At 42.0% G+C, this 71,720-nt stretch overlaps 4 protein-coding genes across 7 annotated transcripts in view; 3 read left to right on the top strand and 1 right to left on the bottom strand.

Moving 5' to 3' along the window:
- shtn3 (shootin 3) overlaps positions 1-838 on the top strand; it is a 24,463-nt gene extending 23,625 nt beyond the window's left edge. For all 3 annotated transcript variants that reach the window (XM_069710073.1, XM_069710072.1, XM_069710071.1), the window contains exon 17: positions 1-838. This exon is cut by the window's left edge and continues 668 nt beyond it. The gene's annotated coding sequence lies outside the window, so the exon portion shown is untranslated.
- A 2,877-nt stretch (positions 839-3,715) lies between these two features.
- On the top strand, positions 3,716-6,841 carry thoc3 (THO complex 3). Its single transcript, XM_069710082.1, has 6 exons — positions 3,716-3,895; positions 4,320-4,476; positions 4,623-4,827; positions 5,385-5,546; positions 5,699-5,799; positions 6,444-6,841. The coding sequence occupies exons 1-6, from the start codon at positions 3,716-3,718 to the stop codon at positions 6,605-6,607; spliced, it is 969 nt and encodes a 322-aa protein (XP_069566183.1). The 3' UTR covers positions 6,608-6,841.
- Positions 6,842-16,862: 10,021 nt separating this feature from the next.
- Positions 16,863-53,794, top strand: cplx2b (complexin 2b). The gene is made up of 4 exons (XM_069710085.1): positions 16,863-16,977; positions 41,651-41,790; positions 52,876-53,051; positions 53,422-53,794. The coding sequence occupies exons 2-4, from the start codon at positions 41,760-41,762 to the stop codon at positions 53,617-53,619; spliced, it is 405 nt and encodes a 134-aa protein (XP_069566186.1). The 5' UTR covers positions 16,863-16,977; positions 41,651-41,759; the 3' UTR covers positions 53,620-53,794.
- An 8,513-nt stretch (positions 53,795-62,307) lies between these two features.
- The window catches only part of slc25a48 (solute carrier family 25 member 48), a 10,383-nt gene continuing 970 nt past the window's right edge, over positions 62,308-71,720 (bottom strand). The window contains exons 2-7 of one of the 2 annotated variants that reach the window (XM_069710091.1): positions 70,948-70,991; positions 70,532-70,603; positions 69,538-69,790; positions 68,295-68,582; positions 66,439-66,572; positions 62,308-62,689 (exon numbers count right to left, since the gene is read on the bottom strand). In XM_069710091.1, coding sequence (XP_069566192.1) covers positions 62,663-62,689; positions 66,439-66,572; positions 68,295-68,582; positions 69,538-69,790; positions 70,532-70,603; positions 70,948-70,991 — 818 coding nt within the window. In that variant the 3' untranslated portion in view covers positions 62,308-62,662. Of the gene's footprint in view, positions 62,690-63,224; positions 64,916-66,438; positions 66,573-68,294; positions 68,583-69,537; positions 69,791-70,531; positions 70,604-70,947; positions 70,992-71,720 lie in introns of those variants that run through there. The other variant, XM_069710090.1, reaches the window with a different exon arrangement.

Raw genomic sequence — 71,720 nt, 5'->3', positions numbered from 1 at the left:
TGTATTTTCAATGAATTGTTAAATATTTATATCAAACTGAAGGAAATCCAGACTGGTTTTTACAGATCAAGAGGAAAAGATCTTTAAAAATTGGAGGTAAACATGAAATAAGAAAAAAAAACCATCTCAAACATTTTAATGCATCAGAATTAAATTTGGGGACAAAATAAGAAACAAAAACAAATTTTATCTGCAGAAAATTACTTTTAATTTCTATACTTGTTCTTTAATGTTTGAATTTGCTCTGATTATAGTTAAATACTGCAGTTTCACCTCTACAGATTAAAAATAATCATCTTTGACTTTATTAATCGACCCGCGACACATTATTTCGTGTAAAAACGGGCCCCAGTTTTCCTTCAGTTTCAGATTTATATTGTGTCCGATGATCAGTCGCATCTTCCTGATGAATTGTGCTTTGACGCTTTAAAATAGACTAAATCCACCTTAAACTGAAACAGGAAGTGAGAGTCCTGCAGCTTGTAAAAAAAAAATGACAACGACAAACAGCATCAGAGTCGTCAGCGAGGGTTTTTCTACAGCTGCTCCGGTTTAATATCTTCATCAGCACCAACCTGTGGATCCACACGGACTGAACCGTAGGGGGGAAGCTGCACTTTTTGTTTTGTTTTGCACAGAACTTCAGTTTCCCTTCAGACACTTTGACTGCAAAGCTCTAGTTTGATGTTTTTTTTACTTCTACTTGATGCACAAAGAAGCTGCTCAGCGTGGCTCTGTGTCATCAGAAGAAATGCAGCGGACTGTTGAAGACTCTCCTCCTCGTAGTGAGGGCTGCACGATCGATTCAACCACGCTGCATTTTCAATTACAAAAGGCAAATGATGTCACCATCACGACCTATAGCAACACCTTTGCAAGTGATGTCACATCTGTGATTGGCTAAAAGATTAAAGTTCCACATTAGTCGTTCTTTCCATACAAATTGCAGCCGGTGATGAAGATTGACATGTGGCTTTATTTTAAAGCTGCCACCAGCTGATCGACGGCCTCATTGTGCAGCCCTGACTGTGTTTATCTTTATATTCAGGCTTTGTTCAGACTGTCAGTCCAAATCTGATTTATGTGCATTTCTGACATGAGATCCATTTTTTTGTTGTTGTTGTAAATCTGTTTCAAACCGCATTCGATGTGAAATGAAGCTGGAGCGGGAAATCATCATCATTCTCCGTCTCCATTGCTGTCTCAGCATTTTAATAAAAACCTGCAGCAACATTACCATGTGGGAAAATAAGCAATTCATTATCCTCCATTTCATTTATGTGAAATCTAGAAGACCAAAAATGAGGACGACCACCTGCAGACACAGATCAGTTTGACTGACAGTCTGAACGTAGTCTTTGATTACTCATGAACTTCCTCTGTTGAAGGTTCAGCGTGCAGGTTTTAAAGGAGATCTGGTGGCAGAAATGCAGTTTACTATTCATAATTATGTTTTTATTGGTGTGTAATCACTGGAAACTAAGAATAGCTTGCTTTCATGACCTCATGGCCCTGAAGGGACAAACCAAACGAGGACGAGTTGAGGGTTGTTCCTTTGGTTGCAGTCTGCAGCCTCACCACTAGATGCCGCTAAATCCTGCACACCGATCCTTTTAGCCTCTTCCTGAGTCGAAACTGAAGGACGGCTGAGTGAGAACACCCAAGAACTCCTTCTACAACCAGTTTCAAATAAACGTGTTTCCCTCCTGTGTTTTTTGCTGCTGAGGCTGCGTGCAGGTTTCCAGCGTGTCGACTATCAGATGTGGAAGAAAACGAGAGAAACGTGGCGGATATTTCAGGTTTTAGAGGGAAACACCGTAGCACTTCTAAGAAAAAACCTTCTCAGGGTCCGCGGGCGAAATCGAACCGCTTCAGGGGGCCTCGATGAGAAAACGTTTTTTTGTTTGTTTGTTTTTTATTATTCTGGAGGATTATAAGTGCGTTGACAGTTAGAGGTGCTTGTGTACTTTGTCTACCTCTCCACAGACACCTGCCTCTTAAAACCCCCAAAACATCCTGAATCACACGTAAACACTCGTGAGATCCCGTCACACGTCTGTCCACCCAGAGATAAGATGTCTTCCTCCACTGAATCAGTCCAGACACCTGTATGCAACACGTTCGGCATTTCTCACCATCGCGACTAACCATGCATTCCTTGGCTTTTATTTTGTAGGAGCCTGCTGTCTATATACACATATATATATGTGTATATATATATATATATATGTGTATATATATATATATATAGCTTTTCCTGACACGTGGTGCAACGTTGAAAACTATTTTGAAGAGTATGCAATTCCATAAGGCACATTTGTATGATGATTCACTCCTTGTCATTCTTTCTTAAAACACAGAATCACCTTTAAAAAAAAAAAAAAAAAGTGCATTTCGCTCTGTCCATTTATTTATTTCTAATGCAAAAAAGGACCAGACGTTGAGGACTGTTGAGCTGCACGGTAAACATGACAAGCGGCCTCAGGCCTGAATATTATGCATATCGAGGCCTTGAACAAGCCTCCACGTGGCAGTCAGTCAACCTGCAGCTGCATTAAGGTTTATTGGTCCTCGTAAGTGGCTGCTGAAACAGAGGGAATTGCTGAATCTGACAGAGTTTGGGTAACTAGATATTGTGTGTTTGGGATATAAATGGAGTGTTATTTTTTTTTTTTTTTAAACATGGATTAAAATTTTAGCATCACTTGAAATAAATTACAATTCAGACTGAAAGAAGTGTTGTTTGTGTTTATTTTGGAGAAGAAACGAGCTAAGTGAACGATTTTAAAACCTGCAATAACGTTTTTTGGCCGCTGGAGGGCAGCACACCATCTGTTCCTATGTTTTGTCTTTGGTGCTGAATTGCAGTGTATTTTTGCTGTTGGAGAAAAAACATGATGGATACTTTAAGATCTAAATATATTTTTTCTTGGACTCAAAGTTTCTGCCACACACAGACTTGATCGCCAGACATCCATAAATAAAAATACGTATGGAAAATATGTAAATAATATTACATTTCCAAAGCTAAACTTAAACAATGAATAAACAAAACTGAAGCAGAAACAAATAAAATGTTGCTGGGGAGAGTGTCCCTGGCATAGAAATAGCAATGCATGGAAAGAATAAAGTACATATGCAGTTCTTAAAATGACTGGATTTATTTAGAAAAAGACAAATGTGGGAACAAATACTATAAAATGGTATTCATAGGTTATATATTTAAGTATATAATATAATTATTTAGTGTGATTATGTTTATTTAAAATATTTTTTGCCTTTATGAAAGGAAATAATGAATAAAATGTATCAAGGCCCAAACTAACGTATACAGAAGATGTGTATATTGACCTAGTTAATGAAATTAGTTTGATTATGTTAAATAACCTACTCTCATCCAAACATTCACCAAAACAAGCAATGAGACACAGATTCAGTCTACATGAAACCTACATGGACTCTTCAAAGAAACACAAACTAAACAAAATACAACCATTAATAACAGCAGACGAAACAAGCCGATTGAACCAGAGATGATTTATACATATAATCTAAGTACGACACAGTTTGAAAAACCTGTAAAAACTGAAATATCGTTACAATCGCGGCATTTAAACGCGGAGTTTGGTCCACACTCCGAAGCAGCAGGGGGCGCCAACGCGCTCATAAACCGCCGGTGACGAACCGCCGAGGAGATATGACGTCACGTTTCAAGATGGCGTCGCAATACTACCAGGAGATGCAGGAGAGCTTTAAAAATAACAACAAAAGTCGGGAGTTTCCAGCTCACACGGCCAAAGTTCACTCGGTGGCCTGGAGCTGCGACGGCAGGAGACTCGCATCCGGGTCTTTCGACAAGACGGCCAGCGTTTTTGTCCTCGAAAAGGACCGTTTGGTGAGTCGCTGGGACGTCCCGCTAGCGCGCTAGCGTTAGCCTCGTTTCTGGTTCTGGTCCAACTTCTACACTGAGTTAGACACGAAACTTCAGCCCAGACGATGATGTTCTGCTGGATATAACATGTTCCGAGCTTCGTGATGTTCATCACGCTACAAACACGACATGTGACACGAAGAAATTTCCCCTCGGGGATTAATAAAGTGTATAAAATAAAAAAATAAAGAATAAAAAGATGTGAACGACGTACCAGAGTCCATCGAGCAAAGTCCGAACTGACCCGTCCGGACCTCTCGGCACTAATAATGACACGAAGTGTATTAAAACACACAGCAAGTTGTATTTGAACTCGCGATGACGTCATGAACGATCCGTAATAATATGTCGTTTCGTGATCAAACGTCTGTCTGTCGATCTGCTTCAGGTGAAGGAGAACAACTACCGAGGTCACGGAGACAGCGTGGATCAGCTCTGCTGGCACCCGACCAACCCGGACCTGTTCGTCACCGCGTCCGGAGACAAAACCATCCGCATATGGGACGTCCGCACCACCAAGTGCATCGCCAACGTCAACACGAAGGGTCGGACCTGAGCTCAGACCGGTTTCATGTTTCAGACCTTTTTCTCTCCGTTCGGTTGAGTTTACATTCGTTGCCGTGATCGTGACTCCTTGGAGGAACAAAATAAAACCGCCGTCCTTATGTTGTTGTTGTTGTTGTTTTTCCAGGTGAGAACATCAACATCTGCTGGAGCCCCGACGGTCAGACCATCGCCGTGGGCAACAAGGACGACGTGGTGACCTTCATCGACGCCAAGACGCATCGCTCCAGGGCGGAGGAGCAGTTCAAGTTCGAGGTGAACGAGATCTCCTGGAACAACGACAACGACATGTTCTTCCTCACCAACGGCAACGGCTGCATCAACATCCTGAGGTAGGAACCCGACAGAACCCGACAGAACCGACCGACGATACGCGGGATTCATGGTTCAGAAAACAAAAGAAATACAAAGTTTTACCATTCGACAAGTTTCCTCCAGAAACACAGAAAATGCTGCAAACTGTCAACAAGAAAAAGAATCCAATAAAAAACTAAATGCAACTTGAGTCAAATGAAGCATCAAAAAACCAGCTGTGCAGTTTCCAGCTGCACAAAGTATTGAGGTGTCGGTGGAGCTCTGATTTCAGCGTGAGCGCCACACGGTGGTCGGTCGGTTGATTTATAAAAAAATAAATAAAACGTGTGAGTTTCAGCTTTAGAGGCTCCAGGAGGAGAAATCAAACCCACTCAGGTAAATGGGTCTTAGTCACTGTTGTTCTTCACCTGTTGGGGAACACTTGTTGGTTCAGAAGTTCACAGTTCACTCTAAAACTCACCGGGTGTTCACTTCCTTGTCAGATCATCCATCTTATATTCACTCTCTGTGGTCATGTGACTCTGAGCTGAAATAAATCAGCCTATTTGTTTTTTTAAATTTATTTTTGTTGCAGCTACCCGGAGCTGAAGCCCATCCAGTCCATCAACGCTCACCCGTCCAACTGCATCTGCATCAAGTTCGACCCCACGGGGAAGTACTTCGCCACGGGCAGCGCCGACGCCCTGGTCAGCCTGTGGAACGTGGAGGAGCTGGTGTGTGTGCGCTGCTTCTCCAGGTCAGTGTGTGTGTGTGTGTGTGTGTGTGTGTGTGTGTGTGTGTGTGTGTGTGTGTGTGTGTGGGCGTCAGCAGAACTTCAAATCAAACACAAAACACTGATCACGTTATTGAAATGTGATCTGACGTCGGAGTGTGTTGCTGGTGTTGCAGACTGGACTGGCCGGTGAGGACGCTGAGCTTCAGCCACGACGGGAAGATGTTGGCGTCGGCCTCCGAGGATCACTTCATCGACATCGCTGAGGTGGAAACGGGTCAGTCAGACGTGTCGGCAATCATCTTGATTTGTTTTTTTTTTTAAATTTTAAATTATAATATGGTGCTCAAATTCAAGAGTGATTTCAGTCTTTGCAACACTTTGAGAGGCATTTTAAAAAGATTAAGTCACACAGACGGTTCCTGTTGTGCCTGAACGTTCTTTCAAATGCGACAGGAATGACATCTGAACTTAAACCGGCTCCTGTGATGTCATAGAAAAACGTGTTATTATAAAGTCGTCGTATAACGTTGTGTTTTATGGATTACATGCTGATTAATTAAAATCCGTTTTTATTGACTCAGATCAGCCGTGTGAACAAACCAAATCCTTTTTTTTGCATGTCAGATCTCGGCCACTTGCACATGTGGTCCTACATCAGATTTATATCCGATGTCTGTCTCGAGAGCCTTTTAATCTTCATTTAGTGTCGGTGACCTCGCAGCCGTGTAAAAAGTGAAACACGGAGGCGGTCAGCGGAGAGACGAGGAAGCTTCAGATTTATGAAGACATTTACAGAGAAATGAATCTGTCACAGAAGTGACAGCATTTACACACAAAACAGATCAACCTCGTAACGTGGTTGATTTCGTTGCTTTTTAAAATGACATCACACCTGTTACTTCTTCCTTTCACCTGCAGGCGAGAAGCTGTGGGAGGTTCAGTGCGACTCTCCGACCTTCACGGTGGCCTGGCACCCGAAGAGGCCGCTGCTGGCCTACGCCTGCGACGACAAGGAAGGAAAGTACGACAACAACCGAGAGGCCGGCACCGTCAAACTGTTCGGACTCCCCAACGACTCCTGAGAAGGATCGGACGAGCGCTCCCGGTAAAACTTGTCGGCTCAAACGCAAAAGGGAGCGTCACGAGGAAAGAAACGCTGCAGTAACCTTTAACCGCCAGCAGGTGGTGCTGCTCCCTTAAACTTCCTGTTAAACTTCCCCCGTTTTGTAAGATATTGTTTTTATGTAAAATAGGAAGTGTTTTTGATAATAAAATCGGTCTCTTTATAAATCTTGTAATGTTTGTTTGAATATAATTAATTCATTAACATTTAAAACATGAATTTCGTTAATAGGAGCGTTTGAAGCTTTATTTATTTATTCAGATCTGACCTGAGAACAAATTAACGGCTGTAAAACGTGTAAGAAGGTCTTAAATGTTGTATTTCCGGTGTTTAAGAGCGCGTCCTGTCTTACTGTAGAAGAAGTGTTTTAATGTTTCAGAGACACTGAGCAGGAAACACCTTGAACCATCACGTCCCGCCTGCAGCCTGAGGGTGATCGAAGAAGGAGGTCGAGGACGCGAAATCAGCGAGCACGCTGACACTCAAAAATCCCAGAAAACACAAGTACCTTTTATCTTTATTTAATTTTAAAGTCACTGAATATTATTACAAATTATTGGAGCAGATTTAAGACCATCAATGGTAAAAAGAGCCTAAAACAGACGTCATCTGACGGGTCGAGGTGTCTGCAGGTCTCTGACATACGTACGCAGCGTGAAACCCCGACTGAAGGCCTCTCATTGTGGGCCGGTGGCAGCTGGTCCCCCCCCCCCTCATCCCCCATCACCCCCTCCTCCACCCGTCCGCCCCTCCCCCAGAGCAGCAGGCCGCAGGATGTTTTCTCCTCGCAGCTTCCTGTCATCTTAGCAGGGATGTGGCCGAGCGCCCCCCCGCCGTCCCTTCTTTAATTTATTTGGACTCGGTTGGAGGATGATCCGTCCAAGAAAACAAAAGAGCCCTGAATCTTTCCCGGGGAGGGAGAGAGAGAGAAAGAGAGAGCTGCTGACTCACCTGTGTTCGCCAGGCGTGAAATGAAACACCATTTATTTTTTGAATTAGTGTTTTCAAGGCAAATGTTTGATTCACAGAAGTGTAAGAAGCCGATCGCACCACAGAGCAGCAGCCAAGACCGTCCCAACGAGAACAGAAATCACAGCACTTCCTGTTAGTTCAAACGTTTTTCTGTCGTTCCCACGGAGCTCTCATGGTTTCTGTCAAAAAGGAGACAAAACTTGATGATAAAGAACCACAGAATCTTTAAGATGTGTGAATTTGAAAGACGCTGATGTTTTCTTCTGAACGTGATCTAAATCCTTCTTTAAAGAGTTTTAACATTCGTTCTGGTTTGTAGTCGTCAAGTCATTAATCAAAATCCAAGTTTCATCAAAAAGGCAACTGGACTTCTTTAGTTTCTTGACGATATTTCATCTCTCGAGAGGTTGCTGGACGTATTTTCCGTTTGTGTGTGTCGAGTTGTACATTTGAAAACTCGACAAATTCCTTCCAGCAAAGTTTCAGAGATGATTTGTTGTGATTTAAGTCGCCATTTTTGTAAATATGTAAACGGTGAAAACCAACGATTGACTTTTTGGAAAAAACAGAAAGAAAAAACCCCAATAACGTCTTTGTTCAAGGATCTTCATTTTAAAATGAGTCGAGCGCCTGATTGAACGAGCTCCGCCTCCCGGCTCCTTCCACGGCCCTTGAGCGCGTCGTCCCAGCTGTTATTTATTGTAGAGACGTTGTGAAGAGGTCGGTCAATATCCGCGGGTTTGATTTGCGGGAGTCTCCTTCGTCTGACGGCCTCCAGAGAGCCCGAAGGTCTCCAACACCTTCTCACGGACCTTTTTAAGATATTCATCCCTTCCTCAACGCGCTTTACAATTTCAACGTGCGGGAGGTGAAACGTGCCGAAGACATCAGCTCGCCGGCCGGATCGGGTTTCAGTCCGATCAATACTCTCCATCGCTGAACGGCAGCTGCTGCCGAGGTGGAGCTGCTGCGTTTCATCTGCTCAGATGAGCTGCAGCGTGCTGATCAATTCATTCAGATACTAATGCTTTCGGACAAGGTGTGTGCATGTGTGTGTATTTATTGGTGTGTGTGTGTGTGTGTATTTATTGGTGTGTGTGTGTGTGTATTTGTGTGTGTGTGTGTGTGTATTTCTTGGTGTGTGTGTGTTGAGGAAGGGCAGCTGCATGCGGATAGATAATCAGACCCACCCGTCCATTTGCTTCAGTCAAAACGAATTAGCCTCCAGATCCGTTAAAGGGCACTTCCGCCGTTCTGGATAATTGCCGCGCTGCATCGAGCCGACGCTTCCTGATTGATTTCTGGAGTTTTGGTGAGATGAGAATCTTTGATGTTCACCGACTCCTCTCTCACTCTTGTCTTTCCTCCTGCTTTGTTTCAGCTCCACGAATATTTACGACACGTCTATAATATTTCTGTCAATGAGGACTATTGATTAAGATCATATTCATGGATTTTTACATGCTCCTGAGTAGCCTGGTTAGAGGCAGCTTCCCCCCACTAAGCTGATTTGTGTCGTGGAAATGAGAAACCTGGTTAGAATAATCGGAGCCGGTGGATTAGAGAAACCTGATTTCCCCGGTGGATTTCTCTGCAGTGTGAACAACAAACCAGCTTTCTAATTGGCTTTTTAAAAGCGTGCGTGTGCACGACAAAAGACTGCAGACACGGAAAGTAACAGTGACGGAGGAAGTACTTACTTAATTACTCATTTAAGTATTAATATCGCACCATTAAAATGCTCCAATGTGACCGTTTACCTTCAGATTTTTATCGCTGATGCTGAGATCCATTTTAATGTTGGAGCTGAATAATTGTGACAACAGAAAACGCATATCTTCATTATTGATTAATCTGCTGATTATGTTCACCATGAAACTGATGATTGTTTGATTATTAAGAGCAAGAAATGCCATTACAATTACCCAGATCCCAAATGTTTAACATAATTATAAAGGAAAAGTAGCAAATCCTCAAATGTGAGCAGCTAAACCACAAAATATCGTGTTGTTTCTGACCCGTTCTGTCCGCAATCAGCGAAGAGTTAAAAATCCGCCTCGTTCATCCGTCTTTCAGCGCAGATATTAAGTGTTCGCATGTAAGCCGCTTCACTCCCATTAAAGTGAATGAAACCATATCGGTTGGTGCATTTCATTGTCTTTTTTTTATCTAATTCAACAGCAGCCTCGATAATTGATTATTTCATTCATGACTGAAGATACACGAAGCTGAAACCTGATCCGAGCAGCCTCCGGCCTCGTGAGGCAGCTCCCACATTTAATTGTTGTCCTCCAGATTAAAATGATCGACTTTTCCATATTGAGATCTGTGGTGAATTACAGACGCTCAAAAAATATATTTTAGGTTTAATTTTCTCTTTATAAATGTCGTACTTTCTACTCATTACGTTAATACAGAGAGGGAAAGAGTTTCTGGGAAAGTTTGTGGATAAAGCAATGAATCGTTTAATTATTCTCTTGAATGACATCATATGAACTCCATCAGCGTTGTATTAGTGCCCTTAAATGGCCCGATTTTACCGGTTCTCCTCGTTATTATTCAGTCTGTTGGGACTGAGGGAAGTCTGCGGTGTAAAAACATCTGTTATCTACTCAAATATGTTCAAACCATGTAAAAGTAATGTAATTCCTCTCACGTTGTTGTTGCGTCGCTACTTTGTGATTTGGACAGAAAATTCACCGGTGACTCACCTTTAAAAAACAAAAAAAAATAACTTTACACGCCATTTCCCACAAACCTCATTTATTTATGGGCTAAAAATCCAAATTTAACGATGTAGAAGTTGTTGGACGGCAGAAAATGTTAAAAGTCTTCGGAGGACATTGATGGTGAATTACTTTTGATATGAATGTAATTAACACGCTTAGCTTTTTTTTCATGGCAGCTGTCGTGTTTTTTTACAGTGTAACTTCTGTGTAGTTATTATATTATTTTTCAACCTGTTTTTCTTGTCAGTATTTTCACACAGAACACAAAATTTAGTTTCTGCCGAGTCGAACCTTTTTTTGAACTGCTGTCTGTATGAATACTTTTGATGCAAAATACTTACAGGCGAGTTTTTCTTACGTATGTGGAGTTTATTCATCAGGAAATATTTCTTCTTCATCTTACATTACAACTTTTTTTTAAATATTTCTCAACTTTCTGATTATTTCTGTACATTTTTGGGGAAAATACGACGGTTTCAAAGTGCTTTCTGACTTTTAGACTCCACTGCATGTTTTTTATTTTTTTTAAAGACACAATAGAACCGGTGAATAGGTGGATGGACGCTGGTGCTGTACTTATACTGGACAGGTTCCGCACCACTTCGTGTGAATGTGGTGCAACCAGGGCTGAAATAAATGGAGCACGAGGCGTGACTCAGAAAAGCGCTGCTAATTTATTTTTTTTATCCCCGCTTGTATGGAAAGCAGCATGTGTGCTCAGCAAACCCTCCCTGGGTAAATAAAGGCTCCGGCTGCAGGTTGAGAGTTTATCACGGACAACAATACGAGACGTTCGGGTTTCTAATTTGCGGCTTTGACCTCTGGGGAACAAGCAAGCAAGGACGCAGATTACTGCTTTAACTAGAAGTGCAGGAGTCGGGACTTTTCTTTCTGGAGAGGCGGTGAGCTGCTGACAGCGGCAACGCTCGGCTGGCTAAACCAAATGCTGCGGGTGAAGACGAGAAGCACACACACACACACACACACACACACACACACACACACACACACACACACACACACACACACACACACACACACACACAGTGAAAGTAGAGAGAGGAAGAAAAACGTGTACAGTACATCCATCACTGGACATGTTGACATTTTTTATTTCTTCTCATTAGAAACCCATTTCTTGCGCAGCAGGTTGGTTTATTTTGCTCTGACGAAGAAACACGACAACACTGTTGAACAGAAGTTACAGGTGAACAGGAATATACAACACATTAACTAACCATCTTAACCGTCCGTTAACCTGCAGACTAGTTTGAACTTAAATGATTACTGTGCTAAAGCTCCGCTTTTTACATTAAAATATAACATGACAATAAATAGTCAACAAAAAAATACCCTAAAATATTCCCAGAGCCCGGTTGGGACGTCCTTAAATTATTTAAATAAAAATTCCATCCGACAGCCAAACTTTTTACATTTTAGCTGCTTAAACCAGAGAAAGTCAAATAATTTTCAATAAAAATGAGCACTAGCTATTGTTGCTTTCCAACTTTCAAAATAACCCAAATAATTAAATATAATCGCTTCATCAAAGAGCATCAATCTAAATGTTAGCATGTTAGCGGACCATTAGCACTGCTGCGGACTTCATGATTCACTGATTACTGTAATTACACGTCCTGTTCTAGTTAATTTAGTTAATATCCAGTTGAAGGTGGATGAACAAGCATAAATAATTGAATAATAATGGAAATGAAAAAGGACTAGCTAATTACCAACTTGTATTTGGGATATTTCTGTTTCAACATCCATTTTTAATTCGTTGTGCAGTCAATCATGGTAGAAACGGTGATTCTCCTGCCGGCCATACGGACGACTTAAAAACAATTCAAGCCAAAACAAAAAGCATCGTCACAATAAGTGAAACGAGTAAACCGTAAAGTTTCCTGAGTCTCTCACTTTTCTCCGAATTATCACGGTTGCCGTTGGAGACGAACGACCTCGTCTCGGCTGAAGCGGTTTTCGTTTTATTCGACTGTCAAAGACTTTCCATCTTCAATCAAACTACGTTCACCTGATGACTCTTCGTCATGTTTTCTCTCACAATCAACCTGATTTACAAGTTGTTTACCGCGACCACCGCTCCTCCTCTTCCTCCTCCTCCTCCTCTTCCTCCTCGTCTGCTCCCGTAACGAGAGAAAGATGCCGCGGCAATTAATCTTATGTTTTTTTTCTTCTCTGAACTATTTCCAACAATTGAGGCGACTGGCGGCGGTGATGGATCGTTTGCCGAAGCGGGAGCGATGGCTTGTTCGCCGATGATAAACTGGACTCCCCTCTGTGGCTAATGGACTAATCAGAGCTGTAACGCAGCACAGCGGAGGAAGAGGAGGAGGAAACCCACCCCGAACAGGAAAAAACAACAAATACAGAAGCTGAAGAAAACTTGGGTAGATCTCAGGGTGTTCTCACTCTTTCCTCTCTCGTGATTTCCTACATTACCCAGAATGCCAGTTGAGAGAGCAGTGAGGCTGAATTTGGTGCGAAGCTGGTGGAGTGAGATTTAATCTTATATTTAATGCTTTTTGACTGCTTTCACCGCAACGGGACAGAGAACAAATAAGGGATTAAAAAGAGGGAGATAAAGAAAAAGAGAAGAACGACTCGCGGAGGAGGAATCGAGGAAAGCGTAGATGGGAAGGCGTAGGAGTTATAAAAGATAAAGAGATGAGAGAAGGAAGAATGAACATGGCCCCAATGGTGGGGGGCTACGACTATATGTAAGTGTTCGTAACTTTCTGTGTGTGGAAAATGAGGCCGATAACAGAAGTGTCTTCGGCTGCAATACCAGCGAGTGCCACTAGAGGTCGGCTCCAAAAAGCCTCCGGCTCCATAGACTCCCATTCAACTTCTCTCATCAAATCCAAAGTGAATAAAATGTGTCCATCAGTTATCTCGGTGTTGTTAGCTAAAGTCACTCCTTCTTATTAGTTTTCTGGAGGTCCATCTGAAAATAATCCCTCATTCATTAGAAAAGAAGATTCAAGAAGACCTGTTTTTGGGGGCGTGTCTGTTTGATTGACAGGCCTGTGGTGCAGTCAGGTTACAGCTATCGGTGGGCGGGACGTAGTATCGTCAGGTTTCCAATCAGATCAGTCGGATCCACCGCTGGCTCCTCCCCCAGCTCGTCCAAATATGGTCACTTCTTCGAAATCAGAACTTGCAAGATTGCGACGTTGGTTGCTGCTTGTTGCACAACTGTATATTTTGTTTCGTCCGGACTTGTGGGCTTTTCAGTTTGGTCCAAACCAGAGAAGCAGGTCTTCAAAGACCACGATCTGAACCCGACAGCAGTAAAGAACATTTGGCTGTAACGTGTGTTTCTGTTTCTGTTCCTGTTTGAATCATATTATTCGACACTATCGAGGCAAAACAACTAAAACAGAGTTTCGGGTGAAGCTGCAGCAGCGATCCGCCTCGTCTTCTTCTGTTTGTAAAGTCCAACGTGTTCCTGAGTCCGAGGCTCAGCCTGCAGACAGTTCGGTTACTCAGAGACCCGAATCACATTAATTAGCTTTTAATTCTGGAAGGAAACTGTTATTTAAAGGCAACATGACTTAATACAATTACACCCTCACGTCCGTCTTTTTTTTGTCATGGAAAACCCTCCAGCCGCTTCATGCGTGTCAAATTTCAAACATATAGCTCAAACATTCACGTCCAGTGTTCACTGCTGTTTTTACTCTCAGCTCAGTGACTTATTTAGTACTTGAATTATTCGTGAGCACTTCCTCTAATGTGGGAAAGAAAATCATAAGAGAAGGCTTATTTTTGATAGAGATTTTTATTCCCTCTTCATCTAATCATGAGGTATGATAAATACTTCAAATGTATATTATTTAGTTTAGAATACGAGCTAGGGACCTTTTAACGAACTAAATGAAAAAACTTTTTTATACAAGCAGTTCTACTCAACTCTAATCTGTCCCTAAAACTAAACTATGACCGTAAACTGGTTTTATTACCTCGTCTACAGCAGCCTTCCTGCACCCAACAGCATTACACACACACACACACACACACACACACACACACACACACACACACACACACACACACACACACACACACACACACACTGATTCATTGAATAACACGGAGATAATCTCGTGCTGCTTCATATTACTGATTTCATTTTCTGAAAATGTGCTGAGCTCTCTCTCTCTCTCAGCAGCTCGTTTCTCTCCCTCATCCTGAAGATTTATATTTTACAGCTACTGTGTTTACAAGTTAAATTGAATCCTCAATTTAGAGCATTTTTATTTACCAAAATGAAAACCTTCAACGACTAACGTCTATCAGAACTACAGAAAACAAAACTATTCTGCTACTTTAAGTGTGCACGAAGAACTTATATTCATGATATACTGTTTTGCCAACTGGTACATATTTTGTAGTAACAGGACATAACGAGATATAGCTTGAAAAGCAAAAACATTCATCATAGTTTCCTCCTCTCCATGATATTTGTGGGGGAACATTGTTTTAGCCATGAAAAACTCCCCCTTAATATTCAGTCTGCATCATCTTTTTATTGTTATTATGTTTAGTTGACATATTTTTCTGATTTCAAAACAAACTGCATACTCAAGATTTTTTTATGATAAAGAATCAGGACACTTTTTAGTTATAAAACAGGATGCAGGCAAGTGTCATCATACCTTATTAAAAAAATGCTTTAAAAACCATATTTATAACAACTGAAAACTATGCGAGAGACCTTTTACATCTGTCAACACTTCTCTCTCTTTATATATATATATTTTTAAGTGCATTTTATCATAAAAGCTGCTTTCAGACTGAAGGTTTTTTTTTTTTTTTCCCCCTCGACGGACTCGGACGATGGCAGCACCTGTCCCGTCTGTTTGCTCACAGTCGTGCGTACATGTGCCGTGTGTTTGCTCGGTGATAAATGAGGCTGATAATAACACTTTAACAATGAGTGCATTCGAGTTTCCACCAGGCTTCACATCAGCAGCCTGCAGCCAGACAGCCAGCGGCTGTGGGAGCTGACGACACCTGAATGCAGCAGCAGGTTTTAGTTATAAAAGCATCTGTTTGGGAACGACCAGCTTACTAATACCAGTCAAATATCTGGTGCACAAGAAGTTCTGACGTATAAAAAAAGAAGAAGAAATATTTCAGTGTAGAGGTCATGAATCAATCTGTGGCATTTATCATGTTTACCTCCTTTTGCACAAAAGGTCAGGCTTCCTTGAACTCTGACCTTTCCGCCCACTGCAGCATGGTTGGGTGTAATTATGGAGAAACAGTTTGTGCGGTGCTTCAATTATGTTGCAGCAAGGCTGAGTTTGAATTTACAAAGTGTGAAATAGACACGCCTCTCCACCACAGTAACGCCTGTAACTGCCTGCAACTTTCACGCCTCAACAGACCCAAAGCGTGGATATCTCACATTCGTGGACGGGCGTGTCTATGTCACGCTTTGCTGTTGATACTGGGTTGAAATAGCTTCATGAGACGCTGAGAAGGTTGTTAACATAAAGATTGGAAGCAGAAGGAAACAACCGGCTGAGCAACTGTCCACAATGCAGAAAAACAACAAAAACAATGATCATTTCTGCTTTTGCCGCCATGTTTCCTTTCAATTTTGATATTCTGACATAGGAGCTTAAAATCATCAATATTCTGTTGAGACGAATTTGACCAAATAAAAACAATTTATCTGACAGATTTTTAAATTGTGTTTGATGCAGCAAATAACCGTCATGCAGAAATTTGGTTTGAATATTTTGGACATATTGGTAAAACTGTTTTTATTAGTTTTAGTTGATATGAGGTTCAATTATACCAATGCACTTGGACAAAATAGAGTGCCAAATATCTTTATAAACCATGTCTGATATGTCTTAAGTAAAAAAATATCGGAAGGGAAACACGAACGGAAACCTCAACGTCTCCTGTTTATTCATGAGAAACTTACAGCTCTGAATTTGAGCAAAGAGTTGTAAAAGTGACACATTTTAAAAGTAAAAAACTTTGGAAATTCTGGATGTTGTTTACTGAAATATAATTTATTCTTGTTGCTTTAATAGTTAGGCAGCTGAAAAATGTATTTCCAAGCTTTTATTGTGAAAAATGACACGTGTCTGTTTCTGTGTTTGCACATTGAGAGCAAGTTCCAACCAGATTCTTTGTTTGTTTAACATATGTGGACAATAAAGCTGATTCTATAAGTTCTCCAAGTTATCAGTGCTTTGATGCCTGATGCTGGTTTGACAATATTAATTTTCCTGTGCATCATCACCTGCTTCTGTTTGTGTGGGATTTCCCTGCAGAGACATAAAACAGGAAACCTGCACGAGGAGCTGTTGTTTCTCCGGTTTTTATCATTGAAGCATGTTGTTGTTGAGAATCTGTCACCATATGCTTCCTCTCTCTCCCTCCTGTCTTGCAGGAGCAGAGTGGAGGCTGTGAGGTAATAGTGCGCAGGAGGGGTGGTGTTGGTGGTGGAGAGAAAGGAAGAGGAAGAGGAGGAGGAGGAGAGAGAGAGAGAGAGAGACGGGATATAGTACAGGCATCAAACGGAGGTTTGGCTGCAGACTGGTCGGGATCCCTTTCGCCGCCTCGGTCGCTCCAGACGCATCAGGTTAGTGAAAGCAAACGCACCGACGGGAGCCGCGTGGGGAGGGAGGGTGTGTGTGTGTGTGTGTGTGTGTGTGTGTGTGTGGGGGGGGGGTGTCGGTTGTGGGTTTTTTTGTGTTGTTTGTTGGCTTGTTTTTTTGAGGAAGTGATTTCAGCGGGGTGAAGGTAGAGATGAAGGAGTGAGAGGGTGCGCACAGGTTGTTGTTGTTGTTGTTTTTTTAGGCGTGAACTGCTGGTGTGTGTCTGTGTGTGTGTGCAAATAAACACACACACACACACACACACACACACACACACACACACACACACACACACACACACACACACACACACACACACACACACACACACACACACACACACACACACCGTGCAGGCGACAGACGGCTGCAGGTACATGAGCCGGGCTCCACCTGGTCGGCTGCTTTATTAGTGCAACGTGCGGAAACGGCGCGGCGGGAGAGGCGCGCTTTCAGCGCACAAATCCCGGTTTTATGAGCCGGTTCTGGCACCCGGGTGCTAAAACATAACGGCGTGCTGTGAATGACGCTCCCTGCCCTCCTCCTCCTCCTCCTCTTTCATCCAGGTGAAGGCGGATCTCCTCGCCTCCTTCACCGCCATATCTCGCCCTGTGTAGGTGTGAGTGAGGAGGAGGAGGAGGCTGCAGCTTCCCTGGAGATCACGGATGAGGAAGGAGGCAGACCCTTGCTGACTGAGGAGGGCCTGGCCGGCTCGGGTCCTCTGCAGTGCCGCCACCACCATCACCACCATCACCACCATCACCACCATCACCATCACCAGCAGAGCTGCTGCTGCTGGTGATGGTGGAGATCCTGAATTATTTATAGCAGCCAGTGCATTGATTAGCTTTATGTAATGCAGCCAGGAGCTGAGAGGGGGCTGTCATAGTGGAAGGCGTTGTTTGTGCATCAAGGAAATACAGTTGCAAACCAGCGCTGTGTGTGTGTGTGTGCGTGCGTGTGTGTGTGTGTGTGTGTGTGTGTGTGCACGTGTGTGTGCAGTGCACACTGTGTGTGTGTGTGTGTGTTCCCGTGCAGTGTGTGTGTGTGTGTGTGTGTGTGTGTGTGTGTGTGTGTGTGTGTGTGTGTGTGTGTGTGTGTGTGTGTGTGTGTGTGTGTGTGTGTGTGTGTGTGTAAGTGGGTGATATTCGTAGCCAATCAGACGTAGAGAGCCATAGTAACATATAAAAAAATCAGTTGAAATATCCTCCCAAGTATTTGAATTTAAAGCTACTTTAAAGCTTCAGCTACATAATAGTTAGAAATATTGTTTAATTTGATCCCACCACATTTATGTGTCAGCTATAATTGCTCATTTTCATGTGGAAAATTTCACAGAGAAGAAAGAAATGAGCTTTTTTTTTATGCTTGTAAACTTTATAACTCGCTGACTTTTGATATCAGAATTTCAAACTCTGTATTTTTTTAAAGTAAACTAAAGACCTGTCTCTTTAATCGGGCTTTTCATTTGAAATACTGATTATTGCCTTTTAGTTTTAATTCTTGTTTTTTATCCTGGTGTTAATTTAGTTTTTATTGAATTTTAGGAGAAGGAAGTGAGAAATGTTCTTGTGCGTTCCTGCAGAGGGAGTTTTTCTGTGAGAAGCTGAGGTGTTTTTTATGTTGTAGTATTGTGTAGTCGACCTCCTCGGGTTGCGGGCACACCCCTCAGCTCGGACGTCGTTCACCCGGCTCTCCGAGGCTCCACATCGGTGGCGGATTGATAACACATCTGCACATCTGAATAAAGCTCAGCGTTAACAGGAGCGGTGAAGAGTCCACTGCTTGGACCAGCTGTGCTCACAGCCAGCGGCTCTGTACTGTCACCGCTCGGCCCTTTAAAACGAGTAATGAGCAACAAAAGGCATCACGCAAAAAAGCGTCACGTCATCTCTGTTTTTTTTTTAACGTTTTTATAAAGCGCTAGTTGCGTCGCAGCTGGACTGGACCGACACACAAACTCTTATTTCGAAAGGAGAAACCTGTGTGAGGTAATTCAATATTCATCAGTCAGAAAGAAATTATCCTCCTGAACTCTTTGAGGTCTCAATGATTCATGTTTATACTGCCAATAGATGCTTCGTTAGTTTTCTGACAAAATAATAAAAGCCTGAACGTAGCATCAGATTTGTTTATTACAGTAAAAGTCACGATGTGACATGTTTATCAAAGACGAGCATTAAAACCTGACGTTGAGCAGCTGGAACCTGCAAATATTTTGACTTTTGCTTGGAAAAAATGACATTCAATGACAAAAATAGTTTTCTCTTAAAGGTCCCCTGTTGCATAAATTCAGGTTGCCATTTCTATTTTTGATTACAAAGCAGGTGTTGTTCTTCATAAACACGGTGAAAGTGTCAAAACGCTTCGTCTACGGAGAAATACACACAACTGTGCCGTTTGGACTTCTGTAAGTTTGTGATGTCACAAACTCACTCTGATGTCACACGTCCCGCCATCAAACCTTTAATGCTGAAGAACAACGCGAAGAAAACACACCAGGGAGCTAGCAACCTGCAAGAGTAATGAAAACCTGTGATTGGCCGGGAGTGCATCATTCAGAAAAGTGTCAGCCAATCAGAAGAGAGGGTCGTTCGTATCGACGGGTAAAACAGCCTGTTGTTGGTAGAGCTCCACAGAAACTTCGATCTTTGGTACTTTAAACCATGAAAATATATTTTTATGGAGATCAAGACTGCAAATGAAACACCAGAAAAATGTAAAACATGGGACCTTTAATTTGATCTTGATTCTCTCAAGCTTCACTGCAGCAGTTAAACTGCAGGTTGAACTTCCTCCGATACGTAGAGGTGGATTCAAGCTGCAGATTATTGACTGATAATATCAATAATAACAAAGCTTATTCAGTGAATCCAGGCCGGTACGACACTCACAAGTTCCCTCGCCGTCTCTGTTAAGTACACGTGAGCTGCTACCTCCACATCTAATAACCACCCGACAGCCAGCGCTCATAACAATAGCACGAACAACCGCATGGGAATGATGAGCTCTTCCAGTGAAAGTGGCCTTTATTGTTCCTGCAGGCCGTTGGAAAATAAAAACCAGTGATCTGAAAACGTGCAGCGAACGCTGACGTCCATGTCGCAGCTTCCTGTTCTGTTCTCGGGTTATAATGTGAAGCACTCGAGGAGGAGGGGAGGAGGGGGGGGCTGTCCTTTCTTTTTTTTTTACAGTTTGTTTGCTGTCAGGAAGTCGCTGAAGCTCGTTAGCAGGTTTTGATTAAGTCTGCTGGCCGCTGAAATGTCAACATCTCAACAAAGAGTATTTCTAGTGCGTTTTCTTTTTGAGCCTTTTACATGAATTTAAAATGGCGTGTTATTGTGTGTATTTTTGATGCAAAAACTTGTTCCTGTTATTGAAATGATTGAGTTTGTTCTCTGACAGCTCGTGATGGAAAGCTGTCAATTTCTTGATGTTATACTGATTTAAATCATCACTCGCACCTGTAACAGCGCCTCAGATATGGGTTCTGATGTGTTGATTTCAGTACATTAAGTCTGGATTTGATTAAACGCCCAGACGTCCCTGTACTCTGCAGGTTCCTCCAGCTCATCCCGGGGATACGGAGCCGCTCCGCGATGAGTTCATGACCATAGCTGAGCGTAGGGATGTAGAGCACCCAGTTAACAGTAAATCCACTGCTAGAGTCCAGTACAGCGAAGGCATCACTGCTGTCGCTTCCTCCAGTAATCCTTCATTTTAAAGGAAAAGTACGGCCACACAGTAAAATACCGGGTTTTGATCTACGCTTGTTTATTTCAGATTTTTTTTTTTTTAATCCTGCTGTCGTTTAAAAACTATAAGACTTCAGAAAATGATTCTGTGGTCATTAATCTTCTGTTGTAATCGATTATTGATTAATATTCTCAGATCTCCTGCTTTCACCGTCCTAAATGCATTTTATTTTTGTGACGAAAGCCATTTTCATCCTCCCGCACCTTCCTTTGATCAAATCAATAATTTATGCTAATATATTTGACGGTACAAAGATCCTCTCCGGTCTAAGTCATTAACCGTGGCTCTGTGACCTCACAGTCTCTCACAGCCAATCAGACGTTACCAGCTGCCGAGGGAAACGTTCGAGCTCCCATTATCAGTCCTGCATCTCTTTTCTGCTCTTATAATAGAAGACGTGCTCCGTGCGCAGCGGATGAATGAAGCCGGACCTTCGCTGGCTTTTGTGCTCCTGAGCAGCGACAGCTTTTGAGTGGCGGCGGCACGGAGAGATTCGCCCGGCGTGCTGGCATCCTAGAGAGATGTTTCATAGGTTGAATAGGCAGCAAATAAAGACGGGATCAGAACGATGTATGGAATACTAGAGGGCTTTTAATTTGAAAATTAGGGCTTTTAATTTGAAACAGATACAGGAAGTCATGGCGTTTGGCCAACCGATGATCAAACATTTAAAGCTTCAGTCTGGAATAATGTCTGAACTAATTTTCTTGGAGTCTAATATGATGCTTTTGAATCACATGTTTTGTCCACAAAAGGTTCAAAACCTTTTTTTAAGATGTTCAGAGGAAGAATTTTTTTTTGCATATTTCAGAAACTGAAATCAACAATGTTTAGCATTTTTTTGTATTTGTTAGGTTTATTTACACTCAGCTGTTGTTGGTTTTTCATAAAGAGTTGCAAGACGATAGGACACGTCAACTTTATCATCATCCAAAGACAGCAGTCATCAAGGCTTTACTCAGCTGGCTTTTCTTAATCAGGGTGACGTCTGAGGCCGTTTCTGTTTCTGTTCTATAGTTTTGGATGAGATCAGTCATGTGATCAACTAAGTACAGCAAAGGAAACCTGAAAAAATGGTTTCTATTTCACCAAATCCTCCTAATTTATTTTAAAGGATATTCCTCTGTTTTTTTTTATTTCTGGTGAAATAAAGAAAATTTAAATATCAGTCTTTGGTTGTAAATGTTGGACATCTTTGTAAATGAAAGGGTCACAAACCATAAAAAGTTGGGAGCTACGGGAGTGCGGCCTCTACTTGAGAGCGTTTTTTAATTTGCTTTTAATTTGAAAAGTTCACCGACGTAATTCGTTCCCAAACTAAAACCTCTCAAACAAAATCAGACGAAGCAGAAAAAAAGCGTCCTCGTATTTGAGCTCCAACACAAACACGCTGGAGTACAAACGGCCGTCACAATTAGACACAAGTGTGCGTCAAGTATGGAGAGTTAAACTGAAAACTCTCAGTTACTGTTTAGAGAGTGAGTCAACAGCTCTTATTCAGCCTACAGGACACACACACACACACACACACACACACACACACACACACACACACACACACACACACACACACACACACACACACACACACACAGTTATTTTGCTGCCTGTTGTGGATGAAGCTCCACAGTTGTGACAGAAGGTAATTAGGAGGAGGAGCTGCAGGAGGAGGAGGAGGAGGAGGAAAGAGCGCAGTAAAGACTTTAATGCACATACAGTTGAGAGTAAAAGAGCATTTAGACAGTTAGATATTTTTTCTCCACACTTTCTTTTTTTTTCTATCCCATCAGTCCAAAGAACTGGATTTCGTTTTGCATGTTTTTTCCCCTCTCAGACAAGAAAATATATTCACCTGTAGAGCAAGCAATATTATTTTAAAAATGTAGTCCACCTTTACATATGGAGGTCATTTCTATCTATCTGTTGCAGCATATACGTCGAACCTATTGACTAAAAGTGTTCGTAGCTTCCGGATCTGACAAATGAGGCCGATAACAGAAGTGTCTTCGGCTGCAATACCAGCGAGTGCCACTAGAGGTCGGCTCCAAAAAGCCTCCGGCTCCATAGACTCCCATTCAACTTCTCTCATCAAATCCAAAGTGAATAAAATGTGTCCATCAGTTATCTCGGTGTTGTTAGCTAAAGTCACTCCTTCTTAGTTTTCTGGAGGTCCATCTGAAAATAATCCCTCATTCATTAGAAAAGAAGATTCAAGAAGACCTGTTTTTGGGGGCGTGTCTGTTTGATTGACAGGCCTGTGGTGCAGTCAGGTTACAGCTATCGGTGGGCGGGACATAGTATCGTCAGGTTTCCAATCAGATCCGTCAGATCCACCGCTGGCTCCTCCCCTTATCTCATCCAAATATGGTCACTTCCTGCTCCAAACCGCTCCGAACTAGAAAAGATGGTGACGGACAGAATCTGAACTGGAGGATTCATAATGTTCACAAAGTCACTGTTGGTGGCAACCGCTTGGGTAAAATAAAAGATAAAAAAAAATCAGCCCTGCTCCTTTAACAACCCGTCTGTCTCTGCTCGATCCTCTGGTTGTTTGTCTGGATACAATATCTATGTAATGACTGTCTGTTTGTTAAACTGCTCACCTGTCCGTCCTTCTGTCTGTCTGTCTCTCCATCCGTCCTTCTGTTTGTTTGTCTGTCTGTCTGTCTTTCTGTCCGTCCTTCTGTCTGTCTGTCTGTCTGTCTGTCTGTCTGTCTGTCTGTCTGTCTGTCTGTCTGTCTGTCTGTCTGTCTGTCTCCTCCGCCTTCACTGTGCCGCTGATGAAGCGTTTTGCTGACTGGCCACGAATTGATGACTCATTCAAAAAAAGAAAAAAAAAACAGAGTCTGAGTCACCGGCGCCTCTCTGGCTCATTACGAGCGTCGCACCTGTGATAGATTTCACTTTTGTTTCCCATTAGATGAGTCACAGTAAAACATTTTGACATTTATGGCTTTTTAATGACCACTCAGACACTTTAACGGGGCGTCGCTCCGACCTCTTCACTTCCTGCCAAAATAAATACTCCTCGTAGGTTTTAATGCGCAGCAGCGATCTTCTATCATGATGCACAACTACACAAATTAACCCTTTAACAAAAAAATCGGTTAGAAAAGGAGCATAATCGCAAACATCAAAACACAAATCCTGCATCCAAAGAAACTTTAATGTGTATCATGAATAAACGTCCACAAATTCTATTAAAAAGTATAAATAAAAAGAAGCTCCTGTAACTCCAGATCCTTAAAAATTTAATTATTATTAAAAAAAAATGTGACTGTTTCAGGACCTAAAACAGAACCATGAACAGTTATTATTGTGTTTTTGCATCGCGTTTGTCTCCCTGCTTCTTAAACTGCATGCATGACGTTGGCATCCTCCTCTCTCTCTCTCTCTCTCTCTCTCTCTCTCTCTCTCTCTCTCTCTCTCTCTCTCTCTCTCTCTCTCTCTCTCTGCTCCCATCGTTCTGTAGCTGATGCAAAAGCACCACTTCTGTTGCCCCGGCAACGACCCCTTTGGCACCTGTTGCCGTGGATCGCCACGTTAGCGTTTCAACGTTCCGGCTGACTTGGGGGGGGGGGGGGAGGGGGGGGAGAGGGAGGAGGAAGAGGAGGGGGAGGAGGGGGAGGAGGAGGCAGAGCGCTATTCATCTTCTAAGTGTTCACTTCACCTCGCAAAGATCAGGCTGCGGTTAAAAGGCTGGAAGTTATTTAACAAATATTCTGTCTCTGAAGCCTGAGGTGTCGTATCAAACCCACAGCCACACGGTTGCACCGGGGCGGCGGTTCCTTTTAGGTCCTGATTTTTGTCTTGAAGGCACCAACTTATCCATCACTGCTCCACAGCTCACACCAACCAACGCTCTGAAACACCTGCTCCAGAAGGAGACAATTCAACGGACGTAACGTTGGACGTGTGCGGATGAGCGATGGGGGAAGTATTCAGATGCAGAAAGAAGCAACACTTCCACATAAAAATAACCACATTTTCATGTAACAATGCAAGAAAATCCTTCAAATTTGAATGTTATTTTTAGTACAGAAACCAGCTTAACAAGGACAAATTCCTGCAATTAAAAGATACTTGCGGTGGAAGCAGAGACAGCTGACGACAGAGTGTTGACCCTTTAAGCCATCATTTTGATATATTTTGTAAGTTTTTTTTAAGTTTTAAGCTCCCGGGTCTCCCCGGACGTCTCTGCACTCCGACCTCGGCTTCATGTCACCCCTCAGAAAACACACGGATTTACAGTTCAATCAACCATGTAATGAATCCCACCGTCCAGAATCTCCAGCTAATTAACTGCACAGCAGGTTCCAGCGCCAAGATAAATAACTCGTGGCCGACCCTCACGTCGGCCGCCTCCGAGCGGAGCCGATTCACTTAATTCCAACTAAATACCCTTCAACGTATTCAGAAACCAAGAGGTGTGCTGAGTTTTTCCATTTACAGTTTTAATCGTCCTCTCTCTGTCTGCTGAGCCGGAGGTCATCGTGTACTCGGGACGTCCTCCGAAGTCCCGCTAAACACCCGGCTGTCGCTGCGTCTTTTCACAGAGCTCCTCGCGCTGTCAGTCAGCGACAGGAAACGGAGCAAATCTTTGGCCTCCGCTACACTGTTCAGCACAATGTCTGGCAGCGTGACAACAGCGTCTCATCTCACTGTACGAGGCCCAGAAACAAGAAGTGGGTCACGAATTACAGTTAGACAGAAGCTAAATACGGAGCCGACCGTGGAACCGATGCAGACGGAGAACCCTCATTTCCAGAGAGGATTTTGAAGGACAGGTCGATGTGCACTCTTCAGAAGTGTTTTAAGATGATCTAATTTCTCCTGTTAACAGCGACTGTGAAGAAATTCCTTTCTTAATTGACTTCAGTGTAACAGACGAGGAACAAAATCCACATTGAGTGAAAAAGTTCAAAAACTGAACACAAATGATCTCTCAATTCTTCAGTTTGTAAACAGCAGCAGTAAGATTTAAAGGAGGTCGGGTGCAGCTGTAGCAGCAGGAGAGCTGCTGCTCTGCCAGGACAGCTAACGTGATCACCAGCACAACTTCTAATTACTTCCAGGTCACTGTTGGCAGATTAAACGATTTAATCGTAAAAATGACCTCAAACTAATTGAACATACAGAAACCTGGAGGCCAGGTGATGTAATGGCAGCTCAGGAGTGACGGTTGGTTACAGGGTCTCTCAGTCGGTCATTTATTTTACCGTGTGAACGTTCTCTGCGAGGGTTTCTCCATCAGTGTCTCCGACATCTGGGTGTTTCAGGTCGTTGTTGCTTTATTTTTTTATTTGGTCTTTTTCAGGCCCTTCTGGTAAAACCACTCCTCAGATTGGATCCCTGTCAGGACTGATTGTCTGGCATTCGTTATCCGGACAGTCTTGTTTCTGTGGTTGGTTCCTCCTGAAGTAGAAGCTTCAGGGAGGAAATCTGCTACAGACGGTAGAAATCCTTCACTCGGGAGTCGACGTGCTTCGAGCCGCGTAGTCTTTTGGCAGTTTGTACGTCTAAGCAGCCTTTCTGCTCCACCATATTTCCTGCAGAGCACATTAAGCCCCTCTGCTGTCTGCTGTACTCTGTTTAAATGCTGTGATCGTACGTGGAGCTTCTGTCTGTTCTGACACCAGCTTGAGCTCTTTCAGTGTTTTTTTTTTCCAGATCTTCCCGTCGGTGTCACTGCGAAGCTCCAGAGCTCTGTGTTTAATGCTAATCATCCTTTTGTTCCCGCTGTCACGTCCACTTTGTCGAAGTGGAAGAGCTTTACGGAGCAGCGTAATTTGATTATTACTCCTCCCACCAACAGTGGACGGGCGAATGTATTGCACGCTTTGCCGTGATACCGTTTTGAGAGCCGCTGCAGGCAAACAAATGGGAAATACAGCAAGTTGTAATAAATCTAATTTATCCTGAAAAAATAAAGAAGAAAAATCACAACTTGTGCTTTTACACAATATCGTTTTTCATAACAAAACGTCCCACAACAAAGCCAAAAACTAGTGCTCCAATATTAATCCGAGCCAATATGACAGAACATAAACCAAGAATGTTCTCCATCACTGCTTAATTAAGGTATTTATTACAGCAAAATACCAAAAACTAGTTTAGAAAATAATCCGGCTTCTTTTTTCTGGTGTAAATGATGGTTGATTAATATTTTTGGGGATTTTTAAATTGTGGTCAGACAACAAAAGAAATTAGAAGATGTCCCTCTCTCTGTGACTTCTACATATTTGTTTTTATTTTGCGACAATTAATTAAAAAAAAAGTGATGATAATAAAAAAATTAAAAAATCATTAGTTGTGACTAAACCTGCAAAAAAAACCAACAACTGTAAACCTCCCGTGTTCTTTTTTTGTTTTATATTGTTTTCCTTTTTCTTGTTCCACCGTAGCGCTCCAGCTCCCGGCAAACATTCATCACTGTACTCGAGCAGTTGGCAGGCGTAACAAACCTCCCGCCCACACAGCATCGCCGCCCACCCTCCCAGCACGCTGCCACCCACTTACCACAGCCCTCTTAACCCTGATGGAGTGAGGGGGGGAGGGGAAGGGGGTGGATCGGGGGGGGGGGGCAGAGTGGGCACTTATTGACAGAAAAAATAGCTGAAGGAAGAAACAAACAGCATTTATATTCAGAAATAATCTCGCTTTTTAAAAAAAAATTTTTTAACAATTTCTTCGCTCACAAACGAAGGTCGTTTCTGTGTTCGCTGTAAAATAACTGCGTTTCGTACACATCGCATGTTTCTCGCATTGCCGCCTTTTTATTCTTTTTGTTGTATTTTTTTCCTTCTTCAAGGTTTGGTAGGAAACCTACCAGAGAGAAGAGCTTCTCTGGTTTTCATGAGGATGTGTAGTTGACGAGGGAGAGGGCTCATAAAAAGGAGGGAAAGAGTTTTCAGTTGGAATAAACAGAAAAAAAAAGAAGCTTAAAAGTAAAATATATTGACAGAAGCTGAGACGAGTGAAACGTGTGATGAGGTTCAACTTGACGTCGACGTGTATTTTGTTGCACGCAGTTCATCTCGCCTCGGCGGTGAAGCGAAGCTGCATGTAGACCGGCGTGCACGGAGGCGTGTCGGCGTTCGGTTTCATCTGCGTTGTTACACGTCGCGTCGACACACGGACCGGTGAACCTCGGTGGACCTCGGTGAACCTCGGTGAACTCGGTGGACCTCGGTGAACTCGGTGGACCTCGGTGAACTCGGTGGACCTCGGTGAACTCGGTGAACTCGGTGGACCTCTGTGGACCTCGGTGAACCTCGGTGAACCTCGGTGGACCTCGGTGAACCTCGGTGAACTCGGTGGACCTCGGTGGACCTCGGTGAACCTCGGTGAACTCGGTGGACCTCGGTGAACTCGGTGAACTCGGTGGACCTCTGTGGACCTCGGTGAACCTCGGTGAACTCGGTGGACCTCGGTGAACCTCGGTGGACCTCTGTGGACCTCGGTGAACCTCGGTGAACTCGGTCGACCTCGGTGAACCTCGGTGGACCTCTGTGGACCTCGGTGAACTCGGTGGACCTCGGTGGACCTCGGTGAACCTCGGTGGACCTCGGTGGACCTCGGTGGACCTCGGTGAACTCTGTGGACTTGGTGAATCTGAGCGGCTCGCGTTCACACTTCTTTTGTCCGCGTGGTCTTTGGAAGACGCTGCGTCTTTAACCCAGATCTGTCCTGCACAGCGGAGCAGACGATCCGATTGAAGACAAACCACTCAGCTGTCCATGCATTATGCAGCGTTAGTCTCTCCGAGGACGTCTGTAAACATGCCGTGTGCTTCACAGCTCACGATTACTAATTCAGCGTATCGTCCTGCTTCTCCCGACTCCGGTCGCTGGACACGCTCGTGTTGTTTCTCTGTCGTTGGACTCTAAAAGCTCAGCGGACCTGCAGAGACTTCGACAAAACGTCTTTCAAAATTACTCCTCCGGGACGGATTCATCGATTTAAAACGTCGAGTAGCTTCATGACATGTTAAACCTCCGTGATGCTTCTGTGATTTGAGCAAAACATCAACAACGTCCCGCAGTGACTCGTGTTTTCAACTCCAACACAATCAAGGGGAGGAGAATTTGAATTGTTTTTTGAAGTGATTTACATTAGAAACATGGTTTTACTTTAGATTTCAGATTAAAAACACAACTTTCTCTGAACTTCTGCAGGTAAAGCTGATGTCCTCCACACGAGAGGACCAGTAGTGGTGAAATATGGAGTTTCTTCATGGTATCTTTTGGGATTTTTGTTCTTCACCTTTATTCATTTTGTCAAGCAGTGTTTTGCATTGACGTGCTCTTCTATCGCTTCCTGTAGAAATCTGACGCGGCTCATACAAGACGACATATCAGTAAATCCATGTCTTGCAGATTTTTAGTATTCAGTCAGTTTGTGGGACTAATCCAACTTTTCTTTTATGTCCCTAAAATTCGGAGTGAACTTTACATATTTGGTTTTGGAAAGTTACAAAAATCTGTCGGACACAGATCTCTTTTATTATATATTTTATATATTTATATATATTTATAATATTATTATATATATGATAGCATTGCCATGGACTTAGATAATTTAAGAGCTTCTCCATCATCCCTCTCTCCTTTTCTTCCACCTTCCTGTCACTTTTCTCTCCATCCTCCATCACCCCTTCCATTTCCTTCTCTTCCCTTCTTTTATCCAGACATTAGTGTTTCTCCACTTCCCTCCTCCTCCTCCTCCTCCTCCTCCTCCTCCTCCTCCTCCTCCTCCTCCTCCTCCATATTCTGGTCCCTCATCTTTTTCCTACCCAATCATCTCCTTCCTTCCTACCTTCCCCCACTTTTCCACTCCCTTCCTCTGTCCTAATTTCTCCGCTATCCTCCCTCTCTCTCGCTCTCTCTCTTTATGTCTGCACCCCCCCCCCCCCACCACCACCACCACCACCACCTCCGCCACCACCATCCTTCCACTCTTCTCTTTTTCCTCTGGCTTCAGTCATCCAACCAGAAGACAAATGGGCGGATGCCTCGTTTGTGATGTATAGCCTGCTTCCACCCCCTCCATCCTGCATCGCCTGAGGGTGGAGGAGGAGGCGTGGAGGTCTGCAGCTTCATCTAACTGTACAGTACACTACTAGAGTCACTGGAGGATGTATATATGTGGCATCATTGGCTGTTCCCAGGCAGTAGTGTTGAGATTTTCTGCGACAACAGATTCTGCTGCTTTCTTCCTTTTAACTCTGGATTCGTTGGCCTTTCATAAAACATTTAATAATTCACGTAAACAACGTAAACACCTTTTCATTCTTCACATAGTTTACATTTGTGATAGTGGCCCTTCACATTCACAGCTATTTAGATTTTTCCTTCTTCGTCATACAGCCTACAGATATAAATTATCTTTAGCGTTTTTTAATTTTTATTTACACAATATTTGGACGTAAATTCATGAATCACTAATTTGTCAGTAATCCGGTTGGTGGTTCTGGTCTCGGAGGGGCACCTGATTGTTTTAGTTTTTATTGTGGTCATGTTGTGCTTTTATGAAATATGTTTTGCATGTCAGATAATAAACACCTCGGGAAAAGTTTTATTTTTCCATCTTAGAAGCGATGTGACGATTTGACAGTTAATCGATTGATTTTTTTTTGTTGTGTTTAATGTCCTAAAGTAGTTAAATGATCTTATTTATTCTCTGAAGCCCCAATTGATATATTGAAATGTCTTGTTTTGTCTTTTTTAGGAAGCAAATAACGAAAAGATGTTGAATTCACTGTCACAGAAAAGTGGAAAAAATATCAAATATTCATCATCAGAGTTCTGAATAGTCTTGAAATGTTGATTTTCGCTAGTTTTGCAATTTTTTTGGCATTTTGGATAATTAGCTAATTGACGCTAATTCTGCTGATGGTTAAAAACTACAGCTCATTTCTTTTAAAATAAGAATAATATGCAGTTAATATGCAAAAAGACCTGACGTTGAAGCTACGTCGCTGAGCTACGATACTAATTTGATTAACATTACAATATATTATTCGCTTAACAAACAAGTTATCTATTTTTTTGGTCATTTCCGTAAACGTTAGCAAATAACTGGTGAACTCAGAAGATTTAGCTGAAAACGCTGCGTTTATGTATGTAATTCAGGAGAATTGATGGATGACGGATAGATTACTTAATGGAAGATGATGTATGGATAAATGGAGGGAAGGATGGAGATATGAGGGATGGATGAATAAATGACATTCTGGATCAATGCGGTGATTAAATGTCAACAAATGAGCGGCCGCTCTGCGTCTGTCGGAGGTGAACGTGTCGACGGCGTTGGAGGATCTTTTATCTTTTGGATTCTTTTGTCTTCGGGCTGAATGAGTTCACTCTGAAAATGTCAGCGGCTGTTTTGGTTCCACTTCATCACCGGCCGCCTTTTTGCTCCGGCTGGTTTTTGTTCGCTCGACGCCTGTTTGTTTTGTTGGACTTTTTAGCTTCGACGTGCTTCATGCAAATTTGCACTTCTTTTTCACCGTTTGTAAGGATATTAATTCATCGGCAGAAAACACTCTGGATGTCATCGGCTCGGCGATGAGTCGGCGTTTGTTTTGCTTTTTTCCGTGAATCGGACTCACCCGGCATGTGGTTCCCCCGAAGGTGTTTCTCTCAACTAGAAAATGTTGATGTACAGAAACCAACAGTGAAAATGCTTTATTTTGCATTTGTATTGAGTAGAAAACCAAACGGGTCATTACGAGTGATAATATCAGCTTCACAGTTGGAGTGAAATGTTTGTAAATTTCAGAATATGAGCAGCACTCAAGCTGCATGGAAAGATGAGTAGAATCAGTGCAGACTTATAGACTGTATATAAAATTAGACGTAGCTTCCGCATCTGAAAAATTAGGCCGATGCTAAAGCGCCTTAAGCTGCAGTACCACCGAGTGCCACTAGAGGGACCATTCAAAGTCATTATGATGTTGTTAGCTAAAGTCAGTTAACTTATTCGTTTTCTGGCTATTCATCAGTAAATACGACTTTTTTTCCATCATCCACTGTGAAATGTTGGGATGTCTCAGACCACCTTCAGTGTTGGTCCTTGTTCGCCCTCCTGAGAAAGTGGTTTAGAAACGCCTCTTCAAACCACGACCGACCTTCTTTATTTTGATTTAGTAAATTCTTGTGTCTGTGATGAAGCTTGCTTTTGGTCTGCCAGTTTCTACAAAGTTGTTGTAGAGCTCCATGCAATGTCAGAACTTCATGCATATATTTCTAAATCCTCAAAACTTTTTACCGGTTAATATGAAACTATGACTTCAGGACACCGCTGTAGGTTTCACTGCATTTTTGAAGTATGTAGTTCTTCATCTGCAGCCCAACCGCAGCTTAATCTCACCGCTTGTTTACGTTGAAGTAAACTGAAAGAAGCAATACATCTTGTAGATGACGTTGATTAATCTGCTTTCCTTATAGACATTTATATTCCCGCTGAATGATAATGATGGAAGAAGCCACTTTCACATTACTCTGCAAAAAATGTCAAACGCATACATCATCTTTCTGTCACGTTGCCGCTCGGGTTCGTCGATGTGGATCTCTGCAAACTTTGCAAAAACACTGTAGACTCATTTGTCAGCATCACGCCGTGAAATGACCCATGATAAAAAAAAAAAAATGTTGAGGAATGATGAGCAAAGATTCCCTGCAGGGCGAAACTAAACCGCTCGTTAACATCCACAAAAAGTGAGATGCATTTATAAATGAATCATTTTATCCTATCATCCAATTAAAAACAAAAAACGGAGATTTTCCAAACCAGTTTCTTGATTGTATGAATCGTAACTTAATCATATCCACTGAGGCGACCTAGTTAAGACATTTTGCAGCGATTTAAAAACCTTAAAAACGTCACACCGGTACATTCGTTCCTGATAGTCACTTATTACATGGTTATAATTTCATGAAATGACCCGTCGTGTTGTTTCCCGTGAGGACAAGCTGCTGTTTTTGAAGCTTCACCTGAGAGCTGGTTCAAAACTCTTCAATAATGCAACTGAAATCAGAAAACAAACTTAAGCTTGTGCTCAATGTGGCTGTGACCTTTTTCAGGTTGAGGTAAACTCACAAAAACAAAATGTTAAAGTGAAGGCTGTTTCCATAAGTGTCTGGAAGCATGAAGTGACAGAAACAGCACAGTCATCACAAAATAACAGGAACAAGTGAGAAGTTGAACACATCAGCTGCAGTTTTAAATCTCGCGAGAGCTGTTTTTTTTTTTTTATTTTTGGTAAAGTTGTTCAACTCAGATCAGACAAATCGGATAATCAGGTCGTTTTAGAAAAGACGAGCTGGTTCACCTGAAACATGCTCGGTGTGATCAGAGAGTTAAACACACCGGATGAGGTGAAACAGACGACGAGTTAAATTCAGGTAAAGATTGTTTTCTTTTTTTAAATGAAGCTCTCAGTTGTTTTTCCTCCGACCGACTCTGAACAGTTTATTACCAGCTGACAGCCGAACAGCGGCCGGGCGGGCGACAGGACTCGGCGCCGTATTGATTTTTTGCTGTTTGTCATCTGAACAGATGGCCGAGCGGACGCTTCGTACTGTAGCGGCTAATCGCTCCATTAATTCAACACACCGTCCGCCGTTTCACATCTTCATCCGACCATCCCGATGTTATTAAATCCTAGAAGTGTTATCCCTTTTAAACGCATGATCTGATGCAGCGATATGAAAACCCTTTTTTTTTTTTCCCCATATGAATCCAAATAGTTTCAAGAATTTTATGACATCAAATATAATTAGTCCTGTTTGCTCGTGCAGCCGCGAAGCAATTTACACAAGTTCTAACTGTTCATGTTCTAAACTGGTAGCGTTGAGGTTGGTTGACCAGGTAGAGGTTCTGATGAAAATTGCATTATGGGAAATGTAGGATTGAGCATTTTTTTTGGAGCTGGATCCAACAAACAGGTTGTTTAAGCATCTGATTTTCCAGTTTTGATCTAATTTAAATCCCAAATCTGCAAACTTTACACAAAAACAACCTCTATACCGCTTTGTAAGGCTATATATAATACCCACATATAAACTCTTAAGGCTCAGCATGGTAAACATTTAATTATTATTCAATCAAATAAAACGGAATATATCTGTTCTTGGTTTTTGTTTTTTAAAGCACAATGTTTTGATATTTTAGTCCATTAATAGACACATTTTATGTATTTTATAGTCAAGTGAAAGCTTTTCGCCCATAATAGTATTGTGAAAATAGTAATCATAAAAAAAAAAAAACTTCAAATGAGAAGAATGTTCTGCCTCCATTTAAATGTCTCCTGCAGAGTTCATTATGTTATTACAGATGGTTTGAATAAAGTCGCCAAAGAGAAGTGTGATAATAGCGGGTGGCCGAGAAATGTAGCTTCACCCTCAACAGCCCGGATTGAGTTTTCTAACTGAGGAGGAACGTGAATAAAAAAAAGTGGAGAAGGATGGATTATCCAACAGTTTTAGTCACTGAAACATTATTTATTTACTGTTGAATTATTATTGACTTTCTCCGCTGACTTGCAGGAGGTCGTTGCCGTAGTTAAGACTCATACCGGCGTTTTCAAACATGTCTTCTGGGATTAATATTTGCAGCTGATGTTGATTTAGTTTCCGATTTTTTTTTTTTATGTAAATTATTCGGGTTTTCTTTTTTCGGCAAATTGAAGTCGTTTAATTTTTGTTAGTTTAAGACAAAAAAACAAAACAACTAAAGACATTTTTGTCAGTCGAGATTTAGGCTTATTTTAAGGCTGCAGTTGTCGCCATCTTTGCGTAGGGTTACCATGGCTACAGGCGTCATCAGTTTGATACCTGTCACCTGATAATGTTCCATCCACTTATCTTTTTATCATTAAGTATCAGATAACATAATATTACAGCAGTCACTGCAAACACCTTCCTATAAGCAAGAGAACAAGAGGAGAGGAGGAAACAGGCCAACAAAGACTTTACCTTCAAACATTCACTCTCGTTCATCGGTCTGTTCAACATTTTCAATATGATCTTTAGTTTTTTTCATTCGTGAAAAATGTTAAATATTTTGTCATAGTTCTTGTTTTTAAATGTTATGTTTTAGTTTTATTTTCATAGTAAAAAAAAACAAGCGTGACATGCATAAATAAAAACATAAATAAAGGTTGAACAAGAGCAGAAAGATTCTCAGTTTGGTGTCGTTGCCGTCTCCAACCGAACTGTTCAGCTGAAGTGGTTCTTCAGACGGATCAGGAGGGCCGCGAGCATTAAATATTCAGTCCCAGATCCTCTGTCATATCTCACCTGCAGGAAGCCTGCACTATTAAAACCAAATTAACTATTATTAAAATATAAATTATGCTAAGTTAAAATTAGCCTCCTCAATGTGACAGGAGCTCCTTTAACATCCGAGGCAGGTCGACGACTCGAAGGGGAGAGAATTAAAAGCAGTCATGTAGCCTTCCTTTTTGCCTTGCAGCCCGTGCTGAGGGAATAATTTGTCACCATCGAAGTCACATGAATAAGTAATGTGTTCGAGCGCTAAGTCGCTGCCTGGCAGATCTGAGAGCGAGGCGCGGCGTTAGCAGCTCATTATTAATTCATTCACCGACGTCTGCAACATTTATTTTTCAGTCTTCGGGACTTTTTGCATCCTGAAAGGAATATTTTGTACAGCGGACGGCTGTATTTTATTCAGGATTTTATTTCAGGGTAAACAACAGGAGAAATGTTTGACTACCTTGTTCACAGACGTGAGAGCAACAGCTGTGAAAAAAAAAGAAAAAAGAAAAATCGAGTTCAGACTTCCCGTCTTCGGACCAAAAGTGAAAAAAATTCAACCGTCTTCTACTTTTTTGTTTGACTCTATTTGATTAGGAGTTCATTTATAAAGCAACCTGGACCTGAAAACAAGAAAGTCACGTGACTCAGAAGGTAACTGGTTTGTTGGTAAACCAAAGTCCAGCAAGGTTTTGACCGATTTTAATGCAAAAGGAGGATTTAAAAAAACATCAGAAGGTTTCAAAATAAAAATGTGTCACTTCATGTAGACCAACATTTTAAGGACGATATATTTTGTATAATACAACACTGTAATTTAACACTTTGAAATACAAGAAGTCTTTTTTGTCACCATCAGCGGTCCAGAACGACATCTGAAAAACTCCAGCTGATATGGAACCAGTGACACTGACGTTATCAAACCTGCTCAGAAGAAATTTTCTGCAGCAACTCCACCAAATTTAATGTTGCAGATTGAAGCACAACAAACGCTGCATCCGTTTTTAATCCCAGTACTTCTCGGTAGCTTCTTCATTTTGACCTCATGGAGCGCTTTGGAGAGCTCGGCACGGCACGTTAGTGACCTTTTCATAATGTCGGCAGGTCATGTTTTAATAAAGGATACAGTCCGGTCCCGTTAGCACCAAACCAAACCGTATTAAATGTAACAGGAAGTCAGGTTTCATTAGGATTTTGTCGTTCGGATGTTAAGGACGTTGTAACGTTCGTAGTTCCCGTCCAGATGAAGACAGAGCGTTGCTGCGGAGTCGTTCTGACCCGCCGGGAGAAAACAATCCTCGCGTCAGGGATCCATCTCGCTCCATTCGTCCAGCCGTCAGTATCGATCGTCCCGCGGGGTCCGCTCATCGAGCACGGGGTGAAAGGTGAGCTGGGGGCAAATGTGAATCTGAGTCCGAGCCGATCACTACAAATAACTTCTGGTGGGTTTTTTTAAACATTTGTCGCTCAAACTGGTTAAAGGGGACACGAGCACTTCACCAATTTATCTTCTGTAACTGAGCGTCCAGACTTTCTGCAGAGCTTCAGTTTGATCTCTGGAGGGCCAGCAAACAAAATTAGACTCTGAGTTTCCTGGAAAAGGTTCATATACGAGTCACGGCCGTCTGTAAACCAGCAGCGACGTCATCGTTGGTTTGTGAACGTCTGTTATGAATCCTCCAGTTCAGATTCTGTCCGTCACCATCTTTGCTAGTTCAAAGCGGTTTGGAGCAGGAAGTGACCATATTTGGACGAGCTGATCAAAACCAACAGAAGATACTGTTGATGGAAATGTTGCACGGCAGTTATTGATAAAACGCTGGAGGCACAGTAGTGAGCGAGTATTTAGAGTTGGATTTAGTCTTTTTAATGGGATTTTATTGACAATAGGAAACATAATTTAGCCAGAATGATCCTTTAACGCCGAAAATGAAAATTAGTTTCATGACTTTCTGTTTGACAATAATAATATGATGTTTGTCTGGCATTTAAAAAAAAAAAAAAAAAGAGGTGGGAACAACATATTCGATCCATCTGCACTGGTTGTAACTCCTGTAATGGACCTGTCATCGCCGGACCGAAATCACACCCGGCTTCTCCTCTCCGTTCCCATCGCCTGTCATCAACATGTTTCCGTCGACGGACTCGCGCTCCCGTCTCCGGCCGTGAAACTCGGAAACAACTTCCAATTAACAGGATAGGATCCGCGAGCCGTCCTGCCCGGCCCTGATAACATTATCCCACGTCACGCACCGCTGCCAGCGCCGGGATTATGAAATTAAAAAAGGAAGGAGAAGATGAGGAAGAAGAGGAAAGGGTGGTGATGGGATGAAGAGGAGAATGGGTGGTTGCTAAGGTGTGGGGGGAGGAGGTCGCCCTCCGGTGCCGTCGTCGGTGATATTGTGCGGTGTGTTCGGCCCTGTGAAAGGGAGGATTACGTCATCTTTTAAAGCCTCTTCAACTTTCACCACCGTGGAGAAGTTCAGTCTGCTGGAGAGCTCCAACGCAGACCGCCCACCGAGGAGCTCTTACACAACCAGCTGGGTCTCTGGTGTCTGACGGAGGATCCTAGATGGAGGCAGGTGGAGGGAGGTGGAGGCAGGTGGAGGCAGGTGGAGGTAGATTAATGTAGATGGAGGTAGGTGGAGGTAAATGGAGGTAGATGGAGATAGATGAATGTAGATGAATGTAGATGAATGCAGATGGAGGTAGACGAATGTAGATAGAGGTAGATGGAGGTAGATGAATGTAGATGGAGGTAGATGGAGGTAGATGAATGTAGATGGAGGTAGATGGAGGTAGATGAATGTAGATGGAGGTAGATGGAGGTAGATGAATGTAGATGGAGGTAGATGAATGTAGATGGAGGTAGGTGGAGGTAGATGGAGGTAGATGGAGGGAGATGAATGTAGATGAATGTAGGTGGAGGTAGATGGAGGTAGATGAAGGTAGGTGGAGGTAGGTGGAGGTAGATGGAGGTAGATGGAGGGAGATGAATGTAGATGAAGGTAGGTGGAGGTAGATGGAGGTAGATGGAGGTAAATGGAGGTAGATGAATGTAGATGAATGCAGATGGAGGTAGATGAATGTAGATAGAGGTAGATGGAGGTAGATGAATGTAGATGGAGGTAGATGAATGTAGATGGAGGTAGGTGGAGGTAGGTGGAGGTAGATGGAGGTAGATGGAGGGAGATGAATGTAGATGAAGGTAGGTGGAGGTAGATGGAGGTAGATGAAGGTAGGTGGAGGTAGGTGGAGGTAGATGGAGGTAGATGGAGGGAGATGAATGTAGATGAAGGTAGGTGGAGGTAGATGGAGGTAGATGAAGGTAGGTGGAGGCAGATGAATGTAGATGGAGGTAGATGAATGTAGATGGAGGTAGATTAATGTAGATGAAGGTAGGTGGAGGTAGATGGAGGTAGATATTGATCGATCGATGGATTGATTGAGTCTTTAAAAGGTAGACGTGGGTGCAGATATGTTGTGTGTTAGAAATCAGCAATAAAAAGAGGAAAAAGGAAAAAGAAGAACGGTGAAAGAAGGAATTTTTAGAGAAAGATTTAAAAAAAAGAAATGATAACAAAAGGAGGAAAAAAAATAAAAAGTGTCCGGAGAGCTGAAAGTCGTCCGTGTTTTAAAAACGGTCTTGAGGCAGAAACTGAAGCTCGTTTACGTCCAGAACAACAGTTTCATATTCAGGCTGCATCAGCGCAGATAATCGAACATTTACGGTCACAGATTATGTATGTCAAGGTTTACTAACTGGTGTGTGTGTGTGTGTGTGTGTGTGTGTGTGTGTGTGTGTGTGTGTGTGTGTGTGTGTGTGTGTGTGTGTGTGTGTGTGTGTGTGTGTGTCCTTTTCTTCCAGATGTCCTTGTCTGACAGAAGCATCTTTTCTTTATTCCATTAGTGAGTCCTTGAGTCTGTTTCTGTAACGATAAGAGAAATGTTCTGCTGCCAGACCATGAACACCACGGGACACACACACACACACACACACACACACACACACACACACACACACACACACACACACACACACACACACACACACACACACACACACACACACACACACACACACACACACATATATAGATGCTGGTTGTCGTATTGCAGCAGGAAAAACTACTCAGTTCAACTTTTGGATGTTTTAATGAAAGAAAAAACAATATTCATAATATTTTACTGTTCTGAACATGTCGAAATTAATATATCGTAGCAAGTTACTCCTTTTTTTTAAGTTAACATGCGTGAATGAAAGTGTGTCGAAGTCTAGCTCACTATCAGGTGAAGCAAAAACAGACTTAATATTTTCTTTTTCTTTCTTTTGTACAAACGGTGAGATTTGTAAATGCATTTTATGCTAAAACATCGAATCTATAACTTTTTAATGTGACTTATAGTCTACAGGAGGAAAATATTTGACTTGACAGCCTGCCGAGCGGCCGATGTTGTTGTCCAACTAATCTTTTCACTGTCCTGTTTCTTTCTCCTCACACAAGGTTAACGGTCCGAAACTTCTCCTGTTGTGTATCAGCATACATTTGCAGTCTTTTTAATCAAATCTCCTGTGTGTGTGTGTGTGTGTGTGTGTGTGTGTGTGTGTGTGTGTGTGTGTGTGTGTGTGTGTGTGTGTGTGTGTGTGTGTGTGTGTGTGTGTGTGTGTGTGTGTGTGTGTGCACGTTTAATATTTTTGTGTGTGTATGGAAATGAGGTGCTTCACCCCCTGAAGCGCTCGGTCACAGTTACAAATGGATTGCCGTCCCGCTCGGCCTCGTCTCCCCCCGTCGCCTCCCAGAATAAGCTGTGCAGCTCAATCTGTTCGTCCCATCCCATTTCACCCCGGCTCCATTCAGCTCCGCCAAATATTGGCGTAGCGAAATGACACTGGGCTCCGAAAAAATGGAAAATGCTGTTCTGGTTCGCCAGGTGCAATGAATGTGGAGGATTTCATCTCTGGTTGACGCCGGTTGCAGTTAATCAGATAGATACGGGGGGAACACAGCGAGTACAAACCAACGAACATCCAGGCTGCAGTTCCTCTAATGGCCACCGGGCCGCTGCTTTATAGTCAATATGTAAACCTGAAATTCAAAATGAAATTCATCAGGGTCAGATTTTCCTCCATTTGGAAAAGTCCATCTGACTCTGCTGACACTCAATCACCTTTATTTTATCCTTCTTCTTCTCAATCTCAACCAGGAATGTGTATTTGCATACTGTGCACACACACACACACACACACACACACACACACACACACACACACACACACACACACACACACACACACACACACACACACACACACACACACACACACACACACAGGAGATTTGATTAAAAAGACTGCAAATGTACTATAAAGTCTAAAAAAAAAAGTGTATAAAGAGAAATTAATGCTGGCCAGGCTAAACAAAAACTCCCTGAAGGAGGTGAGATGATCTGTACAACATCAAATATGGTACAAATTAAGTTTAACATCTGATTCAGCTCCTTTATTACATATTGAACTCGTCTCTCTGCAGCATCTGAGTGTCTCTTTTAACATAAAATCTTTTCATCTTCCAGTTAATTCCAGTCTTTTTGCTTTTAAAGTTTGAGTTTTGAAGTTCTGTGTTTCGGTTTGTTTGGCGCCACCTGTGGTGATTAGTAGTAATTGCATCTGGACTTTTTTTTTTCTTGCCTGTGACGTCTTTAAGTTAAAGTCAAAATGTATTTATATTGCACATTCAAACAATATTGACCAAAGTGCTGCACATAATCAAAACTGGATCGCAAGAATAAATAGGCAGTAAAAACTAAAAATTAAAAGCTGCATTAAAGCCAAAATTAGTCAAAAATGGCTAATAACTGTCTAAATAATCATATTAATTAAATACTTGACACTTGAACTCAGTGAATTTGATATTATAGCCTACAGAAGAGTATGTTTAGTTGTTTTTAGAGCTGATTAGATAAGACTGAGCTCCTCCTCACACACTCGGTGGTGATGACTAGACACACACACACACACACACACACACACACACACACACACACACACACACACACACACACACACACACACACACACACACACACACACACACACACACACACACACACACACACCGCCCTGAGCAGTAAATACATTTCACAACAACACGCGAAGCGATGGAGTTACCAGCTGTGATAGAAAACGCAGGAAGTGGCTTCTGAAACTGAGACAGTGGGATTGTCATAGTTTATGAAATATTAATGAGGAAATATGGATTTTGTTGTTATTGTAGACAGGATTTCCCCTTTTTAAACGTGTGTGTGTGTGTGTGTGTGTGTGTGTGTGTGTGTGTGTGTGTGTGTGTGTGTGTGTGTGTGTGTGTGTGTGTGTGTGTGTGTGTGTATTTAAGAAGATCCCTTTACCTGTTTTTTTCTATCATCAGCGGGATTAGCCGCCCGACACTCGGACGTATTTCGTTTAGCGTCTCTATCGATGTGTCGCAGATGAAAACTTTTGTGGTGGAGCGTTTACGACTTCTTTTAAAACCACGTTGTTCGTGTACAGTGGTGAATAACAGCTGATTGTTTTTAAAGCTGGAGGGACTGTTCGTGTTTTAATCACGTCTTCTTTCTGTCTCAGCAGAGAGACGCTCGGCATCTCGACAAGAGGAGAGAGGAGGAGAAGCATCAGCTACATGCTCACTTGTCTTCGGCTTTAAGGAGAACAACCGCGCTCGTCAGCAGGAATCATGGATTTTGTAATGAAGCAGGCTTTAGGTGGTAAGTACCTCGGCTCTGAAGGCTCTGAAGGCTCTGAAGGCTCTGAAGGCTCCTCCCGACATCATGCGTCCATTGATTGGATATAAAAGTGCCCTTAAAGTGCAATACCACCGAGGGCCACTAGAGGTCCAAAAAGCCCCCCATAGACTCCCATTCAACTTCTCTCATCAAATACAAAATACAATAAATGTTTTCCACCAGTTATCTCAACATTGTTCCGATTGAAAACCCCAAGAACATTACACCCCGCCCACCTAAAGCACAAACCTGACTGCACCACAGGCCTGTCAATCAAACAGACACGCCCCCAAAAACAGGTCTTCTTGAATCTTCTTTTCTAATGAATGAGGGATTATTTTCAGATGGACCTCCAGAAAACTAATAAGAAGGAGTGACTTTAGCTAACAACACCGAGATAACTGATGGACACATTTTATTCACTTTGGATTTGATGAGAGAAGTTGAATGGGAGTCTATGGAGCCGGAGGCTTTTTGGAGCCGACCTCTAGTGGCACTCGCTGGTATTGCAGCTGAAGACACTTCTGCATCAGCCTCATCACGTGATGACTTTTGTTCTGACAGATTATAAATCCACATTCTCGCCCCTGTTTTTCTCATTTACACCACGGCTGGCCTCCAACATCAGCAGAGGTTGAACTCATTCAAAGCGGCTGTGTGAACGTACTTGTAAATGGGGGGCCCCCCCGGGGTGCCAGGAGGTCCCGCCTCCTTAAATCAACCCTCTCATCTAGTTTCATCAGCTCGCCGACCACCTCCCAGAATGAAATGAGATTTATTCTGTTGTAGCTCCGGCTGCCGTCTCTCTTCCTCCCACCGCTGCTGTAGATCCTCTCCTCTCTCTCCAAATCCCTCCTTTTTCATTTCTTCTTCTCAGTTTTTCATCCGATCGATTCTCCTACGCTTTCATTTCCTCGCTCTCCTGATGCGTCTAAATCTTTCTTCTCTTAAATCTTCTCCTCCTCTACCTCATTTCTCTGCAGTCTTTTCTTCTGCCTTTGTTTATCTTGAGCGAAGCTGCCGGTTTCAAACTGAGTTACGTCCGAAGCACGAGAATAATTTTACTTTACCCACTTTCAGAGCAAAAATTTCTGTTGTTTCAGTTAAATAATCAATTAAACAAATGTGAACGGACACGAAACAGTTTCAGAAAGCTCAAACATTTAAATGCTCAGCTCTGATCAGACATAAATGTCCTCCTGTTGCATAACTTGTCACGCAACAAAAAAGTTAATTCCCGAAGTTTTTCCATGCATAGTTTTTCCTATTAATGTCCCAGTTATATTGTATTAAATCAACAAAGCTGTTGATCCCAAGTTAATCTGTTATGTGATTCCATGTGTTCCTCTGAGGACCTCGAAACAAGCTCGATTTTCTTGTCGCTTGTGTCTTTTTGTCCTCATTAAGCGTAAATGAGTTATTTCCCCTCAGGACCTCTAAACGCGTTCATGAGTATATGAGGTCTTCGAGTATTTCAGGTTGAAAATGGTGTAAAATAAAACAAACAGCCGAAGTAACGAAGGTTCTCGTCACATAAACACATCGTGAGTTGTTTCGTTTTCTCGGTTGAATAAACCTGAACTGCAAAAAATGCAGGCAAATTTGTAACAAATGAAATGAGGTGAAAAGACTCGACTCCATCACTCCATCCATCCATCTCTGTCTCCGTCCATCAATCCTCCCCTCTTTTCCTCCGTCAGAGCTCCCTGCTCTCTAATCCACTCCTCCTCCCCCTCCTGCAGACAATTTACTCTCCTCCATTCAGCTCCTTCCTCCGCTGTCCATCCATCTATCCGTTAATCCAGCAGATCGCAGACGGTTCGAACAATAAGCAGTGTTTCTGATACACAGACTTACTTATATATATATATATATATATATATATAAACTCTCCAAGATAACAACGCTGTTAACGCGATCGATTAATGAGTGGACGATCTCCCCCTCGTTTTCCTCCACCTTTTTTTATGCTGCACTCACAAGGGTTGGCTGACACACAGAGATCAGAGGACAGAAACGCAGCAGAGCCTTAGCTCCGCCCACAGTGAGACACAGAGATCAGAGGACAGAAATGCAGCAGAGCTTTAGCTCCGCCCACAGTGAGACACAGAGATCAGAGGACAGAAATGCAGCAGAGACTGAGCTGGAAAAATAAGCGGGTGCTCATAAATTCGTTAAATGACATGAGTATGATATTTTTCGGCCGGCGCTATCTGCGACTTTTCAAATTAAAAGCCCTCCAGTTTCACACAGGTTCCAGACATATAGGCCTAATAAGTTTTGACTTGACTTTTGGGTGAAGCTCAGCTATGTGAATAAATGTTACTAAACGGGAGTAGCTCTCGGACACTTTTATTTTGTCAAAGTAGCTCTCAGAGCGAAAAATAAAAAGATTGGAGACCGGTGCCTTAATATTTCTGTACATTTATGCACAGCTGATGCATGTTGAGGGATTTTTCTTTCCCTCCGTCCTCCCCTCTGATTGGTCCGAACTTTTTTATTCCTCCCCATCCTCAGTCCTTATATCTTCCTATGCCTCTATTCTTGCATCAACTTTGCTTCCTGCAGCACCTCCCCTCCCTCCTCCTGTGCATGTTACAGGCTTCATAGATATAGAAGTTATAGATATAGAAGTCTACCCCCCACCCCCACCCCCACACACATTGTCCATCCATCCTGCGTTGAAGTGTTGTAATTTACTTCCCGTAGAGGTGCCGTCTCGTGCGTTGACCTTTTTCTCCTGCAGCAGAGTGGCATTTATTTCATTGGGACACAGCTGGCCGTCCATGAATACAGAAATTCAGCAGAACAACACACACACACAGATGAGGTTTGAGTCCTGATGAGGGAGGTGAGGGGGGGAGGGGTGCGGGGGGCATTTTGAGATGAAGTGCGCTGCAGCCATGTGGGAGTGTTGTTGAGGTGGGTGTGTCGGGCCATCAATCCAACAAACCCTGCAGCGTTTCTCATGCATAGAAATGACTTGGACGGGCGCAGACAAATGGATTTTCCACCACCCAGAAAGATTTCTGCATTTTATATTCTTTGTAACTCTTTTGATTGTAATTCACGTTGAAACGGGAAAAAAAGTCAATATTGAACGACAGTCCATGTGTAGTCACATGATCTTCATCAGCTTCTTCAGTCATATCTGCAATTCTTTGATCGTTGAGTGAACTGCAGCTGATGATGAAGATCATGTGATGTGACTAAAAGCTCCAGAACAGCTAATAAATCGAGACTGACCTGAGATCAAATGTGAAGCAATCACTCTTTTTTTTTCTTATATATCAAATTTTCTCTCACAAATTTAACATTTTTGAATGTTCAGCAGATTTTGTGTGTTACACCAATAATTCACAAAGTACAAAGAAATAATAATTAAGCACATCTCAGTATAATTCAATATTGCTAAATGCTTATACAACAACAAATCAGAGAACTTTAACTTTATTTTAAAAAGGAATTTATTCTATATTTTTTGTTGCACAGATTTATGGAAATTTGTGATGAAAAACTGAATTCATTTTTAAAAACCACTCGTCATTATCTTTCACAGAAAACACCACTCGAACCACTTTAGTGAAGTTTTCTGTACGAGTTTTAGTCTCTGATTGTTGTGAATTTAGAAACAAAGTTGTGATTTTTATCAGCACGCACGCACACACGCACACACACACACACACACACACACACACACACACACACACACACACACACACACACACACACACACACACACACACACACACACACACACACACACACACACACACACACACACACACACACACACACACACACACACACACACACACACACACACACACACACACATTGATTTAATTTAGACTCCTCCAATGAAACACAAGCAGGAACACAACGCGTGCACAGATACACACAGCAGTCAAATTTATCCAATTTAGCAAGGCTGAAACTTCTATTTAATTTAACCACACACACACACACACACACACACACACACACACACACACACACACACACACACACACACACACACACACACACACACACACACACACACACACACACACACACACACACACAGAGGCTGGGCCTCACTAACGTCATTAGAGGCTGGACACCTCCTGAACGTTTCATTGGTTCAGACTGAGGTATAGATTTCAGCCGCCGGCCTCAGATTGCTGCTGGTTGTTTAACGATCAATCAGTTTGATCAGAGGTTCCACATTGTGTTGGATTAATCAGTCCGGGACAGCCGGTCGATCCGCGGACCAGAACCTGAAACTCACTCCGCAGCAGGAAACGTTGCCGTGTGCAACGCAAGGATCCTTTTTGTTACGTGTCGAGCTGCTGATTTTGTTGCTCCACATGAATTAACCAGCAGACAGAACTTACACCTTTGTTTGTGTCTGGATTGATATAAATAGATCGATATGGTCACGTCTGTAGTTCTGTTTGGTGCCACCCAACCATCCACCAGCAGCGACGTCACCTCATCGGTTTGTGAACATTGTGAATCCTCCAGTTCAGATTCTGTCCGTCAACATCTTTACTAGTTCGGAGCGGTTCTTGGCAGGAAGACACTTCTGCATCGGAACCATTTTTCAGACCCGGAAGCTACGAACACTTTTATATAAAGTCCTTGGTGCCGCCACGGTTTTAAATGTCTAATCTTCCTCATCTTAACCAATCAGTCAGCTGAGTTTAGGTTCTTGATTTTCAGGTGGATATTAGAAATCCTTCATTAACACAGGTGATACAATGCGACAGCTGCTGCTCACGCTTCATCTGTGCCATCAAAACATTGATTTTGTTCGCAGTGCGTACTTCCTGTTTTTCCCTGCCTCTTGTCAAGATATCAAACATGCGACGAGCTCACCTTCTTCTCATAAAGAAGCTCAAATAAAAGATGTGAAGATAATCTGTGAACGATCAGCGTGAGCCGGTCCTGCCCAGCTGGGTCGAGCTCCGCCGTTTCATTTCCTGTGCAGACGCGGTGAAGATGAGGCGGCGAGGATGCAGCAATAACAGGAAGCCGCGGGGGGAAGGTTGATGAGTCGACAACGCAGGAGGACAGTTTACGGTGCTCCAGAGCACTCGGCGGGACTCGTGGGTTTCTGAATGGAGAGCGAGCGTGGCGTCGATCCGGCAGTGTGACCACGAGTCCCGCTGCCCGAACATCTGATCGATGCAGCAGGTTTTTCTCAGCCGCTCGTCTGACTTATGAGGGCGTAATTTTGGCGATGGAGGTGATCCATTATTTAAATGAGCTCCATTTTTCAAACCCCATCCACCCCTGATGAATGAACCGGGCGCACCGCCATCCATCTGACCGGCCGGAGGAGCAGTCGGCGGCGCACGGCGTTCGTCTCCGAAACATTCTCAAACTCCTTCCTCTCTTTCTTTTCCTTTCCTTTTTTCTTTACACCTTTTTCTTCCAAGAAATGTTTCCAAGCAGTTCATAACAAGATGCTGCAGAAAAATGTGAAAAAAGTTAAATCCCCATCGCTGAGACTACGAAAATAAATCTGCCTCACTACATCAGACTAAACTGGAGAGTCCTTAACTTGAGACTTTGGCTTTGTGTCATTCATTTATAGAGATAATGTAAACAACCCAAATCATGTAACACCACCAGAGGATACCGCGTCAGTATCACGTATCAGTAGTTTTTTTTGCGTTAAAATTACAAGTTAAAAGTAAAAGTTAAAAATGAAACGAGGGTGGAAGGAAGAATGTGGATTTAACTCAGTTAACTTACTCACATAATGCAACATATTTCACATAACACAATCATTTATGTGACGTATGCATATACTGGATATAAAAGTGTTCGTAGCTATCGAGTCAGAAAAACGAGGCCGATGCAGAAGTGTCTTCAGCTGCAATACCAGCGAGTGCCACTAGAGGTCGGCTCCAAAAAGCCTCCGGCTCCATAGACGGCCTGAGGATAGAGGAAAGAGATTTAGCGTTTTTCCGATTACTAAGGCAGAGATTTCTTATTTCTTATTGAAAGCCGCCTGAAACTACATTTTGAGAACTGATTAATAGTGGAGGGAAGATGTTACTGTAATTGTGTTATTTTCTTACAGCTGTTTTCCTGTACACACTGAAAAGTGAAGTCATTGTTAATAGATAGATAGATAGAAGTAAAAAAAAAGAAAAGAAAAGAAAAACATTCATTTTATCAGAACAAATAGAGGCGTGTCTGGCCTTCTCCGTAAAGCGTGAACTATTGTTAATCATCATCACCACTTTATACATTTGGATGTAAGATTCCTGCGTGGCTGTGGACAACAGATAAATGTCAGATGTCACCGAAGGGGATAATTTAATGTGTCTGACAAGTGAGCTACTGTCACTTTTTTTTTTTTTGCAAGCTTCCTTCTGCAGCATTTTGCATTTTTGTTTCTTCTCTCTTAGGTAGTAATCCATCATAATTTTCATTAGAACCTATAATTTCTTCCTGTGTGTCTGTTGCTTCTGACATTCTCTTCATCTCTATTATCAAAGTGTTTCCCTGCTCAGCAGACAGCAGAAATCCAGCCGGGAGGACGGGAGGCAGAGCCGCAGATACGTTAAAGCCCAGTTTGCCCTTTCACATTTATATTATATGACATCCTCGGCTCGAGATGATAGCGGTTATTTAACCCTTTCTTACCCAGCATGCACGCTGTGTTGCAGCTGCAACACAGCATTCATGCTATAACGTACACCAAGATGATTCAACCATAGACTGGATATACATTTTTGGTATATATTTTGGTCTCATACTGCAGACAATAAAACAGACATCACGGTTTCAGCGTCTATGGAGGTTTTTTTTTTCCACTACTTGTCCTGTAATCTCGAGTATCGCTCTCGCTGCTATTATCTCTCCACATTCAGCTGAGATAGTTTCACACTTCATTCCTTTAATCAGCTTCAACCCGAATCTACTAAATAAATCAAGATCTCCTCCACACAGGCTCTGTGCTGCCCGCCGTCTGCCCGTTCGGACGCCACGCTGCAACCGTCGCGCTCCGTATCTCCGCCTCTTCAAAAACGAGAGCTTTTGAGCATTAAAACCCCCGCGGCAACGAAGACCAGACCCGGGGAAAGACTGAATGAAGTAATGAGCGAATGGATGCACGGCGCGAGGATCGGGGTCCGTTCGAGCACTTAGCCTCGAATTGCCTCCCCTTTTGTCCGCAGAATAAATCTGTGTAGCCGGCCTCTAATGGACCGGTGGAGGTGGAGGTGGAGGTGGAGCAGGGAGGAGAAAGGAAGGGTTGAGAGGATTAAACCTGGAGAAAATAAACAAGAGGAATATAAGATGTGCAAAACGGAAAGAAAAGAAAGAAAGGACCACGTTATGACACGGCGGGGGAGGGATGAGTAAGAGCAGAGGACAAGCAGAAGGACGGAGGAGGGAACGTGTGAAGGGTAACGGCACCGTCGGGTCGAAGGACGACGCTCCACCTCTCATGAGACCCCCGTTATAATAATGGTCCCATTACGTTTGCCGGATGCAGCGTATCGTCGTCCTCCGATTTATGGAGATCACTTTACGGTCCCGAAGCCTCGTCGTTTCAGTAGTTTGTCCTCGCTGACTTCAGATTTCTCGCGTTGTTGGAGGCATGTTGGTTTTTCGGTTTGAAGAGGCGGCGGTTCGTTGGTCGATCGACCACTTTGATCCACGTTGAAATAAAACTATCAAATGAATTGCCGTTAAAAGTGTGTTGGAACGGTGATGCACGAGGCAGGAGGAAGCTCCAACCTTCATGAGGTCCACACGTTAACGTGACCGCTGGTAACGTGAACATTTGTGATTTCACCGCGGACCTGAAACTGGAGCAGAGAAAACATCCGACTTTTGGGGGTCAAACTCTGGAAATCGTCAACAGAGACCCTTGAAATGATTCGAGTTTCAGGTCCGTGGTGAAATCACAAATGTTCACGTACAAGAGGTCACGTTAACGTGTGGAACTCAGGTGCTGATGTTGATGCTGTTTGCACGCAACACGAACGCTTTAAAAACTCTTTCATGCACCGTCGTACGCTTCCTTTGATGCTAATTAGCAAGTTACCATGCAAAAAACGTGGAGCTAAGATAGCGACCACGGTAAAAATTACAGTGTACTTGCTAAACAACAACATGCTAGCATGCTAATGTCAGCTGCACATGTTCATGAGTGTTTCCCCCTGCAGAGGATGTTTTTGATGCAATACCATAAGTGGCCACTGGGTGAAATTAGCGTGGAAATTAGTGGAAGTGAGTATCCATGCAAGTACGAACTACTGAGCTCTCTTTCTCTGAGACAATTAACATTTCCAACTGAAGACGTGTCACATATTTGCACGCACACCTGCACATCCTCCCAGTGCACATGTTGTGTGCTTGAGTGTTTAAACACAATGAAGGACCCACAGCGGACAGTCTGACCTTAACCCGACTCCCCGGCGAGTCCCGGGGAACATTTCCCCGCCCGCCCCTCCCACCAGCTGAGCACTAATTTGTCATCCTCTGGTTTGCTGCCACCACACGGCGCCGCGGGGCAATTAGAGCCACCGCATGAGTCCGCTGCAGAGCGACGGGACCGGCCGCCCCTGGGTTCACCAGCCCGGCAGGGGAAACGTCCTTAAAGCCACAATTCTTCTGAGTAATTTACTCAGAATCGTTCTCTTTTGGCTCTCGTGTCTTAAAGAGGCAATAATTCAGGTCTGTTTACTGCCACAGAACAATAAAGTAGCACAAGATGTCTGTGAGAGTTGATAGAGGCGGTAATTGATAACGACGGCTGAATCAATATTTAATGACCAAAATTCACCGCCAGCTCTGCACGGTTTCAAAGTCAAACCTCCACACGGGAAGAAAAACATTTGGATTTGTTTTTCTTAATCAGTCAAATCATCAATCTTAAACTAAATATTAAAATGAACGTACAATTTTTTTTTATTCACAAATGAATTACATAATTATCAAACTAACTTTGCAATGTTTTTTTTTAACTTTTCTGATAAAAAAAAAGTCTAACATTTTAATTAAAGTAGCAAGAATAATAACATTTTATGATTTTTTTTGTTTTTTTGTTTTTTTTTGCAATTCCCAACCGTAGCAGGTGCATTTAAAAGAGTTAAAACAGATGAATTATCAGCGTAATTTTTTTTTGATCATTCTTAGGTTTTACACTGAAGTCAGTTATAGATTCATTCTGATCTAATTTCAGGGGCAGAGAGTAGAAAATACACACCTCTACACTGTTTATATCCTCGCCGCTCCTTCAATGATCGCCTCGGCGGTGAAACATATCCAGCCTGTGTTGTGGCTCCGGCTTAAGAAAGGCACTAGCTGTCAAGCCGGCGCCGGAGAGGCAGATCAATACTCAGATGAAGTTTTCTCTCCGCTGGACAATCCATAATTCATACACTCTCAGGTGGTCCTGTATTTACTATTGACCGGGCCGAGGTAACAACGGCAGCATTGATATGCCGGAGGGAGTCACTTTCACAACTAGAATACAGGTCCCGTCTCAGAGGAAGAGATGAGGCTGCTTTTTAAGAGCTCTTAAGTGGAGATTGAAGTGTTGCAGAGGCATCAAACTGAAGTGTAAACATACAGAAGATACGATAGAAGATGGAAGTAGCCCTGAAACATTTAATGATTTTTCAGAAAAGAACAAATCAGTTTTGGTTAGAAGCATAGACATTATGTAAAAGTGTTCGTAGCTTCCAGGTCTGAAAAATGTAGTTCGATGCTGAAGTGTCTTCAGCTGCAATACCAGCGAGTGCCACTAGAGGTCGGCTCCAAAAAGCCTCCGGCTCCATAGACTCCCATTCAACTTCTCTCATCAAATCCAAAGTGAATAAAATGTGTCCATCAGTTATCTCGGTGTTGTTAGCTAAAGTCACTCCTTCTTATTAGTTTTCTGGAGGTCCATCTGAAAATAATCCCTCATTCATTAGAAAAGAAGATTCAAGAACACCTGTTTTTGGGGGCGTGTCTGTTTGATTGACAGGCCTGTGGTGCAGTCAGGTTACAGCTATCGGTGGGCGGGACGTAGTATCGTCAGGTTTCCAATCAGATCGGTCAGATCCACCGCTGGCTCCTCCCCCAGCTCGTCCAAATATGGTCACTTCCTGCTCCAAACCACTGAACTAGCAAAGATGGTGACGGACAGAATCTGAACTGGAGGATTCATAACGACTTTCGACGCAAAAATGAAGTTGGGACTAAAATTCTTCTCGAAAGCAAAGTGCTTTTTTTGTCTACTGTCCTTCCCTAGTTTCTCACTAACTGTAAACACCTCCTCTACTTTCCTGGGGCAGTCAGGTTACAGCTATCGGTGGACGGGACGTAGTGTCCCCAGCTCATCTAAATATGGTCACTTCCTGCTCCGAATTAGCAAGATGGTGACGGACAGAATCTGAACACGTGACGTCACTGTTGGTTGCCACTCGGTAAATAATCATAATTTCCAAGCTGACAGTCCAAAATCCCAAAAAATTATATTTTACAATAATATAAACATAGAGTAGCAAAATCAGATTTATAATAATAAATGTCATAAAATGTTGAATTTTCTTCCCTAATTCTTTCATAGTCAGTCACACGCTGTCTCCTTCATGTTGTAAAAGACTTATTAACCTCGTGCTGTGACCAGAAACTTGTAATGGAAGTGAGCGTGGAGGTACAGGTAGGGCCGACAGATGGCCGACACCGGATGGGAGACTGCGTCTTCCTCCGTCTCAGCGGTTCTTTGAAGCTTTTCCAGCTGGCTGTTCTTCTTCCTTCTTGTTTCCAAGACACCTTGAGGATCTTCGGACGAACCCGGTCGCCGCGTGATCCTCAGAACTGCAAATGCACAATGTTTTAATGGTTCAATATGACAGACGTGGGTGTCGGAGGAACATGTGACCTTTTGCATCAGCGTCTGTGCAACAACAGCAGCCAATTAAGTGCAAAGATTTACAGAATGAAACTGTTTCTGCAACTTAAAACAAACTCCAGACGGGAAAGATTCGTTTTTCATGTTTTTTTTAAGTTGTAAAGTTATTTAAAGAGTCTCTGCTTACCTTCGGTGTTCATGTGCTTTCTGTCCAGGGGCCACCAAAGACATGGGTAAGATGCTGGGTGGGGAGGAGGAGAAGGACCCGGACGCTGCCAAGAAGGAGGAGGAGCGACAGGAAGCGCTGAAGCAGCAGGAGGAGGAGAGGAAGGCCAAACACACCCGCATGGAGGCGGAGAGGGAAAAAGTACGGCAGAGCATCAGGGACAAGGTGAGGAAAACGCTCGCGGTGCAATTCTTCACAAATACACCTTCCTGCCGCTCTGAATGTGATTCTGTCCACAAGATATTTCTTGGTTTGAATTTGGTACGGGAGTTTTGCTTCTTTTCTTTTTTTTTTTTTTCCACATTGACTGCATTTAGCTGCCATCTTATTGTGCCAGACTTTCTGTTGTGATAGAAAAGTCATGAGTTTGCCTGAAAAAAGACTCTAAATTAGATTATTATGGGACATAAGCTTCAGGTCTGAATCTTTCTTAAAGGGTATGTGTGTGTCCTCGGACCTGCTCGGCAATGTTTGATCACGGCTTTCCTTTTCATATTTTTATCCTTTTTTTTTTAATCTCCTCTCCGTCGTCCAGTACGGGCTGAAGAAGAAGGAGGAGAAAGAGGCGGAGGAGAAGGCGGCGATGGAGCAGGCCTGCGAGGGCTCGCTGACCCGTCCGAAGAAGGCGATCCCGCGGGGCTGCGGCGACGACGAGGAGGAGGACGAGGAGAGCATCCTGGACACGGTCCTCAAGTTTCTGCCCGGACCGCTACAGGACATGTTCAAGAAGTAAAGAAAAAAACCAAACAAAGCAAAACGAATCAGACAAAACACCCTAAATTCAGGGTGTGACCTGAACCGGGCTGCAGGGCGAAAGGGAAGCGGGGATCTTTAGGGTGGAGCGGAGAGAGACGAACTATTCGTGGGTTTGGGAAGGGTTGGAGTTTTACACTTTTGGGGGGCATGTGGGAGCAACACGTATTCGGGGAGGGGGGTACTTGTCAAACTGTTAGAGGCTACACACTGCCTTTCTAGAGGTCTTTGTTCTTTTCTACTCCTCGACGACTGCGTCACTCTTCCCTTCTTTTATTTGCCAAAGTTGCTGTTCAACCTCTCGACTGCCATTTAGCACATTTCTTACAGTTTTTTTTTTGTTTTTTGCTCCGTTTCTTCTCCACCCGTTAAGAACAGACATCCTAAACCGGAGAACAGTATTTCCCCTTAAAAGGCATGTTTCACATGCCAACCATGTTTTCCAGTAGATGGAGCATGTTTTGTCAATTTTAAATGGGTGTTGTTGTTTTTTTTATATATATACTTTTATGAGCCTGGTGTAGTTCTTTATATTGATATATAAAAAAGAAAAGAAAAAAGAAATTAAATCAACATTTGAGTTTTTGGACATGTGCCTTCATATCATCTCCTCTGGCAGAGGAATTGTAAATGAGGGTTTAATTTTTTGAAGTCCAACAGTTTGTATAGTTGTCGGTCGCATGTACGCACGCGTTCAAAGATACAAGATTGGATCACGTGTTTGATATTAGGAGGGCTTGTAGGGATATTTTGGGTTTTTCCCCAGATGCCGCTGTTCAAACCAGATACTTCTGGAAATCCCCCCCCAAAAAGCTCTAACAGTCCAAAAACAAAATATTTCAAAACATAATTCACTTTTAGTTACGAGGCCACGAGCTTCGGAAGAGATTTATTTAAATTTTTACTTTTCACCTTGAGTTTTACAAAAGCTACTTAGACTGCCGCCACGCTACGAAAGCGAACGCATCAAGAACTCATTGTCAGTATATGAATTTCAAATCGAAATTTTTGGCGTCATTTGTTGTAAACAAACAACACTTCTTTTTTTTTTTTTTTTTTTTATCTCATGATGATTGACACATAGCTCAAAGGTCAAAGGTCAAACCACGTCATTCTGATTATTTTTTAAGGTAGTGCGATCCCCGTTAGACAATCAAAGCACCGGCTGACCGCTGGGTTCAGCTGGTGCTCACCTCCCGTCACCATCTTTCATTTTGGTTGTGCGTTTATTAAGTGATTGTTCGCTACGTGTCTCTTAATTTAAACTATTTTTAAATTTTTTTTAAAATTTTTCTTCTTCACACGTGAATGCCAAAACCAGGCGACATCTGGGAGTTTTCTTGTTTTTTTTTTTTTACTTTAATGTGCTGCAATTTGTTTTTAATACAATTTCATTCGCACCCCAGCTGAGCTAAACCCCCCCGTCCCCCTGCCCTCCCATCTCTTCATGCATAAGTTTACCTTCACTGGAGCTCATCGACATCCAGACCAAAGAAACACAGGTGAGACCTTACTATTTCTTTTGTCACCACCGAAAACAAAGACACGCATGCCGAACTAATATGTTTTTTTGTTGTTGTTGTTTTTTTTCGCGGTAGAGACACGGCATGCATCCCAAAATAAAATAAAACCGATGCGCTCTTAACTTCCTCAAAAGCATTCCTTAATAAATAAATAAATAACTGTAGACTGAGCCGGAGGAAAAAAAACTGGTCTGAGTCACTGCATCTCACTGCCTAAAGATCTGAATATATTCTGCCTCCTGCATCTCTTAATCCAACAGAATATCATAGCGATTTGTCATATAGCATTTAAATAGATGTGTGAATGAAAACGATCTCTGTTTAGTGAAAGTACCGTAAATGTATTGATAAAACAAAAAGCATGCTGGTGACTCCTAAACGATCCGGTTGGCTTTTCAGCGGTTAGTTATGCAATGATGTATAATTAATACATTGTTCCATGAGTTTGTAATTTAGAATAATTTATTAGGGATTAATACGACTATTGATGAAGTTGTCATAAACACTATAAAACACATTTTTCATCTTTTTCATTTTCTAGCTCAGATAGGACTTTTCACTAGACAAAGCCATATTGTTTAGATTGCAATAATTACTTAAAATGATTAAAAAAAAGAGAATATTTCAACATTTATCCGTCTCATGTTTGTTTTATGTAGGAAAAAAAAAAGATATTTGCATATCTGTTTGTAAATCCTCACCATTCTTGTATCTTTAAACATGTATACTGATGTATACACCAAGAAAATGTGTGCAGACCAACGAAGCCATTGTTATAAGTGTCTCAGTGTACTACACGTGTACCGTAAGCGTGTGTTTCTATGTGTGTGCGTCTCTTTCTACGTGTCTGTGACGTGAGACCATGTCGTCGATTCATATAGTCCTGGTTTATACTACGCAAATGTGTCTTTGAAATGTTTTTTGTGCACAGGGCGGAAGCTAGCTGGGGGCGGTCTCCGAGTTCGTGCCATGTCTTAAAGATGAAAAAAAAAAAAAAGATGATACTTAACACATTCCTTTAAAATGTCGAGCATGCAAAATGTGTGGTAGAGAAGAGAATTCACCAAAATGTCAAAAGACGAAAAAAAAAAAAAATAGAGTTTTTCTTGTTTCTGTGGGCGTCTCCGGGCAACAGAATCTGTGCATTGGATCCAGAGGGATGGCCGTGAGGAGCGTTCGATGGGCTTTGCTGTCTGAGTGGAGGCTCGATGGAGCGTTACGTACCGCATAGTTTTTAGTCTGCTGTCACTCAAAGCTCATCTGTGAGCAACAAACCAGCTGTGTCTCATTTCCATAACACGCACTGTGCATTATGTCGTGAAGATGTTAGCGTGTCCGTTTGCAGACTGAATTTACGAGTGTTGTGTGGGTTTGAAGGGAGGCGCCGTCCCAGAATGCAATGCACAAGGAAAGTAGAGGAGGTGTTTACAGTTAGTGAGAAACTAGTGAAGGAGAGTAGACAAAAAAAGCACTTCGCTTTTGAGAAGAATTTTAGTCCCAACTTCATTTTTGCGTCAAAAGTCGTTATGAATCCTCCAGTTCAGATTCTGTCCGTCACCATCTTTGCTAGTTCGGAGCGGTTTGGAGCAGGAAGTGACCATATTTGGACAAGCTGGGGGAGGAGCCAGCGGTGGATCTGACCGATCTGATTGGAAACCTGACGATACTACGTCCCGCCCACCGATAGCTGTAACCTGACTGCACCACAGGTCTGTCAATCAAACAGACACGCCCCCAAAAACAGGTGTTCTTGAATCTTCTTTTCTAATGAATGAGGGATTATTTTCAGATGGACCTCCAGAAAACTAATAAGAAGGAGTGACTTTAGCTAACAACACCGAGATAACTGATGGACACATTTTATTCACTTTGGATTTGATGAGAGAAGTTGAATGGGAGTCTATGGAGCCGGAGGCTTTTTGGAGCCGACCTCTAGTGGCACTCGCTGGTATTGCAGTTTAAGACACTTCTGCATCGGCCTCATTTGTCAGACCCGGAAGCTACAAACACTTTTATATCCAGTCTGTAGTTGGCGCTCAAAAGGTTTAGTTAACATACATGGATTTATCGCCAAATTAGTGTTAAATTCAGATAAATAAATACTGAATACTTTACAGTATCAGCGTATGTTTTGAATTTGGGACACAGCTTGTAGTTGCTGATCACAGTTTAACATGAAGTCCAGAATCGGTACCCTGTCATTGCAAAGTACAGCATTTGCAGGAGGTAAAAATCCTGCAATCCTTCTTATTATTTGAACCTGTCAATCACCAAATTTACTCCTTCAACAGAGCTACTAACTCTCCTCTGTGATCTCGGCCTTAACACATCAACTCCAACTTGTATTTAAGTTTAAGTGGACTGAAAACAAACATTAAGGCTTTTAAAAAGAAAATGGGAGACTTCTTTTTTAGTGCAGCGTACTTTGTTCGAGTTGTCTGAGGAGAATCACTTTGATTTCTTTGACCGGGATTCTCACAATCCTTCATGCACTCGAGGCTGGGCCTTAAAGGGACAGTTCCCACTGTTTGAAGAGAGGTTGAACGAGGGAGTCGGTGCAGCAGATGGTAGTTTGGAGAAACAAAACGTATTTTCTTTATCTTGTTGTCTAGGTGCACTTATGTGTGGGAAAATGAAAGTGTTGAGAAAAAGTAGTGCCAAAAGAAAGGGCAGTCTGTCGGCAAGGTAACGCTCACAACAAATATTGTAAATATAGTGTTGAACAGCAGATAAACTGATGCTGATATTTTTGTCGGTGGGCCTGTTTCTAGGCGGCTAAAATACATTATAATACAAGTACCTCATACAAACCAACTTCAAAACATTCAAATTATCCCTTTAAACGAGCCTCGTTTCCCCCCTGGGTGGATCGGAAACAGAGGAATCCCAGAAAAAAAAACCACGGGCCCTTCATGGAAACTACAGCCATACATCCTCTGTATGTAAAATGGTCTCTCAGCGGGACTCGTCTCGAGGCGTCACGGCACGTGAACTGCCTTTGAAAAGGGCTATTATCATGTCATCTTTATGTGAGGTTAGCGGTTACTCATCTGCCGCATCTGTGCTCGTCCTGGCGTGATGTGTCGTTGTCGTTTTCATTCATTCTGGTTGCATGAGATGTGTGAAAAACTGTGTTTGTCTTCTCAGTTTAGATGAATCTTCCGTTTAATAGACAAAATTCTTCTGCGTAGGGGGGGTTATAAACAATAAGGATTATTTTACATGGAATATATAAACTGTACATTATATATTTTCCGAACACAGAAGTAGATGTGTGTGAATGAGAGGAATTTTTGAAACGAAAGGCCTCAAAGACATTAAACAGCTTCATCTAAATCCTGGCTGGCCTTTCCTCTGAAAAAAACAGTTGCTGCCTTTGATCGGATGATTTTTTTGGGGGGAAACTGCGACTAAAAATATCATTATCAAAGCATCTTCTGTTGTCAGGAGCCCAGAAACATTCATATAAAACAGGCTCAAAAACCAGAGTTCAACTCCCTCCCCTTCAAAAAAGCAAAGATACTCCATTAGGTTCGGTGATATTTCTCATGATTATTATAGAATATCAACAAAAAAGAGTTCATACTGGCGTGCAGAAGACATGCCGTAGATGTTTACTTCCTTAAATACAACCTTAATACGTGTAACTAAGATGGACAGAATATATTAGAATACAAACTTTCCTTTAAACGTAATCGTTAAACCAACAAAGCTGACGGACTTGATTATTACGAACGATGTCATAACACTTGTCTCGTTTTGTAACATTTTTACTTGAGCGTATGAAAATGAACTGCCTGCTGAATCCTGCCAGTCGATCTAGAAATGAGAGTTAAAGTGCTGTGCTCGGTCATCACCGTGTTTACTTTCCAGATTGTGGTGAGCCTCTCGTTAGCTGTTACTGTGAAGAGAATCCTTGAATACATTCCAGTCTCTTTTGGCATTTGCACTAGATTACATTGAAATGTTAGACTGACAACTGTTATGGCATCTCCTACCCACTGCCCTTTACTTTTTACTGCCCGCCAGCCTTGTAAATGCTAACGTTTGAGGTTTGGAGATGAAAAATTTAGCCGGTGCTCAATACCTGGCAGCGGCTCCTTTAATCAGGCCGTGTGTGGCGACCAAAAAAAAAAAAAAAAAAAAAGGTAAACAACTGAAGAAGGAGCGGGATTTTTATTGAAGTTCCTACAACTGGTTGAAGAGGGTCTTTCTTTTTAATTCAGGGTGAAAATATTTTCAGGGTGCAGAGGTTAAGAATGTAAAATATGAATTCTTATGCTATTTTTTCCTTAATTGCATGTCATATACTCTATGTGGAGCCCAATCACTGTAAAACTGTCTCATCAATGGAACTGAATCATCTTTTTGGAAATTAAATGCATAACACTAATTAAAAAAAAGTTTATAAAAAGCTACTCGTGTTTTACTCTGTTTTCCTTCAGTGATATTTTTGCTCTTTGTATCTGTTGTTCGTTAAATTTATTTATGAGGGTGCACTTGTTGCAGGGGAAACGAAGCGCAGCACCGTAATGTGACGTTTTGAATGTGTATAAGTAGTTTGAGAGAATTATTGAGTTACAGCCCATAACCGCCACAAAACAAAAGAGTCAGTGAGTCAGAAATATTTATATTTTGTCTGTAAGGGATAACTAGCTGTCAAGAGAAAAACTGTGCTTTTACATTTGCTAATGAATTTCAAATCGTTAGTAGGTATTTAAGCAGCCTATAAAAGTATTTGTAAATATAAATAAAAAAGCTTAGGAATAAATAATTCATATAAATGAATCAGTTTTCATAATAAAAATTGAAGACTGAAATTTAATGCTTTAAATTTTTTCTACATTTCTTTGCATCAAATTTTATAAAGTCATCCAAAATATTTAAATAAAACAGAAAAACAAGTTGTATCTGCTATCAGTGGGACAGTGGGACAGTGGTTAGTGCTGCTGCCTCTCATTGAGAAGGTCGTGGGTTTGATTCCAGCTGGAAGCAAAAAAGCAAAAAGTCCTACTATGGCATGCTGTATTTTTTCATCCAAAAAACTTAAGACTATAGTATGTTGTCTAAAATATGAAGAAGAACTCAGACCACAGAATGTCGTCCCAAATGTCAGACTACAGTCTGACTTTTGGGGATATTTTTTTTTTTTGGACAAAAAAAAAGTCGCACTATAGAACTACGTTTTGTACGACATACTATGGTACGACTTTGTCTTCATATTTTAGACAACATACTATTGTCTTAAGTTATAGATATACTATAGTATGACATTTTGGACGACATTCTATGGTGAATTTTTCTTCATATTTTAGACGACATATTGTCGTCGTCTAAAGTCGTCTAGATTTTTTTAGACGAAAAAAAAGTCATACTAAAGTACGATGTTTTGGATGACTTTGTCTTCATATTTTAGATGATATACGATATTAAGTTTTTTTGGACCAAAAAAAATGTCATACTATAGTATGACATTTTGGACGACATACTATGGTATGAGTTTGTCTTCATATTTTAGACGACATACTATAGTCTTAAATTTTTTTTTTTTTGGACAAAAAAGTACATATCAGTAATACTTTTTTTTTTTTTTGGAAGAATACATATATTGCTTCCAGCTGGAATCGAACGCATGACTTTCTGACTGCGAAGCCAAACTACAGGATGTCATTAAACGTCAATGTCAAACATTACAAATTATATATTATATTATGACATTTATTTCACATTTTGGAGAACATACTATAGTATGACTTCTTGGAGGACACATTACTACAATATATAATCTCGATATCATGGTTACGCTTTCATCCAGCACAGATTCTAGTTTGTATATTTTATTTATTTTCAGAAAGGAGACATTGAGTTGCACAGCTGGCAGGCGGTTATGTTTTCACTCTCTTATATTTGCATACATTCACACCGTCTCCTGCCGTCGTGTCCTGTGACTCCGGCCTTCTCCTCGCCGCCGCCTCTGCCAGCGGTCTGTAACAGCTGAATTACCAACAGGGATTTGCTGTTTTTCAGTCTTGTTAATCCCGAATGAAAGACCCGCGTACACAGATTAGTCTGTGTGGGCTGTCTGTAATTTCTACAGACCAAAAGACTTTCTCTCGTTAAAGGGTTTTTGAATGACAAACGGCAACAGAAGTGCTTCAGTGTTTTTGTTCTGCCTCCTGAGGAACAATAACTCACCACGAGGCATTTACATGTGGAGAGAGAGCGAGCGGGAGATTAGCTGTTTAGTTCAGCTAATGCTCACATTTAACGGGGACACCGGAAATGCCAAGAATATAGGTTGTGTAATTGTGTGTGTTCTTTCAGCCTGTTTTTCTGAGGGATATGTACACTGTGTATCATGAAGTAGGTATAATTACTTTTCTACTGTTTTTGCTCAAAGCCTCAAAACAAATAGAGCTGAGGGAGAATTACAGTTCTACGTTTTGTTCTTCTGAAAATGTGAAAAACATAAAGGTTGGTTTAATGAAAAGCTTTCAGGAAATGCAAGACGAAAAAAGTCATCAAACTAAATGAAAACTAGTCGTTTTGTATATTCTTGCAGCGTTTACACAATAAGAGTCTCGTTTGAATGAACTCCTGCGGCACTAATGGGTAGAAATTACAGCTGTGAGTTTCAGGCTGGATGTTCATGTCCTTCACCTGGTTGAAGTTGTGGTTTTATCCTCAGAGTAATTCAAATAATAGTTGGGCTCCAGACAGGAAGATAATCAAAATGCTACCCTGTCCAATTAAGAATTGTAAATATAAAACCAGTTGGAGAGATCGTCCGGATAGCTTTATAACCTCACTACAAAAAGGCTGAAAGTAAACATAACAACAAAACATCGTTTTCATTTTCATCAAAGATTTGTTATGTTTAAGCAAAAACAGTCATCAAATTAAATGTTCATGATTCCTAAATAAATAACAAACATCACAAAACAATGTCCATTAAATCATAACAATCATAAATCAAATTCAGAGTCCAGATCAGATGAAAATCAAATGTTTCTTAAAAGAAAGATTAAATGAGGAATTAAGCTTAAAATGCTTCCAGGGATTCACATAAAAACATGTTCAAATGTAATTTAAAATAAATTAAAATACTTAAGAACAGAGACAACACATAAATAAAATAAATAAACTTCTCAGTGCCACACATTTAAGCTTTATGCAATATTTTCTTAACATTTGCACCACAATTAAAACAATACTGCCAGTGACCCTTCAAACCTCTAACAATAACAACAAACTGAAAGTAACATTAAAATATTACAGCTAGATTATTTTTGAATTAAAAAGAACTAAAACCCCTTTAAATTTGATAAAACTATACTTTCAGATATTTTGCAGACATTTTTTAATTGAAAGAACTTCTTTCTTGTTACAGTCATTGTGCACCAGGGGGCGTTGTAGTTCCCTGAATGACAATATATCACCAGTTTTAGTATTTTCCCGCTTTTTTTGGTACATGAACAAAAACTTTCTTTCCCTGTTTAATCAGCATGCAGCAATAGAAAATGATATCTGAAGGAATGACAGAAAAAAATGCCGTTAAAATCATTAATAATTCTGGTAAAATTATTTTAACTGTTCAATTAAAAATGTGTAATCAACATAAAAAGTCTGACCAATGATAAAATATTTTCTAATGTTTTGTTGTCTGCAGTTTTCCGCATCTGGTACTGAACTCCTTTGGACGAGCAGACGTGTAACCAAGGTTACGAACAGCTGCTGCGTTATTTTGTGGTTCAATGCTGCCCCCTAGTGGGCATCGTGTGATATTACGTGGCCAGTGCAGCTGAAAATAAACAACACCCTGTTCACTGTGGTTATAACGGTAACCTCGGCGCTTCGGGCTCTTATCAGCAGAGTGCAGTCAGGAGGGTCGACTTCAGGCTCCGCCCCCCACCCCACCTCCACCCCCACCCCATCAGTTACATGGAAATCAACTCCTGCTGTGACATCATCGAGTGTTTATCTGCTAAACCAGTTGTTATCTTAAAGCAGTGGTGGACAAGAGGTCACATGAGAGGTCACAAGATTCAGACGAGGGGACAGATGTGTTTAAAAGCTTTATTTGTTTATGTACAATAAGAAACTTGTGTCTCCACCGTCTTTAATATTTACAGATATTTACATAAGTCAGAGAGCTATTAAAAATATAACTATTAGGCAGGCGAAGATATTCACTCAAAAAAATAAAAGTATCCGTTCTGTGAAGTTTGGTTTAGTATTTTTTTTGTTTTTTTAAAGAAAAAAAGCAGCATAACAGTATTTAAAGCTGATGATGCACAAGTTTAATGCTAAAATGAGAAATTAAAAACAGTATAACTGTCGAAGATTTAATGTGTTGCGGCTATTTTAATTATAACTGAGAAAAGTTTGCTAACGTGAAGTTAGAAATTAACTCCACGGTCGGACGCACAAACAGATGTCATTTTCAACAGCGTGCAACATTAGAGCAGAACATTAATTGCAAACTAGTTTTAAATATAAGGGAATTTTCAAAAACTGTATCTGCATGAATTAAATGTGAAAAGTGACATTTGTCTCATTTTGATTACAAAAACTAAACTGAAACAAACAAATCTGAAGTCAACAAGCAACACGTTAAATTTAAGACTCGTGTTTGTATTGAAAATGTCACGTTCCCTTTTTCTTGATAAATAACTCCATAAAAGGCCAGTCGACGAGCAAAAACCACCGGTTTGATGATTCGCAGGGAGAAAGACGTCGAAATGTCTCAGAAACTCGGCTGAAAAGTAGTTGTTGTTATTTTTACATGTTTGCGTCACATCAAACCAAAATATTCGTCTCGGTAACTCAACTTCTGTCCTGCAAACCACCTAATACATGCTAACTGGGTTTTTTGTTACAGGTTGACCCACATGGTCTCGATGATGATGATGATGGTGATGATGATGGTGATGATGATGATGATGATGGTGATGATGGTGATGATGATGATGGTGGTCTCTGTTGTTCAGGTGAAACTGCTACAGAAACAGTTTCCCCCCCAAAAAAACGACCATGAAGGAACACACGGAGCTCTTTGGTCAATTTATATCAAACAATCAATCAAATAATGAGAATATTGACAAAGTCATCCGTATGTTCCCCGTTAGCTTCAGGGCGATCATACTTTTTTAGCGACTAGCAGTGTGTGAGGACGATTTTTACCGGTCGCCAAACACAAATAAAAGAAGATTAAGAGTCAGAATTAAGTGAAATTAAAGCCTCAATCTCAGCTGGAAAGCTAAAAAAAAAAAGGTAAATGTCGCATTACGTTTGCTCTAAGTTCAAGTACGGAGCGATATTCATTTATGCGAGTTACTGCTGACGACCAACCATCCGTCAGCACGTCGGAGCAACGAAGTAAAAGCGACAAATATATAAAACGTGCCGTGGGAGACCAGAAATAAACATATTTAGTATCTGTAAACTGTTTGTCTCTGCTCAGGAACACATGGATGACTTTGGGGTCCTTAATTCTTATTATTCAACAGAACAACTGAAATTAAAAATCACCGACGGACCAAATCTGAGTGTTCAGCGGAGCTAAAATATTTTCTTCTAAAAGCAGCCGACTTCCAGCTTGTATAAAACGTCTAGCGATCCGTCACCGTTAAAAAGACGTCCTTCGTCCTAACGACTCCTGAAGAACTGCAGCGAGAGTTCGTAGGTCAGGAACATGGTGGCGCTCATCGGGAAGCCTCGGATGGCGTTCACGGACGCTCCGCGGAAGAAAACCTGAACACAGAAAAGTTGGCTTTTAATTTGATTTCTATTTGATTTCTATTTGTCAGAGTTAAAAAAAAAAAAAAAAAAAAAAAGCTCCGATGTTACTAATAATGTCGTAAACCTTTGGTCTGAATTTGAGCCGAAGTGCTTTAATTCTTTCATATTGTACATTTATTGTTTTTATTCAAAATGTGCTAAAAACAGAAAAGTTAAAAAATAAATAATATATATATATAACCCAAAAAACAAGTTGTTCGGCGAGTGCTGCCGCTGGTTGCCTGGCAACCTCACGGCGATGGTGATGTCAGGACTCGAGGGTTTTATCTCCGTTATAGATTCAGCTGCGTCCTTATCTTGATTTATTTCTCGTGTTTCTTTTCTTCCACTTGTCCTTTAAAAATTAGGACAATTTGACACCCTGAAACCAGCTTTACACACGGTGGAACATCTCCACGGCAACGACTCTTTTTTAGATGCAACGACAGCTCGAACGCGACGCGTCCTCCCTGTTAAAGAACACAGCGTTCATGGTCATTTTAGCTCGGAGGGACTCTGACCTGCAATAACCCGACGCATCGATCCGCCGGGTCGCACGAGTCCACGTTCTCAGAACAACCGACGGTCTTCAGGTCAGACGTCGGGATGGTTTGTTTACATATTTGCGACCTTTGACCTCATGAACAGTATGAACTTGGACGCATGATGTGGAGGAAATAGTCTCCTGATATAACCTCCGTGGAAAAAAAACTCTCCAGAGGGAAACAACTCAAAGAAAAACACGTTCACCCGCATCGCTTCCCGTTTCAGGATTTGTGACGACAGCTGAATTCTTCATAACTCAACTTTAAGTGTCTGAAATAAATTCTCTCTCGGCTGAGGAGTTTCTTGTTTTTTGTTGTTGTTGTTTTTTAAAGCCGTTTGTGTCGATGCGACGCCTCAGCTGCTGCAGTCGAAATATGATCGTTCCCCGTGCGGACGCTGAGCTCTGATTGGCCGCCGGCCCGTCACGTTTTCGAGGGAACTCGACTTCTGGGAATGTGGCTCGCCCCCCCGACGGGGTTTCACTGTATCCTAGAGTTTCACCATCAGACGATAAAACCATCTGTTTCCTGTGAAGGAGGAGGAGGAGGAGGAGGAGGAGGAGGCGGGGCATGTGTGTTTAACGTTACCTCCTGATTTTAAGAAGTAATCTTTCTGTAAACTTTATATAAAATTTCAAATCCAATCAGAGATTAACGGCCAGTTTAAAGATGAAAACAATAACACAATAAATCTCACTGTTATATTTTGAAACTACAATTTTAACATCTGCTTCAGGAGTTTTTCCACCAGAAATCGATTATTTGCGCTGATAAAGTGTGTAAATCTCAGCGTCTCTGGTCTCAGGATCTTTTGGCTGAAAGACGAGAGATTAAATTTGTCTGATTTTAGGGAGAAAGAATAAACATCGCTGAACGTGATAAGTTTGTAAACTAGAAAGGTTGAACTTCACCACTGTTATGATTGATGGTTATTGTGATGTCATCGCTCACCTGCATTCCCTCCGTCCTGTAGCTGTGGACGATGCAGTGGAGAATCCCGCGGTACTTCCTCTGCAGCTGAGCGTCCGCCTGCAGCCGACTCTTCACCACATCCGCCGGCGTGGCCGTCACCCAGGAGATGGAGCCTGAGGAAGAGGAGGGACGTCCGTTAGGTTTCAGTCTGGCAGGTGTGAGACGGGTATTCTGGTTCGAGGCGCGCTGCGTTCAGGTGATTCAGAGAGTTGGATTATACAGAATCAAACAAGGAAGAAGTACAAACCGCAATGATAGGGCACAAATAATGAAATCTTGAACACATTTGAAGCTTCATTTGTTTGTTTTTTTAAAGGACCACAAGAATCTCGGAAACTCTGACTTTCAGGGTCGGGATCCTTTAAAAAGATTAATACTTCAGAAGATCCGAACTTTCAGCTCCAAACTCTCAAACGAGACACTTTAACTTCACAAACAAAACAAAAAGCAGAACGGTGCATTCAGGTGCTCATTAAAAGCCAAAGAGTCATATATTCATTCAGACGGCGTCACGAGCGGAAAAAGTACCGGCAGTAAAGTTGAGAAAACACGAGGAACAAAGCTTCACCTCGGATAATTCAGACTATTTTACTGGCTAATTAGAGATCGAGAACTTTAGTGACGTCTATTATTTGTAGACTGGGAGGGAAAACATGAAAAAAATGCTTTTAGAAAATGTTAAAACATTTCTTCATTAAGAAGGAGTTTATGATTGAAAAGATTATTTTACAGGACGTTTAAAAGGAAGGAAGAACCAGTATAAAACTCCTCCATTAACACGCTTCAGTTACAGTTCAGAGCTGCAGTCGATTATTCTGGACTCTGTCCTGAGTTTGAGGTTCAGTTTGGCATCGAGCTTCACATTCAGAGCCCGATAGAGGACTAAACAAAAAACCATGCAGACCTCGTATTTATGGCTCGCAGCTGATTTTAGCTCCGTCACGTGTTCACCGCTGGCCGGCCGGCCGGCCGGCATCTGGAGGTCGGCCTGCTGGAGCCAAACGCCTCCACATGTTTCCCCTCAGCTCACGTTCACTCAGACCGAGCCGTGCGGTCGGCTACAAGTTTTACACGTCTCTTCCTGCCAAAGACGAGGTTTCCTTCAAAAGAAAATCTCCCTCAGGGGTTTCAGATTTTTTTTTTTTTATGTTTCCACATGTTAATTTCTTTTCATTTTACTGTCTGAAAATGAGGTCATCGTACCAAAAGATAAGGTTGCATGTATTTGTCTCACACCTTTATGGAGCGAGCATCACATTTCCTGCCATAAAGAAAGTGCCTGCTGATAAAGTGCCTGTAATGCTGCGAGGTCAGAACAGCAGCAGGACGATGACGCCGGTCAGAGATGGAAAGGAAAGACTCAAGTAACTGCAGAATCTATTTAGTTTCTGGATGTAATTTAAGTAAAATATTTGTATTTATCTTTACTTCACAACCGTTACTTGATAACTCAAAAAACACATCCAAACCAATTAAAGGAGCAGTTACAGGATTTTAGTGGCACCTAGTGGTGAGAATGCAGACAGCAACCAGCTGAACATCCCTTTCAAGCTTGAAAGACAAAATCCTAATTATGAATATTATATATTTCATTTCTGCCAATAGTTGTCCAAAATTTAGAAATGTGGACTTGTGAACACATTCGAGGTTAAATCAACATATCAACACACTGTCGGTCAAAAAAAAAAAACATTGCAGCAACCGAAAGAAACTAAAGAAAGAGGAACCACATTTCAGAAAAAAACTTTCGTGACCTGCCACTCAACTCGGAGCTGTCGGTGAAGACGCTAAACTAATAAGAGAGTCGGTGACGTTAAAGCCGGGACATCGTTTACCTGCCAGACCTCCGGCGAGCCAGATGGAACAGGGATGAGGGCTCGACGTGGCGTCCGGCTTCAGCAGGTTGCAGAAGATGCTGTACGGGAGGAAGTAGAGCGTGTACCCGGGGACGTCCCTCAGGATCATGGCCCCGGCCCCCCGGTACAGACCCTGGAGGCCCTCGGCCTGCAGGATGCTGCTGATGCAGTGGATGGGGCCCCGGTAGAGCGGCTGGTTGGGGATGTCGACGGAGCGAAGGGGGATGTTGGTGCCGCTCGGTACGTTGCCGGCGAGGTGCAGGTTCTCTGGAGAGAAGGAGTAAAACACCAAATCCAGCTGTGAGCCCGTTCATACCGAAGGCTAATCTTGAGAAAATGAAATGGAATCGCAGTAACTAAATTAAACCAATTTCTGCAATATTTGCATAGCTTGCAATTTTGCAAAATTCTCGTAATTTCAGCAGTTAAAACGACTTCATTTATATAAAAAAAAAAAAAAAAAAAAGCAGACCAAAAACCAACAGTTTCCTGATTCTGACTGAACTTCCTGCCACTTTGCACCTTCATAAAAAGAGTCCAGCCGTAATAAAAGTCAAGGCTGAACTGTGTCTGAGTAAGTAGATGAACCAAACAGAAGTAATTACATGATGTAATTCATTGTAAACACATAAAAGGCGATAAATGTGTCACGTGATGTTTCATCTTACGGTCGACCTGCTCTGACCTCAGTTTTATTGCTTTATTGTGTCTGATTCATGGAAGCAATCTTTAGGCACGAATTGTCCACAAAATGAAGTGATAGCTGTAACCTGACTGCACCACAGGCCTGTCAATCAAACAGACACGCCCCCAAAAACAGGTCTTCTTGAATCTTCTTTTCTAATGAATGAGGGATTATTTTCAGATGGACCTCCAGAAAACTAAGAAGAAGGAGTGACTTTAGCTAACAACACCGAGATAACTGATGGACACATTTTATTCACTTTGGATTTGATGAGACAAGTTGAATGGGAGTCTATGGAGCCGGAGGCTTTTTGGAGCCGACCTCTAGTGGCACTCGCTGGTATTACACTTTAAGGCACCATCACAAGATCACTGTTTGTGTGGGACTGTGTCAACAATGTGACAGAAAACCAGACGGAGAAAAAGCTAAAAAACACCAACAGTCGGATTGTTTACCTTATTTTTGGCTGCACAAGAGGGAAAAAAACAAAAATCTAAACAAACAAAAAAACAAACAAACAAACCCGGATATATCTACCTGCGAGAACCATCTGCGTCTGCATCTGCAGTCGGATCTTGACCAGATCCACCGGCGCCCCGAGGCCCACCGACATCAGTCCGGTCAGCATACTGGCCACGGTCAGGTCCAACATGCTGCAGGGATGCCGCCCGTCGCCATAGCGATACTTGCTTATGAGTCTCTGAGTGTTGCTGAAGAAGCCAAATACGGCCGAGTTATAGACGGTAATGCTGGCCAGCGGGAAGGACATGCCCTTAAAGAAGCCCATGGCCTGAAAAAAAAAAACACAGAAGAAAGTCACTAAAATGATTTATGTTAATCCAAAAATAAACAAAGAGAGATTGAGGAGACACATGTTGAAACTAAAACACAAGCTGTCCTCCAGCAGGAACAAAATGAGCCGGCCTGAAGCGCTGAAACTGCAGTTATAATGTTTAAAAAGTTACAAAATAAAATCACAAGAACGAACACTGTCTATGTTTTATCAGACGGAATGAAACTTCAGGTCGTTTGAACAACTTCTGTTTCCATACATGATGCTCATGTGGTTCACGTTTAGTTTGAGCTGCGACAGATTCTTCTTCTGACCAGAACATTTTTTGCTGAGAAAAAACGGCCACAAAAAACCCACCAGATAATTATATAAGTGGAACCAGATAGTTGGAGAAACAAAAGCAAACAACAACAACAACAACAACAATGTCAGAATGAAATAATTAAAAAAAAAAAAAAAAAAAAGGTTTTCTCCATCCAGACAACAAGACGAAGTTTATCTTTAAAACACTCCTTAAATCTGAATTTAATTAAACATATAGACGCAATCATCGGTTTAAAACACAGCGTCAACAGACACATTTAAAGACCGTCCAAAATGTCCGCTTTGTGTTCGCGAACACCTTTAAAACAACGTCAGTCATCAGATACTTCTTCTTGTCATGTATATAAAAGTATGATTTTCAAACACGCGACATGTCTTTGAATCGGTGCAGTAAAAAAGAAACCGAAGCTTCACCGTCTCCTTCCTGTAGATGGTGAGGATGCAGTGCAGCGTGTTCTTGTAGTTTTTTCCCGCCTGCAGCCGCGTCTGCAAGAAAAAAACACAACCAGTCAGAATTTAAACCACAGACAGGAAGTCGTTTTTCCAAAATTTGTTTTATTAGTATAAAACAGAACAAAATGTTATCAGCCTAAAACTCTGATTAGTTCTGCCCTCTTGATCTTTTAGCTGCTGATGTTGAAGGAAACCGTCTCACTCAGCGTTTTAAACTTTAAAACTTTAGGTCCAGTTCTCCATATAAAAGAATAAAACGTGTCAGATGGATTTTCTTTCTTCTTTTCACCACTAAAGTCAGTTTTCCAGAGTAAATGAAGAAGTTCTTCTCAGACTGTAATACGGTGCAGTGAAACCACGCTGCGGGTCTTGAATACCTTGACTGTATCCAGGGGATGACCAACAACCACACTGGAGGCTCCTGCAGCCCAGAGGGAGACAAACAAACATGAAATACCAGAAGAAGAAGGAAAAAAACCAAAAAAAAATAGCAAAGCAGACGACGAGCTTTTTGTGCAACAGATATTTCAGACGGATGGAAGATGCATCGACACTAAACGGTCGGCTCGTGCTCTCCGTGTGTTTCTGCAGAGATTCGAGTCCTTGGGGGCCCCGAGCGAACAGGATATTGTGCCCTTATTAACTGTTCCTGTCGCTCTCTGGGCTGTGTGTGTGTGTGTGTGTGTGTGTGTGTGTGTGTGTGTGTGTGTGTGTGTGTGTGTGTGTGTGTGTGTGTGTGAACACAATGTATTGACAAGGACCCCCAGAAAAACACCACAACTGCCGGGCTTCATGTTTTCTTGTAAACTTTTGTCCGAACGTTAATCTGCTGAGAACCGTGAAACCATAAAACCATTTTTTTTGCTTGGAGGCTGTGCACATGCAGTCATGTGACCAGGAGCCTGTTTTTTTTTTTTTTTTTTAATTCTAAACAACTTTGTTTTTTTGATGTTGCTGCAGAAAGAGACTTCACCTTTCAACAGACAGTCACGAGTCAGAAGAAATTGTTAGATAACAAAAAAAAAAAAATCTTTTGAATGGAAACAGCAGAACAAAAAGTTAAAATTATCTCACTGGTTCATTGAAATATTACATTTTTCATTTTCTGTCTTTTATTTTGAAAGGTTTTGAATGGATTCAGCTTTACTGT

This window comes from Brachyistius frenatus, unplaced genomic scaffold (genome assembly GCF_029030835.1).
Source record: "Brachyistius frenatus isolate BFR_SWC_R1_liver_20210118 unplaced genomic scaffold, ASM2903083v1 Contig_89, whole genome shotgun sequence".
NCBI lineage: Eukaryota > Metazoa > Chordata > Actinopteri > Embiotocidae > Brachyistius > Brachyistius frenatus.
Note: the sequence above shows the minus strand (reverse complement) of the source record. Positions and strands in the feature narration are given on the sequence as shown.

What these genes read in the sequence shown, in the direction of transcription:
- cplx2b (XM_069710085.1), top strand. Translation starts at nt 41,760, where the DNA reads ATGGATTTTGTAATGAAGCAGGCTTTAGGTG. An exon ending in AATGAAGCAGGCTTTAGGTG is followed by an intron (nt 41,791 to 52,875) that starts GTAAGTACCTCG and finishes CTTTCTGTCCAG; the next exon opens with GGGCCACCAAAGACATGGGT. An exon ending in GGCAGAGCATCAGGGACAAG is followed by an intron (nt 53,052 to 53,421) that starts GTGAGGAAAACG and finishes TCCGTCGTCCAG; the next exon opens with TACGGGCTGAAGAAGAAGGA.
- thoc3 (XM_069710082.1), top strand. Translation starts at nt 3,716, where the DNA reads ATGGCGTCGCAATACTACCAGGAGATGCAGGAGAGCTTTAAAAATAAC. An exon ending in TCCTCGAAAAGGACCGTTTG is followed by an intron (nt 3,896 to 4,319) that starts GTGAGTCGCTGG and finishes GATCTGCTTCAG; the next exon opens with GTGAAGGAGAACAACTACCG. An exon ending in CATCGCTGAGGTGGAAACGG is followed by an intron (nt 5,800 to 6,443) that starts GTCAGTCAGACG and finishes TTTCACCTGCAG; the next exon opens with GCGAGAAGCTGTGGGAGGTT.